Source organism: Tasmannia lanceolata, unplaced genomic scaffold (genome assembly GCF_043159265.1).
Source record: "Tasmannia lanceolata isolate RefF3 unplaced genomic scaffold, GAP_Taslan_0.1 ptg000037l, whole genome shotgun sequence".
NCBI classification, from domain to species: Eukaryota; Viridiplantae; Streptophyta; class Magnoliopsida; order Canellales; family Winteraceae; genus Tasmannia; species Tasmannia lanceolata.
The window spans coordinates 13,520,279-13,592,367 of NW_027518714.1; the positions used below are offsets into that span (position 1 = coordinate 13,520,279).

At 37.7% G+C, this 72,089-nt stretch overlaps 3 protein-coding genes across 11 annotated transcripts; 2 read left to right on the forward strand and 1 right to left on the reverse strand.

Moving 5' to 3' along the window:
- Positions 1–3,002: 3,002 nt before the first annotated feature.
- Positions 3,003–5,283, forward strand: LOC143861940 (uncharacterized). The gene is made up of 3 exons (XM_077372907.1): positions 3,003–3,264; positions 3,363–3,451; positions 3,908–5,283. Exons 1-3 carry the CDS (start codon positions 3,190–3,192, stop codon positions 4,980–4,982), a joined length of 1,239 nt encoding a protein of 412 aa, XP_077229022.1. The 5' UTR covers positions 3,003–3,189; the 3' UTR covers positions 4,983–5,283.
- Positions 5,284–20,081: 14,798 nt separating this feature from the next.
- Positions 20,082–59,909, forward strand: LOC143861185 (uncharacterized). Of its 8 annotated transcripts, XR_013239932.1 has the most exons (28): positions 20,098–20,162; positions 20,375–20,528; positions 21,320–21,548; positions 28,655–28,872; positions 30,940–31,045; positions 31,177–31,278; positions 31,445–31,504; positions 32,185–32,263; positions 34,951–35,095; positions 38,944–39,067; positions 39,271–39,451; positions 41,658–41,686; positions 41,933–42,081; positions 44,390–44,492; positions 44,633–44,725; positions 44,815–44,870; positions 45,169–45,292; positions 47,074–47,136; positions 47,264–47,323; positions 47,424–47,585; positions 51,982–52,055; positions 52,127–52,220; positions 52,941–53,077; positions 53,177–53,257; positions 56,944–57,049; positions 58,027–58,130; positions 59,369–59,473; positions 59,703–59,909. XR_013239932.1 is itself a non-coding variant. In XM_077372117.1 (26 exons), the coding sequence occupies exons 2-25, from the start codon at positions 21,375–21,377 to the stop codon at positions 58,096–58,098; spliced, it is 2,592 nt and encodes an 863-aa protein (XP_077228232.1). In that variant the 5' UTR covers positions 20,082–20,528; positions 21,320–21,374; the 3' UTR covers positions 58,099–58,130; positions 58,712–59,079. The 8 variants fall into 8 exon arrangements, 2 of the variants coding, with proteins under 2 accessions (XP_077228232.1, XP_077228233.1); XR_013239931.1 differs by having other exon boundaries at positions 20,083–20,528; XM_077372117.1 differs by lacking the exons at positions 59,369–59,473; positions 59,703–59,909 and adding an exon at positions 58,712–59,079 and having other exon boundaries at positions 20,082–20,528.
- Positions 59,910–61,713: 1,804 nt separating this feature from the next.
- Positions 61,714–67,765, reverse strand: LOC143860099 (heterogeneous nuclear ribonucleoprotein 1-like). 2 transcript variants are annotated; one of them, XR_013239589.1, is made up of 3 exons: positions 67,465–67,765; positions 62,979–64,253; positions 61,714–62,111 (listed from the first exon to the last, which is right to left on the reverse strand). XR_013239589.1 is itself a non-coding variant. In XM_077370621.1 (2 exons), the coding sequence occupies exons 1-2, from the start codon at positions 67,684–67,686 to the stop codon at positions 63,069–63,071; spliced, it is 1,407 nt and encodes a 468-aa protein (XP_077226736.1). In that variant the 5' UTR covers positions 67,687–67,765; the 3' UTR covers positions 62,684–63,068. The 2 variants fall into 2 exon arrangements, 1 of the variants encoding a protein (XP_077226736.1); XM_077370621.1 differs by lacking the exon at positions 61,714–62,111 and having other exon boundaries at positions 62,684–64,253.
- Between the last annotated feature and the right edge of the window lie 4,324 nt (positions 67,766–72,089).

Genomic DNA, 72,089 nt, shown 5'->3' on the forward strand with positions numbered 1-72,089 from the left:
GTAAAAAAGGGGCTCTTGTTCGCAACTTCAATCCCACACTTTGCTAGTTCCCTCATTCTTCAGTAAGGAAGAAATGGCTTGGTATTTTTACACCAACTTTCTAAAGAACAGTAATTAAAACAAATTAGGAAATGGTATATCTCTTAATTTTGGGGGCCGTTTGGTGAAGGAGAATGGTTATGGCCCACCCATACAGTATATTTGTTGGGTGATCGGGGTTGTTGATTTGATGGTTATCATCATGTGAATTGTATGCCCTATACCGTATTGAAATCCCATCCTTTGGATCAAGTTGGAAAAATTGTTTTGCTTATTAAGAGTGCGAATGCAAATGGGGTTTTACAAATGCAAATTGTTTTCATTATCAAAATACCGGTGTGGATATATATATATATATATATATATATATATATATATATATATATATATATATATATAGAGAGAGAGAGAGAGAGAGAGAAGAGAAGGTACTCCCTGGAGTAGATAACTTATCTACTCCTTACTTTAAAATAACAGTTGGGGCCACATTGTTTGGATGATCCAAAGCATTCATTTGATGCGCCCTCACATAGATAGGGTGTGCCCAAAAAATCAGCTCGATAAGATCATCTTAACCCTATGAACTGTGGGGGCAAAAAATGGACAGATTTGTGCAGGTTTATACACGTCCATTTTTGCCTCCATAGTTCATAGGGTTAGGATGATCCTATCGAGCTGATTTTTTGGGCACACCGTATCTATGTGAGGGCCCATCAAATGAATGCTTTGGATCACCCAAACAATGTGGCCCCAACTGTTATTTTAAGGTAGGGAGTAGATAAGTTATCTACTCCAGGGAGTACCTTCTCTTTTCTCATATATATATATATATATATATATATATATATATATATATATATATATATATATAGAGAGAGAGAGAGAGAGAGAGAGAGGGGAAAGTTTTTCTAGTCGTCCTTCTCTAGTCCGCCGACCAAAAAACACAGTGGGCACACACATGATTTGGATAATCCAAAACATTCATTTGATAGGCCCTGGCATAGATCGGGTGTGCCCAAAAAATCAGCTACATAGGATCATCCTAAACTTTGGATTTGTGGAGGTTAAAAATGGACAGATTTGTGAAGTTTATACACGTCCATTTTAACCTCCATAAATCAAAGGGTTAGGATGATCCTATGGAGATGATTTTTTAGGCACATCCTATCTATGTCAGAGCCCATCAAATGAATGCTTTGGATCATCAAAACAACATGGGGTCACTGTGTTTTTAACCTCCACTGTCCATATATATATATATATATATATATATATATATATATATATATATATATATATATATATATATATATATATATATATAGAGGAAACTGTTGGTGAGCTCAAGCTCACCAAACTTATGGTGAGCTAGCTTGCCCAATCGCATGGGGGCCCACTTTATTAGGATGATCAAAACCATTCATTTGAAAGTCCCTTACATAGATGGGGGGTGTACCAAAAATCAGCTCCATAGGATCATCCTAACCCCTCCATTTGTGGAGGACAAAAATGGACAGACACAAATTTGCCCAATTTTTGTCCTCCACAAATGGAGGGGTTAGGATGATCCTATGGAGCTGATTTTTGGTACACCCCCTATCTATGATAAGGCCTTGCAAATGAATGGTTTGGATCACTCCCCAAAATGAATGGTTTGTTTCCTCATATATATATATATATATGAGGAATAAGAGTGTGCGGTCAACCGCCTAAACACATGGGTTCCACACTTTTTGTAGTGATGAGAACCATTCATTTGCAAGGTATGATAGGGTGTGTACAAAAAATCAGCTCCATTGGATCATCCTTACCCCTCCAAAAGTGGAGGGCAAAAATGGGCAGATTTGTGGCAAATGGTGTCTGTCCATTTTGCCCTCCACTTTTGGAAGGGTTGGGATGATCCTATGGAGCTGATTTTTTGTACACACCCTGTCTATGATTGGGTCTTGCAAATTAATGCTTTGGGCCATCCTAACAGTGTGGGCCCACATGAGTTTTTGGCGCTCGACCGCACCTAAGCTTGGTGCGGTCGAGCGCACACTCTTATATATATATATATGTGTGTGTGTGTGATTTGCTAGGTTATTTCACATAATGCCAATTTGCTGCTCATTTTTGCAGGAGAGAACAGCCACATGCATATTTTTTTGCAGATTTTGTAGCCTATGTGGCTGCCCTCTCTTGCAACAGCCGGTCCGCGAAATGCCATCTGTGATGGTCCCTAGCAAATCCCTTTACAATGTTCCTTAGATTAATCTCTCTGTGGCCAGCGTACAAGTGTACAACATTTCCCCAGCAGAAAATAGGAGTGCAACTTGGGTCGGGCTCAACCCTATCCTGACGGGTTCAACCCGATTTTTGCATGGGTTGGTTGGCATTTCCTCGGCTCGGGTCGGGTTGGGTTAGGGTTGGGAAAAGCCAACCTAATTTGATTTCGGGTTGGGTTAGGAATGAGGGTTTGGCAACTCGACTTGACCCAAACCCGACCTCTGTCCTCTAATTTTATCATCATTATCTTAGGGTTATGTTTTTTTTCTTGTATTTTTCTATTTGACCCTAAGTGAACCCGATTCCAACCCAACAACCCGACCCGATTTGGAAAAGATGAGTTGGGTTTGGGTTGAGAAATTTAGAGGCGGGTTGGGTTAGTGTAGACCATCCTCAACCCAAGGCTCGGGTTGGGTTGGGTTAGGGTTGAGGGAATGCTATTTCGGGTTGGGTTAACCCTACCCAAGTTGGCACCCCTAGCTGAGAGCAACGGCAAAAAATTGTAGGTATTTAATGTTCGATGCTTGAACAAACTTAGTTGTTACTAATAATGTCCTAACTTCCTTAACAGCTGTACTTCCGAACTTTTTTTTATTACGCAATCCCCCTCACATCATTACTTTCAACGGTCATATTTTTCAAAATAGAAACCCCCAACAGCCCATCTTAAAAAACAATTGACCGTTTTATCCTCCTCTGCCCACTTTTCCCTTTTCATTCTCCCACCCAATGCCTTTTCTCCTCACCATCCTACCATCCCGTTAACTCATTCTCCCTGTATTTCAATTCCCATTTACACCACCATGATCTAGCCCTACCTTTCTCTCTGTAGTTAAAATCTTTTTCACAAAATCAAATAAACACCTCTAAACCAGTTCTTTAATGGGGTGTTTTCTTATCTGCTTCGGTTCCGTCAAACGAAGAAGACCCAAAAGCAGAACGCTCACTAGAGATCGGGTAAGCACATTTCTAAGCTCAATAATAATAACTTTTTTCATTTTCTTTGAATTTCATTCCTTCACCAATTCAAATAACTACATGAAATTCGATCGCAGAGCCGTAGAAACTATGAATCTCTTCAACCCGCTTCGCCTTTGAAGCAAATTCCAACAGAAGCAGAAGTGGGTTCACTACAAGAATCTAGGTCCATATTAATTTTCTTGGTTTCCTCTTTATTATTGTTCCTTTGATTTCTTATCGTTGTTTTAAGCTATCTTCAGACCCCTAAGGCCCTGTTTGGATTGCTGGAATTTTCTGGAAAAGTTCGAAAAAAATAATATTTGTAATAGTTCCTACTTTTTTACACATTAAAAACACGATTTGAACCAACTCTATTCAATTTTTACTTATGGGGGGTCTTCAATTTATGACAGTATTTCTATAATTTGACTATAATCATATCATTTTCCTCTAAATTGCAAAATGAAAAAAAAAATAAAAAAATCCGTCAGGAATGTTTTTCAACAGGGCCTAAAAGGGTTTATCACTGTTTTGATTTGTTATTATCTAAAATTCCATTTTATTATCTTATTAGCTTGGATCGTTGATGAGCTGAAAGTGTATTTTCTCTCTTCTTTTTTCTCTTTTTTGATTTTTCCAGAGATAAACCTGAGGGCCTGAGCTTTAACAAAAGAAAGAAAGTCACTTTTGATTTGAATGTGAAGACATATGATGAGGTGTTGGTTCAAGAAGTTCCAAACAATTCAATAGAGATTGATTATGAAGAACAAGAAAACGAAAAGGATGATAAGAAGGCAGCAAAACAAAACCCACCCCTTTCTCTGTCCAAAGAAAATTTGAATCTATCAACTACAGGATCCTACCCCTCGAACCATCGATACCAAAATTGCATAACTAGTGACGATGAAGAACCTAACAATGAAGAAGAAGCAGAATATGACAGTGATTTTGATGATAGTGACAATGATGATGATGATGATGGCGATGATGGGGGAGAAGAATCCTTCGAGTCATATTTTTCACTACCGATGGATAAGGAAAGAGAAATTTCTTCAACTCCAGTCGCCAAACAAGAGGTTAAAGATTCCAGACCCATGTGTGGTTCACCTGATGGTAAATCAAAGTTTTTGGCTAATGGCGCTCGAGACCGGAGCCAGTATGTTCATTCGGTGTTGAACCCAGTTGAAAATCTTTCTCAATGGAAAGCCGTCAAGGCAAAAACGGCACCTTTAATGCATCATAAGAAGGAAAATGTTGATTTAGAGCAACCATTGCATATACCCTTCAGTTCAGAACCAAGTTTCAAGGCCCCAAAGGCTCAAATATCTTCTGATTCATACCCAAGTTTAAATGTTTCCAAGCATCATCCAAAGCAAGAAATTTCGGTTGACACTAGCCTTTCAAACTGGTTGATTTCATCTGAAATCACATCTGGAAAGAGCACATCTCAGAGATCGAATTCATCGATAAATAGAGAAGATCGGCCAATCTTAGGTGCTTTAACGGTCGAAGAGCTTAAGCTGTCGTCTGTAACTTCGTCACCAAGAAGGTCACCGAGTCGAAGCCCAGATGATATTCCCATTATGGGTACTGTAGGAAGCTATTGGAATCACAAAAACCAGGCCATGGGTTCGGGTTCTCCTCATAGGTCTGGCTCAGAGACTAATGGAATTACAAATACAACCAGCAAATATAGAGAGGTATTGAGAGTGTGAATGCAGGAAAACAGGAGGGGTTGGTTTTTTCATTACTTGTTCAGGGATTGTGATTGTGTGGCTCAGAGACTAATGGAATTACAAATACAACCAGCAAATATAGAGAGGTATTGAGAGTGTGAATGCAGGAAAACAGGAGGGGTTGGTTTTTTCATTACTTGTTCAGGGATTGTGATTGTGTGTTTGCCATAAAATTTATCTCCCCATTCTGTTGAAGGTTTTTTGTGACTTAAGAGTCCTGTGTAGTTGTTTTGTATTGCTAGGGAAGTGGTTTGGTGATTGTATTTTTTTATTGTTTAAACAGAGGAAATAAATTAAACCCATTTGTAATGGTCCTGAGCAAACTGCATTTCTGCATTATCATCTAGAATCCCATCCAAGTTAAATTAGGACAACGATGCATGATTGCTGGTGGTTGGGCCTACACTTCCCATCAGAAGAGTGGGATTGGATGGTGATTAGATTTGCTTTTAGCACTTATTAGGAAGAAATTAACATTTAACACAAAAGCAACACTTGGATGTGGAATAGACCAAGATTGTTTTGATCAGCCCTCCACTTCACACAATTAACATATGTACTTTCCAGAGTCTACAATGTACTCCAATTATCACTCAATTTGTTATGATTATAAGGATGATAAATGTGCTATTTACAGACTGTTGTTTACATTTCATGGGATCTGTCTTGCCCTGATCTGAGAAATATATACTGTATTTGCAATATGTGAAGAAATGAATTCTAACATGCATAATGTACGCTTGATGTAAGCTTTAATAGATAATGCAACACTTTGATGTAGAATAGACTAAGCCCCTAATTGTCAAAGGCTGAAGAGTGAAGACTGAACACGAACCAAAGAGCTCAAAAAGGAAATATGTGAAAAAAAAAAACCTCCAAACTATAATCTCATTGATCTAATTAATTCTAAAGCCTTTCCAAAGTCATTATATTCTTGCTCTGTCTACTTCGAATAGTTTTTTTTTTTTTTTTTTTAGGTTTGCTCTGTCAGAAGTAGAGATTTGTAGATTGTGGGAAGATGGAAAACAGGGGGAAGTCCCAGTTAAAATGCAAACACTTGGATTCCTATCACACCCTGAACTGTAAAAATAACATCTGAAAGAAATACAAAAACCAAAACAAGGAGAAATAGCTATAGGGAATATGCTTTGGAAAGGAATGAAATTATGAAAGCTTGTAAAGAACTACAGTTTGGGTACACAAGGACAAAAATCCTACAAAAAGTCACTCAACCTTCTTTCCACTCTAAATCTCTAGGGAGTCTTCTATTACTGAACTCGTTTTGGTTTGCTGAAAGTTGCTTTTAAACTTCAAAACCCGTGCATGTTAACCAGTATAAACCCCACTTTCACTCACTTGGAATGCGAATTTGAGTTTGGAGATTTAGTGCCTATTTGGGGCCCCAAACAATTTTTAGAGGCATCCAAAGAAGCCCTTAAAATTGTGCTTAATAAATTACAAAAATATTCTAGCTCGGACACCCCAAACTCACTCTAAAAGAAATTAAATGACTAGTAAAGCTCTAATCTTTAACATGATAAGCAGAACTACTCTAAGCATATTGTGCTAAGTTTTCTACTCGATTATTTCTTCCACTGTAATGGAAATTCCACTATTAATTTCTTGTTTAGGAACTTAAATATGCTCTCTTCTATTCTACAAATCTGGTTTTGTCTAGTATGAACATGCAAGCAAGGTTTTCAATTGTGTGTTTATGTGTGAATCCAACTTGAGTGAATAAAGGAATCATCCAGATTAACAATCCAACTTTTGTGTGTTTATGACCCAGATTTCTCAGATCAAATTTTACCAAAATGTTTCTTATATTTTGCATTGGTTGAAGATCATAAAATGCAACAGCTTTTCAGAACATGTATGGCTCACTCAAGTAATGGTGCATAGCATATATATCTGATTACACACACCTGATCCTTCTTCTTAATTATATCCCAGATAGACAGGAATTTTCAAACCCAGCATGCCCATCGATCCCCAATTCCCCACCAATCGATCAATATAGCCACAAAATCGTACTATGATCATATTAGCTTATCTTTCAAATCAATGAACTATACTGTGGATTGTTGCCATTACTTTTGTTGACCATCCAAAAGCATGTTGTTTGATCTTAATCCTTAGTCTGTCCAATCAAATGTGCCATTAGACTATAGAGATTGTTCTACACCAAGCTTCAGTGTATGGTTTATAGTTTATACCGAGATTGTCGTGTTAGATGTCTTCGAATTTGTAGGTGTATGGTTGTTTAAAGATCACCTAAAATATTGTCTCTCTTTTAGCCAATGATAAATTACACAATAGAGACGAAAAGATGGTGTATGTTGGGTTAACATCGCCTATATCAAACGAAGGGCATCGTCATGCCTTCTCACTGCAGTTTACTACCTTCTTTATATCTTCAAAACCAGGGTGAAATGACTCAGAATAAACTCGTATTGGTTCAGAATAGTACTGTCAATACACTTCCCAACAGAATAGTGTTGCAGATAGTTCTAACTGTCACCTACTGAAAGTTGCTTGCGGCCTCGTGATAAAAATGTAAGTGCCTAAAAAAGTATTGAAGAGACACAACTTCCTCATTAATTGTATGCCATCCAGAATCTCAAATTTTTAGTCTTCCTATCAACTTTTGTATCTGGACCAGCCACTATTTCTTATTCCTCCCATGTATTTGGAAGTGTGTGTTCCATACATATTTTGAATCCTAATCGTATTAAACCGTACAAGAAAGCAGTTAGAGGTTTCTTTCTCGGATATTCTTCTACTGAAAAATGGTATTGTCTTGATCTTGTGTATGCATGCCACATTTTTTTAGTCTTCTCTTTATTTTCAGTCCTCATGTACCTCTCTTTAAAGGGAGGATATAAATGGGGAAGAGAGAGTTTCTTCTCAATCCATTTCTCTAGTTCCAATCGATGCTCTATTTCTGCCATGCCAGAGGAATTATAGGTGCACTCAAGGAGAACGGAGTCTTCCAAACCAGTCATAGTCACTCAATCATATTCATGCATACCAATTGTTCTTATGCTCTTATTGATTTTGTTGATAATCATAATGATGACCCTGCTACTGTCCCTGGTTCCTTTACAAATGATCTTAATATTCTTATTGCCCTACGCACAGAGAAGTGTTTTTCCCATTTTCTTTTCCAAAGTAAATTACGTATATTTCAATTTCTCATCGATCATATTGTTAAGTTTATTTCATATGATTATATCTCCATATTGTGTGTTTGTTTTTATTGTTTCCTCTGTGTCTATGTTGTGTACTATTGTGGAGGCCATATCTCAACAGTCAACACAAATGAAAGGAGATGATAATAGAAAAGATGAAGGCATTGTTGAAAACTAATACCAGAAGATAGTTGCCTTATCTATAAAGATAAAAAACAAAACCATGGGCTGGGGCAGGTGTTCACAGTCAAGCACGTGGTCAATAGGTTGTTTGAAAGATATAAGGTGAAGTTTTTGAGAGTTGTTGTTGCGATAAAAAGAATTGGATATAAACAAAGTTATGTTGACCACACATTGAGAGAGAGAGAGAGAGAGAGAGAGAGAGAGAGAGAGAGAGTTTCACCGCTCTCATGTTGTATCTTGATGGTATAGTGGTTATAGAGAATCATCCACAAAAAATCAGAAGACTGCAAGAATTTTTTGCCAAAGATTTTACAAGTAAAAAAAAATACTTTTTGAAAATTGAAGTTGTGTTGTAAAAATTAAATAACAATACTACAATTCTTAAGATTGTTACAAATAATCCAATGAAGGGACTGGTCTTTGGCTTTACTCAAACCCAAATTGGTGCAACTTGAACCCCAATCTGGTTAGTCGAAACTCAAACCCAAAGTTCATGTACTGTTGAAAAAGTAAAAAATGATAATAAACTATAAAAAGCTAGTTTGCGCTTATCAATTTGATGAAAAAACCCATTGAAAATCGGATTGTTTATGAAGGAGGAAGAATGGCTTGAGCCGTGCCCATGGTCACTCTCCTTAAGAATCGCATCTGCCTCCTACAGCGCAACTGTGATCTGTGAATCGATGCTCCAAGATAAAACAGCTCTAATAGGCTCCAATAGACGTGCACTCGCTTATTGTTCAACTTCGAATCACCTTAGAACTGTACCTAGACACGAAACGGAACAAAAGAGAAAGTAGCGAAGTGGAAGGAGAGAAATCTGTGTGCTGTTCTCTAAAAAACTGTAAGCTTTTGTTTGCAAATCTGTCTCGCAAAGTACTTCCTTCTCTCTCTTTTATGGAGAAGAAGATGACTGTTGGGAGGAAATGCCCATTAAAGAGAGAAAAATTGTCTCCCTCCAACAGCTGCTTCTTGAGGCTGTTGGAGAAGATGAGACGAAAAACGGTAACATAACTTAATGGGCGCAATTAAAAAAACCGTTTAGGAAACCAAAAAATGTTTAAGAATTAATTAAAAAATCAAAACTATTTTGGCAATAAAAAGATACTTTTTATCTACCCAAACTCGGACCTCAGGCCACGGCCCGGCCTGGCGCATGCATGTGTTTATTTGAACTTTGGTTCATGTAAAACTAGGTCACCCAACAATTTCCAATGCCCCTTGAAAGGTCTAGGCCTTTTCTCCACTCTACCTCTTATAAAGCGGTGAAAGTTTCTTGAACTTTCCAATGTAGGAATAAAAGTCTAGCATTGGAGTTCAAACTCACTCACACATCACTTTAGGTTTTGGGTTTAATTCACAAGACACCACAAAAGACGAGCTTTTGAAAGGCAAATGGGGGATTTCAATTTTGAATCTTCCCTCCAAAATTTTGGTTCAAAAGTAACTTTGGTTGCCTTTTCTAATAAGATAATTTTCATATCACAATGAAAGTATGTGATATAATCTTCTAAAGTACACAGAAAAGTTGGGAACTGAACAACCATATACTCCAACTGACCCAGCCTCAAACTTAGTGTGGGTGAGAGATTCTTAACAATCAAAGTATATATCAAAGACTGGTTGGTCAACTTCTTTATTTGTCCTTAACGTGGTCGAATGCAACTTATGCTGTGAGCATAGTCTATCAATTTATGCATGAATCTCGAGTTTTTTTTATTTTAAGACCTTGAAGAGAATTTTGACATGCCTAAACTCTAATCCGGTGAAGAGAATTTTATTATCAAAATATGATCACCTATATGCCTTTACTCACATGACAGGTTGGCGCCATTGACGATCACGGATCTACTTCAAGCTATTGTATCTTTGTAGGTGGTAAATTATTAACATAATCAGTTGAATTAGGTAATATGTGGTTGCAAGATCAAGTGCTTAAGTAGAATATATAGTAATGACTCCATTGAATAGCTGAACTTTTATGATTGAGGATTCTTTTACATGAGCTAGGAATGATACGAGACTGTAGTGTTAATAAAGTGTTGTAGTCTAAAAACCCAGAGGTTTCTCGTTACGTAGTAGCAGAGGCAAAGAGATAAAATAAAGAAGAAAAATGAGCCTTTCGATCATCGTTGCAAGAAATAGAATACTTCAATCACAATCGAAGGGAGTGATATTTACTTTGATCCAATTGAAGTCGAGTTTCTTAAAAATACTCTTACATGGGCTAATCCTAGCAACCCAAAAGTTTTCAAAGAATTCAAAGGCCTAAAAGCCAATTTTCATTCAATAATTAAAAAGAATTCTATTACAATGCTTTGATAACATCTATTTGTACAAAAAAAAAACTAAAAGCTTACCTAAAACAGAAGTAGCTAATCTCACCCGTCCATCTAAAGTAAAGTAAATAAAACTTAAAAACTTGACAAAAATAACCTTAAAATAGAAATCTCGTAATAGACATACTAAGTCCATAAATCTGTCATAACTTCCTCAAATCATGTTCAAATCGCGTGATCTTGGACTCGTTAGATAGGTAATCATAAACCTTTCTAGCGAAACCAAAAATCAAGCCAAACGAATAAAATTTGATGCCTGAAAATTAGGCTACAAATAATATAACGAAAATAGAAGTTGAAGAATAAGAGACTTGTTCCATGCCACCCATTCTTGGTGGTTTCCGCCTGCACTATAAAGCAACTATCAGCATTGCTAATAATTCTACACAACATGATATTAAATATGTTGAGAGACGTGAGTAGAAACTTTTAATGAAGGAGTTCTCTGGTGAAGTGCGTCCTTTTTTTTTCTCTGTTTCTGTTGCAATATTTTTTTTTCTCTTCCTTTCTGTAGGGAATTTAACCGGGTAGAACTCACCCCTAAAGGCAAGCTGTTAGAGGGAGGGTGCGCATTCCCTTTTATCCCATCCCCATCCACTTCACTTATCCGATGTGGGACTATTTGCTTTTGCGTGGAAACCCAAGACTTTCCTTTAATTTTCTTTTTAATCATGCATCAAGGAGGAGGAATGAAGTTGGACTGCGATAGTTAGTGTTCGATAGGTTTGGGTTCCATGGCATATCGAGATCAATTTAAACTTAAAATCATAAATGATTAATATAATCACGTCGCAATGTTAGTTGTAATTGGTAAGTGTTAAATATATAATACTTAAAATTAGCTAGAGGTAGGCCTACACAATAGAGCACTTGAAGTTTTAAAGAGGCCTAGACATGTTCTATACACGTGTGTAGGATGTTTCTCCTCTGTTGTCACGACGAAGTTAATCTCATTATAAAACATGTTTTTCGATCTCAACCATTCACAAAGGGTTTGGTGATGCGATGTTTGCACTACAATGTTTTGATAATTGCACTAGCTCACCTTGTTTTTTTTTTAAATTTGGCTTTTGAAAGCTATTTGGGAATAGTAATAACTGTTGACATCTAGTTAAATAATAAAAGACAAGATGAATTAGTGCAATTATTAAAATATGTTAGTGCAAAAATCAGTAGCCATATACATGCTAGCATTCTTGGCCCATGCAGGCTATGCACGAGCGTAAAATAGCGGGGCTCGACTCTATGCATGGGCTTGGGTAGAGATGGTAGTCCCACCTATTGGTCCAAAATGGTGGGCCCCACCATACTACTGGATTTGGATAGGGATGTCAGGCCCTACTATATCAAAACAAGAGGTAAAATCGTGGGCTCCACCCATATTATTCATGGATGTAAAATGGTGGGCCTCACCAAATCAAAATAATGTTGTAAGTTGATGGGCCCCACCCATACTATGCATGAGGTGTAAGAAGTCTACCATAGAAAAAATTCAGTAAATTTTTCCCATGGAATAAGTTTTCCATTAAGGCCATGTTTTGTGACCCTGAATTTTTTTTCATGGAATATGAGGTTACCGAGTGTTGAGACTTGAGAGAGGGTGGAGATGGCGAGAGTGGGAGGAAGTTAAGAGGGCATGAGTGAGGAGCTAATGGGAAGTGGCAGAAAAATAAAACTTTAATTTGTATAGAGTTTTTTCCCCTATTTTCGGCCACTTCTCAATTCTCACCCTCTCCTCACTCCTGTCCTCTCAATTCTCTTATGCTCTGTTAGGTTGCCAGGTTTTTTTTGTTCCTGGGAGTTTTGTGGGAGAGTAAGTTAAATTTTGGTCCCATCCCATGTTTGGTTGCCTTTTAGCACTAGGTTTATTTTAATCCCACTCTTGTAATGATTACTTGTGGGGTGAATTTTTTAATCCCACTTTTGTAATGATTGCCTCTTCGTCCCATCCCAAGATAACCCCAGGAACAAAAATAAACTCAGGAACCAAAAATAAGCTTGAGAAGAATTTTTTTCTACCCAACATTTCAAGCAACCAAACAAAGGTTTTTTTTTTTTCCCACCATATCTCACAGGGTATATTTTTCTCCCACATAACCAAACATGGGATTTTTATTTTACCAGGATACTTCCAGGACTTTTTTTTTCCCACCTATCTCCCAGGGTATTTTTTTCTCCCACATAACTCCCGGGAACAAAAAAATCCTGGCAACCATACAGAGCATTAGGGGCCGTTTGGATATGAGGATTTTAGAATCTTGGATGTCCTCAAAATTGAAGATGGGAGACAAGAGAAGAAAGAGATTGTCCGTCGTTTTCTGATATCTCGCCCTTCTTTCCTACAGCAAGAGAGCAGGAGGTCATCCCATGTTTCTAGGTTTTAGAAATCTCAGGGGAGAGATTTCTAAAACCTGAATTTCTTACTTAAAATCCAATAAACGATGTTAGGACAGCATAGAACAGCTTGATCATGAACCCTCTTTTACACAGTTTTCAAACTAAAACTTGGATTCTAAAATCTGTGTATCCAAACAGCCCCTTAAGTCTCCTTCCCTCCCCCGCTACTTGATAAACTAGTATTCCACGGGAAAGACTTTCATGGGTGCCAAAATATGGCCTAAAAAGTTTTCTATGAAAGAAAACAAGTAACAATGGAAAAGGAAACATATTTAGCATCTATTATAGAGAGAGAGAGATATGGAGAATTTAATAAAAACAAATACTGCTTTTCTTGACAAAAGCATGCCTTCTTGTCGTTTCCCTTAGTAATCTTCCTCGCGGAAGAGTTGTAAAAACTATATTTTGAACAAGTTCATATGTAGTGTACTATAAGCTAATGATATTTGCACTAACATGTTTTGATAACTGAGGCGGACTCACCTTGTCTTTTATTATTTAATTGGCTGCTAAGAGCTTTTTGTCACTAGTCTTACTATATAATATAAAGGTTTTATAATATAAAGCGTCAAGGGTGGACCTATGTTGTACCCCATTAGGTGCAGCTAAGTGCTGACTGAACAGCTATGCAAATACTATTTTTTGGGAAATGATATCAACACAACCATGTTTTAATAATTGCACAAATTCACCTTCTCTTTTCTCTTTTAACTGGTTTGTGAGAGCTTTTTGGAACATTAATAAGTAATATCTTTTGACAGCTCTTTAAATAATAAAAAAGAAGGGCCTGGGTAAATATCAAAATATGATTAGGCTGATATCATTTCCCTTTGTTTTTTTAGGGAGATGATATTTTCACCCCTCTCCGGTCCGTATTCGCCCCCTTTTAACGTGATTTGACGTCAAAAAGCTTAAAGTTGCCTACTGTTCACATTATAAGGGGGCGAATGCGTACCGCAGAGAGGTGAAAATAGAATGCACAGTGGCCACAGATTTTTGGGGCTTAGCTGCAATTTGGTCGTAGCCTCGTGGCATAAATGAGAACGGATAAATTCAATTTTTTGGGGGGGAATTATATGTTCTTCCCCTTTTCTTCCCCAGGACAACCAATATGTAGTCGTAAATAAACTAGAGTGGGTGGCGATGAGAAGAAAAGGTGGGCTAATATATCGCTTACCTAGCATAAACTCATCTCTTTTTTTTCACATTCCCACCCTTTCCTTCCTATTTAGCTACTATTCTTGCTATTTTTCCTTCCTATTTATTTCCCTTCCTGTTTAGCTATTGCTATTCTTGATTGCTATTTTTCCTTTTTAGTTGTTGCTATTCTTCCTTTCCAGACTTTAAACAGCTAGTTACTCCAAAAGCTTAAGCTTAAGTTGTTGGAGAAGACGTTTATTTAATCTTTTATACTTTAACGATAAAAAGGGAAATGATATTTTCACCCCTCTGGAGTACGTATTCGCCCCCTTTTAATGTGATTTGATGTCAAAAAGTGTTATAGTTGCCTACTGTTCATTTTATAAGGTATAAAAGAGTTAAAAGAGAAAGAGATGTGATTTGTCTTGGTAGAGGCTCTTCGTGTGTCGGCTGCACAAGATGCGAGAGAGAGAGAGAGAGAGAGAGAGAGAGAGAGAGAGAGAGAGAGAGAGAGAGAGAGAGAGAGAGAGAGAGAGAGAGAGAGAGAGAGAAGGAGGGTGTCTTCTTGGGTTTTCTCTTGGTGTTTTTTCTCAGGTATTCTCTTGTGGGTTTTCTCTTGGGTTACTCTCGGTGTACGGTCTTGGGTGAGAGAAGCAAGGAAAGTGTTGCGGGTTTGTGGATTTTGGGTTTAATCCATTGTAATCATTTTATATTGTTTTCTCATAGTTGAAGATTGTGTTCTCGCCCGTGGATGTAGGCTTGGCCGAAGCACGTAAAATCTTGGTGTTCATCTTGTGGTTTGTGTTTCTTTACTTTTCCGTTAATTTGTACACGATCGGGTTGGATTTGCCCGGCGGATTTTCTCAACAAGAAGTATCAAAGCTGTGGTTGGAGCTATTGTTGAGGCCGGGTAGAGTGATCGTGGATGTTGCAGTTGGATCGCGGTTAGAGCGATCTTTGGAAATTGAAAGATTATCCAAGAAAGATTCTCGTTCGAGGTCGAGTTCTAAAATCGAGTTCTGCTCAATTCAACATCGTCAAATTTGATAGAAATAATAGTTTCATCCTATGGCAGATGGGGGTGAAGGACATCGTAGTTCAACAGGAATTGGGCAAGGCGTTGAAGGGAAAAGATGGGAAAGTGGAGAAGATAACAGATACCGAGTGGAAAGACATGGAATCGAAGGAGATTAGCACAATTCGACTACGTTTGGCAGATAACTCTATGTTTAACATTATTGAAGAAGATTAAGCGCCTAAATTATGAGAGAAGTTGAAAAAGTTTTACATGTCAAAACACTTGGCCAACCAACTGTATCTGATGCAGCAATTATATGAGCTGAAGATGCAAAAAGGCAGGAATCCTCTGGAACACATTATAGTGTTCAACACGCTTGTAGATCAACTACACAAGGTTGATCAAAAGTTGAAGGAAGAAGACGAGCCTCTTTTGCTTTTTACTTCACTTCTTGATTCATATGACAACTTGTTCATGACTTTATTGTATGGTAAGGACAAAAAATTAGAGGAAGTCACAACGTCTCTCTTATCGAATGAGATGCGGAAGAAGCACACTCTTGATGGGAGTCAAGAGCTTGAATTGGTTGTTCATGGTGGTAATCGAAGAGAAAGGTCTCTAATAAGAGATTAGGAAAAGCCAGGTTAAGATCCAGGGTCAGCAGAAAGGGCGTGCATTCTATACAACCTAATATTAAATATATTGAGAATTGAGGAAAAGGTGGAGTGCATTTACCATATGTGAGATTAGAGGAACATCAAAGTGATGTTCTTATAAAGAGTACCGTAAAGTCCAAACTTAATGTTGTTCTTGGAAAGCTTAATTGGCATGCTCAACATGTATGCTAAACTTGAGGATAAGTATTGACATGCTTACGCAAATTTTACCAAGAAACTTTATATAGCCCCCCTGTTTTTTTTTCTTTGCTTCTCTTTCCATATATTTTTTCTCTTCCTTTCGTTTAATTTCCATTTTAATCAAGCATCAACTTCAACCTTACAGTTTAAAACAGCCTCGTGGAGGGATGAGGTTGGAATACAATAGTAATTGTTCGATAGGTTTAGGTTCCGTGGTAATATTTGCATGTCGTGATCAATTAAACATATCGATGTCAATTTAAATTTAAAATCACAAGTGATTCAACACAATCACATCGCATGTTAGTTGTAATTAATTGGTAAGTGTTAAACATATAAGGAAAAATTGCTAATGGGGGAGACCAAAATACAAGAATTGTGAACGGGGGACATAATTTTGAAAATTTGTTAAAGAGGGTTGATAACCCCCTTTTGAGAGTTTGATAACCCCATTTAGAGGGTTGATAACCCCCTTTTAGAGAGTTGATAACCCCCATTTCGTCCCTCTCTAATAATTTTTCAAAAGTGTGTCCCTCATTCACAATTCTTGTATTTTGGTGTCCTCCATTGGCAAATTTTCCAACATATGATACTGAAAATTAGAGGTAGGCCTCACACAATAGAGCACTTGAAGTTTTAAAGAGGCCTAGACAGGGGTGACTGTTTTATACACTCTGTAGGTTGCTTCTCCTCCGTCATGACCAAGTCAATCAGCCTCTCACTTTTCTACAAGGGTTGAGATTCTCAATATAAAACATGTTTTTTCAATCTCAACCATCAACAAAGGGCTCGATGATGCACTTAGTCGTGATGTTGGCACTACAATGTTTTGATAACTGCACTAGCTCACCTTTTCTTTTATTTTTTACTTGGCTTAATTTTGAAAGCTATTTGGGAATCGTAATAACTTTTGACATCTCATTAAATAATAAAAGACAAGATGAATTAGTGCAATTATTAAAATATTTTAGTGCAAATATCAGTAGCTATATACATGCTAGCATTCTTGGCCCATGCAGGCTATGCACGAGTTTAAAATGGCGGGTTCGACTCTATGCATGGGCTTGGGTGGAGATCGTAGTCCCACTCATTGGTGCAAAATGGTGGGTGGGCCCCACCATATTGGTGGTTTTGGATAGAGATGGCGGGCCCTACCATATCGAAACAAGAGGTGTAAAATCATGGCCTCCACCCATAATATGCATGGATGTAAAATGGTGGGCCTCACCAAATCAAAACATGTTTAAGTTGATGGGGCCCACCCATACTATGCATGAGGTGTAAAAAGTCTACCATAGAAAAAATTCAGTAAAATTTTTCCATGGAATAGGTTTTCCATTAAGGCCATGTTTGGTGACCATGAACTTTTTTCATGGAATATTATTAGGTTACCGAGTATTGAGACTTGAGAGAGGGTGGAGATAGTGGGAGCGGGAGGAAGTAAAGAGGGCATAAGTGAGGAGCTAATGGGAAGTGGCAGAAAAATAAAGAAAAATAAAACTTTAATTTGTATAGAGTTTTTTTCCCCTACTTTCGGCCGCTTCTCAGTTCTCACCCTCTCCACACTCCTGCTTCTCAATTCTCTTAGGGACCGTTTGGATACGTTGATTTTAGAATCTTGGATTTCCTCAAAATTGTAGATGGGAAACGAGAGAAGAAAGAGACCGTCCGTCGTTTTCTGATATCTCGCCCTTCTTTGCGACAGCAAGACAGCAGGAGATCATCCCATGTTTCAAGGTTTTAGCAATCTCAGGATGAGGGAGAGATTTCTAAAACCTGAATTTCTTACTTAAAATCCAAGAAACGTTGTTAGGACATCATACAACAGCTTAGTCATGAACCTTCTTTTACACTGTGTTAAGCGAAAACCTGGATTCTAAAATCCGCTTATCCAAACATCCCCTTAGTCTCCTACGTGCTTGTCCCTCGCCCGCTACTTGATAAACTAATATTCCACGGGAAAAGACGTTCATGGGTGCCAAAATATGGCCTCAAAAGTTTTCTAAGGAAAGAAAACAAATAACAATGAAAAAGGAAACACATTTAGCATCTGTTACAGATAGATAGAGATTTTAATAAAAACAAATACTACTTTTCTTGACAAAAGCATCTCTTCTCGTCGTTTCCTTTAGTAATCTCCGCGGAAGAGTTGTAAAACGTAAAAACTATATTTTGAACAAATTCATATACAAGTGTACTGAAAGCTACTGATATTTGCACTAACATGTTTTGATAAATGAGGTGGAGTCACCTTCCTTGTCTTTTATCGTAGTGCAAAATATCACTACTGCAAATACTGATATGGGCTGCTGAGAACTTTTTGGAAAAACATCATAGAGCAAATATCAGTAGCCTTACTATATAATATGAAGTTTTTATATGGTGTCTGATAATACTTGCACGTAATCAGAGTGCCATCCTTGATATTTGATCCACCTACAAGGGGCACCTATGCCCTACCCCATTAGGTGCAGCTAAGTGCTAACAGAACAGCTATGCACGTACTATTTTTTTGGGAAATGATATCAGCACAACCATGTTTTAATAATTGCACAAATTCACCTTGTCTTTTCTTTTTTAATTGGTCTGTGAGAACTTTTTGGGAACTCTAATAAGTAATAACCTTTGACAGCTCTTTTAATAATAAAAAAGAAGGGTGTGGGTAAATATCAAAATATGATTGGGCCGATATATATCATTTCCCTCTGTTTTTTTCTATTATTAAAGTATAAAAGATTTAAAAAAAATACCTTCTCCAACAGCTTAAGCTTTTGGAGTAACTGGTAGTTTCATATGGTATTAGAGCAAAACCTTCGGTTCAAACCTCCTTTATAGCAAAATCCTTATGCATGTGTAGGCCAACCCAAAGAAAGAGGGGCCACATGTGAGGGGGAGTGTTAAATAAAGTATACAAGATTAAATAAACGCCTTCTCCAACAGCTTAAGCTTTTGGAGTAACTAGTAGTTTCACATTTATAACCAAACAACTATAAAGTCTCAAAAGGAAGAATAGAAGCAACTAAAAAGGAAAAAATCAATCAAGAATAGCAATAGCAAAATAGGAAGGGAAAATAAGAATAGCAACAAAATAAAAAGGAAAAATATCCATCAAGAATAGCAATAGCTAAGTAGGAATGAAAAATAGCAAGAATAGCAATAGCTAAATAGGAAGGAAAGAATGGGAATGTGAAAAAAAATAAAAATGGGACGACTTATGCTAGGTCAGCGATGTATTAGGCTTCCTTTTCTTCCCATCGCCACCCGCTCTAGTAGGGCTACAAATGAGCCGAGCCGAGCTGAGCTTTGGAGTGTTCGGGCTCGGCTCGTTTAGTTTTTATGAAGGCTCGTGTTCAGCTCGGCTCGTTTAGTTTTTATGAAGGCTCGTGTTCAGCTCGGCTCGTTTGGTTTTCGAAAAAGCTCGGCTCGTCTCTTCTCAAGAATGATAAAAATATATATCGATGGGATTTGAACCCAAGCCCCCTCTAAATCCAGCACCTTAACCACTCGGCCAAGCTTTCATTTGTGATAAACAACCCACATTCTTTTATTTTATATATAAAAAGCAAATATAATCCAAGCTTTAAAGCTCGACTAAGCTCGGCTCGTTTATTTGGCGAGCCTATTTTCTGGGCTCGGGTTCGGCTCGTTTAGTAAACGAACGAGTCCGAGCCGAACCCAAACATGTTCGCGAGCCGGCTCGGTTCATTTGCAGCCCTACCATCTAGTGGATTTATGACTTACATATTATACGCTACAAGGGTTGTCCTGGGGAAGAAAGGGGAGAAAATATATCATTTCCCCCAAAAAAATTGAATTTATCCGTTTTAAATTCGGCCACGAGGCTACAGCCAAATTGCAGCTGAGCCCCAAAAATCTGTGGCCACTATCCATTCTCGCAGGGTCGTGACCTTTAGAAATTGACCAAAAAAAAAAAAACTAATTTCCAGTTCTAGATTCCATCCCTTCTTCTTCTTTTTGTTCCCAAAAGAGCCATTATATCTTTCTTTTATAATGGGGAACCTACGTCGTGAACTGTAAGCCAAATCTAACCGTCCGATTTAATTTCTCCCCCAAATCCAACCGTCCTTTCAGCCGCCTTCATTCCTGGATTTGACTTTTCTTTCCAACTTCTTTTCTAGAAAATTCTAATTCACTTTTTTTTATAGTTAATCAGATATTAGTTACTGATTACATTTCAATTATAAGAGCTTAATACTCTCTATCTTTTACTCTGGTCGGTTTCTAGGGTTTTGTCTTCTTGCGCCAGATCAATTTATATAGTCTCTGCATTTCGAGTGGTAGATATTATACAGTTCTCTGATTTAGAGGAATTCGAGTTTCGCTTTTGATCTTATTGAGGGAAGATCTGCTTCAAATCTGGTGAAATTGGAGGATTTCTGGTAAGCTCTATGCTGTATTTTTTTTTTCTTTTTTTCTTGTGAAATTTAAGTTTTCGCGAACAGATCTGTTCCAAAAAAATGTAGCTTATTTTTTTTCTTGTAATCCAAGATCCGAACTCTCAAAACCTTATTTTCCATCAAAGATTTTCTTCTAGAATTTGACGCATTTCTATTCTAAAGGATTGATTTACAGTCTTGATTTTAGAGAGTTTGGCGTAATTCACTCATTAAGAAGTTGATAAAGATTTTGTGAAGAGATTTCTTTATTCTTGCGCATGTTTGGCAACCATGGAAAAAAGTTTCCATGTTTAGTATATGATTTTTATTTCCCCTGTTTTCCAGCCACTTCCTACGCTTTCCTAACTCGCAATGTCTCTCTCTCTCTCTCTCTCTCTCTCTCTCACATTAGCTAAATTAGGGCTCTTAGCAACCATTCCATGTTTATGGTGTACCTGTCACATGTGGGCCCACAGGACTAAAGCGACACATGTGGGGTCCACTATAATTAACCCCAATATCATTGGGAGATGATGATAAATTCGCACCCGCTGTAGGATGATTCGCACCCTTTAAGGTGAATAGATGTCAAAAAGCATGAAAAAAATGTCGGACTTTAATGGTTTTTATGTCAATTCATGTTAAAGGGGTGTGAATTATCGCACAGGGGTGCGAATTTATCATCACCCATATCATTCATATATTTTACTAAAAAAGTGAAGAAGAAATTTAGGTAGAACTTGATTATCTATCTGTTAACACGGTTTAATTTTATTAATTAATCCAAATGACAGGTAGAAATACTGAAGAAATCTTGAAGAAATCATCTAAAGAAAATATCTTTAGAAAATGCGGGTTGCGGTGATCGGAGCAGGGATTAGTGGTTTGGTTTCGGCTTATGTGTTGGCAAAAGCTGGAGTGGAGGTGGTGTTATACGAGAAGGAGAATTACTTGGGCGGGCATGCCAGGACTGTGACCTTTGATGGCACCGATTTGGACCTCGGATTCATGGTCTTCAATGGTGTAAGTGATTTTTTTTTTCTAGGCTCCTTTTCTTTCTATTTAAAATGTTTCTCCACTTAAAATGGGCGTAAAATAATTTATTTTGCACCCATATTTTACGTGGAAAGATATTGCTCTGCGGGATTTCACCACACATAGAGTAAGTCCCATATCTCATTTCCTGCTCAAAAAATACAAGGGGTTTTTGTAAAGGGGAAAGATATTCCCCACGTTATTCGCTTAAGTTTTAAAGGCAAAGAAAAACTTAATGGGGGTGAATTTATCCTCAACCACAGAAACCGTTGAAGGGGGAGATTTTATCCGTTTAAAGGGTGGATAATATCATTTCCCAAGAAGTCCTCTGCTTTATTTGCAGAAAAGTTGACAGTGTGAAAATATAGTCGTCACATTTGAGTGAATTTTGCAAATATTTGCCATAATTCTGTGACTAACATACCCATGCTAGATTTTTTTATTTTTTTTTAACTCGTAAAAGGACCAAAATGTCCATGTATATGGAAAAAGACGAAAATTACCTTGTAAAAAGACCAAAATACCTGTTACACTTGCTGATATGTTGTTATAGATAGTGTCCAACGAACTGAACTCAAAACCATGGATAGCGTGTGGCCCACCATTTCATACGTCATGTTTTGATGGGATTCGCCCAACCCTTTAAATCTTTGATGGGGTGGGGCCTACCATTTTACACCTCATGTTTTGATGGGGTGGGCCGTGGGCCCCACCAATTCAACTCAAGCCCATGCATCAGGTGGTCCCCACATGTTACCTCATCTTTTGAATGGGGTAGGTCCCCATATGTCCACTCAGGCCTATGGATAGGATGGGGCCAGTATTGGGATTTGCTTAGGACCATTGCAGAAAGGCATTTAGCGGTCAGCTCTTGCTTTGGAGAGAAGCCACACAGGCTCACTTTTCAGCAGATTTTGTCGTATTCATTTAATTTATCTTAGGTGACTCTCTCACACGCAACATCTGGCAGGAAATTGGCTTTATGCTATGGTCCCTAGCTAATCCCTTTCAATATATGGGCATTTTGTGCTTTTATGAGTCAAAAAAAAAAATTGACCAAGGGCATTTTGGTCACAAATCTATGGCATGACCTGATTTGCATAATTACTTCAAATGTGATGACTATAGTTGCCAATTGTTAAATTAGAAGACAGCTTTTGCAAATAAAGCAAGGTTGAGGACTTCTTTTCCAATAACCCAAAAATGTAAAGAGCAAATGATTTGATGGGGTAGGCCACATTATATTCGCTTCTTTCTCTTCTTTGGGCCACCTGCTTGTAGTGTAAAAGGGTTGTCACAAATTAGAGCTGCAACTCGGGTCGGGCGGGTCGGGTTTTGGAGAACCCAACCCTACCCGAGAAATATCTCGGGTAGGGTAGGGTTTTTTTCCGGAAAACCCATGATTCCCAAACCTGGCCCTACCCATGATAAATCTCGGGTCGGGTCGGGTTTTTTGACATTGACGCAATTTTTTAAGGAAAATTCTTGTTTGGCAAGACAACTCAACTCATAGAAGCGGAAATTACACTTACATTACACTTGAATCAAACAATGATGTAATTACACTCACATTATACTTTAATCAAACAATGTTGTAATCAAACAATGTTGTAATTACAATCAAACAATGATGAATCAAACACTTGAATCAACTCAACTCCTAGAAGCAGAAATTACACTCACATACAATAACAGTTGGTGCGTGGGTTTTCACTTTTAACTTTTAACTAACAATAGAAAAAAATGTACATACTATAACTTATGTAACTCGGGTTGGGTCGGGTCGGGCCCCTTCAAACCCGGCTCGGCTCGAGATTCATGCGGGCTTTTGAATGCTCAACCCGGCACGACCCGAAACCCATGAAACCTAAATCCAACCCAAGCTATTTTCGGGTCGGGTCGGGCCCCTTCAAACCCGGCTCGACCTGAAACCCCTGAAACCTGAACCCAACCCAAGCTATTTTCGGGTCGGGTCGATGCGGGTCGGGTAAAACCCGGCTCGAGTTGCAGCCCTATCACAAATACACAATAGGGGCCGGCCAATGAAAAAACCGGCTCGAATCTAGCTAAAGAGTAAAGAGACACATTGGGCTTGATTCATTTACCTACTATATCTATATGGGAATTGACACCCACTGCCCCTTGTTTTGATAATCGTACTCCATTTAACCAATGTCCCTATTGGTTGTTAAGGGTCTATTTCAATCCCGGTAAAAGCGTCGTGAAACAATTTCGTGAGTATAATTAAGGATAATTACAGTTACACCCCCTCTAGTTTCTGACACATCCACTTCCACCCCTATAGTTTAAAACGTGACAAATACACCCCTGTAGCTTCAATTTGTTTAAGGTAAGCCCCCTCAGCTGAAGGTTCATCCATAGATTGAAGGGTTAGGATGATCCGATGGAGCTGATTTTTTGCGCACACACTATCTATGTCAGGACCCATCAAATGAACGCTTTGGATCATCCAAACAATGTGGGCCCACATTATTTGGATGATTTTTTTGTAGTGTTTGGATTTGGGTATGGGCCCACATTATTTGGATGATCCAAAGCGTTTATTTGATGGGTCCTGACATAGATAGGGTGTGCCCAAAAAATCAGCTTCATCGGATCATCCTAACCCTTCAATCTATGGACGAACCTTCAGCTGAGGGGAGGGTGGTGGAAGTGGATGTGTCAGAAACTAGAGGGGGTGTAAATGTAATTATCCCAAAACTTTATATGGTAAGCTTTTCACCCTGTTTTTTTTTTTCGTTTTTTTGATCCATTGCGTACGGTAAAACGTGACGTAAATAAAATTCAGAGATCCAATTGGAAGAGAAACATGTAATAGCCTTAGAAAAGTAGAGAGGTATGCAGTGCCATGTGCGGGTATCAATTCCCCAGTAAAGAAAAAATAAAAATGATTCACGTGTTTGCTTTCTACAGTATCTGTATCTGCTCTGTCATGAAATGGGGCTTTTGTCGCCTTGTCGGGTTGGATTGTCCTTGCGTGCTTCTTGCACTGTCATGACAGCTTGTTTCAAACTTAGATATGGGGAAATGATATATTTGCCCCTTTTTCTTCTCCGGTCCACACCCTTTGGTGTCTTTGGTGTAAAAAGAGTAGTCATAAACATGGTTTTAAATTTCGACCGAAACCTGAAATTTCGGGTTTTGGTCCACCCGGAATACTGATATTAGGGATATCCGAAATGTTGCATTATTTCGACTGAAATTTCGAAACGCTAAATTTCTCTTTTTTTTAATTTTCCTCCGAAATTTCAGAAAATCCACCAAAACACTTGATTCTTGTTAATTATTAAATATTTAAATAATTTCGTCTGAAATTTCAGGAAATTTAATATTTAACTGGCCGAAATTTGAAGAGCACCTCCTGTTAAGAATATATCACCTCCTGTTAAGCCCTTTCCTTTATGGCACTTATTGTCTCCACTTTGTGCCTGTGCATGTGATCAAATCCATTGTTCTAAACTATAACCATAAGTAGGAAAAATGCCATCGAAAGCACCTTGATCAGATACAGATACTGTAACAACCAAGGTTTGAAATTATATATAGTGCTAATGTTCTCACTACCATATTTTATAATGGCACTACTCACCGTATTTTGATGATCGTACTCCTCACTCTATTAAAATGTACGATATGGTCCGTGCCCTGTGTCGGTACTTTTCGTATGTAGATTACGATTTTATCCTGAAATAATTGCTCATAGAGATAGATGTTAGATATCAGCAAAGGGGTTAATAGTAAAAGAGTAATGTTGATGTGTAAATCTCAGACAAAAAGAAAATAAATTTCTTTTGGATGGGCCACTTCCTACATAGGCTGTGCCCCAAAAATAATTTTCATAGGTTGATCCGAACCCTCCGATATATAGAGGGTTATAGGTTGATCTAAACCGTCCATGTGATGAAACACAACATCAATCGGTTGTGTCCGTAAAACCATTTCTATAGGTTGATCCTAGCCCTCCAATCGATATAGGCTGATCCTAACCCTCCAATCGATATGGGTTTCCATAATTGTTGTTCCTCTTCAGGTGCCCGGAATCCATCAATATTTTGCAAGTGTCTTCCATGAGTAATATAAAGTAGTTCTTTCATCATTGTCATATGTCTTTACTTCTTCTTGGTAGTTTTTGGCCGTAATTGTCATAGACAGCATAGATAGGTACTCTGTGTCGGTATTTTTCGTATGTAGATTAAGATTTTACCCTCAAATAATTTTTCATAGAGTGGAAGAACTTAACCCATCATTTTGCCTTTATATATAGTAGTTAGATTAGATTAGATTATCAAAACATTTGAAAGAGTATAAAAAAATGTTCAAAATGATTGTAAAATTTCTTTCGCAATGCACCTTAGGGCACTCGTTAACAAAACCCATTTACAAAATATAGCGGTCTGAAGTTGGAAAATTGGACAAAATATGCATTTAATATGTTTAAATTGCATTTTAAACGTTTTTCTAAAAAAATAGATTTTTTTTTTGTAGAAATTTTAAACAAACTATTAAACTTACAAAATTTGTCTCAAAAAAAAAAAAAAAAAATAAAAAAAAATAAAAAATAAAGGCGTTTTCAACCGTAGAAATGGATGCTCCAAACCACAGGAGATCCAAAGCAAGGGCTATCAAATGATTGTTTCAGATCAATCAAGTGGCACCCACCTATGCTATAATGGGGCCTCTACACTATATTACAATGAGGTTGTGCCGCAATGAAGCATTCCTCATGGAAATAAATATCAGCTGAGTAAATTTATATTAAATAATTAAAACAACAATAAAATCTAAAAATGTGGAAAACTAAATCCTTTCAATATAAAGAAATGAAGTATTTAAAAAAACAAAAATAAAATAAATCATAATAGAAATAGAACATCATAACAAATTGATATTGACTTATTGAAAAATTTATAAAATAAAATAAATATTGTAAAAGTATGAAAATATGGTAAAAAAATCATCAACTATATGTTGGTCTCACTTGGGATATGATAAATTACTATTTAATGTACACGTGGTCTCCATTGATTTTCTTGGCATGTGAGCCTAGGTAATAGCAAGGTTTTAAATTTAGGTTTGGGGGTAGTTTCGGTCCTCACTGAAATCAAAATTTTAGCCGAAATCCGAAACTTTCGGCGCTCGAAATGTCGTTTTCTTGGGCCGAAATAAGTTTCAGCTAAATTTTTTGTAATTTTAGCTGAAATTTAATAAAGGAATAGAAATTAATATTTTATCAAGAATTTCGCCGAAATCGAAAATTTCGGTTTGTTTCGGTTTTAGTGCTCACCGAAATCTGAAATTTCGGGCCAAAATTTTGGATTTCGGCCCAAAATTTAAGACCTTAGTTAATAGATTCCTCATTAGGAGATTTTATATGCTGTGTGTGCCTGTGAAGTCTAGCATTTTAAAAAAAGGTACTGTGGGCCCACTTCACATGATGATCCAAACTATTCACTTGTTAGGATCATCCTATGGAATTTGGTTTCCTAAAATCGATCAGGAACGAAACCTGGTCTTCGAAGGGAATGGGATTTTCCTCCTTCAGGGGTTTTTGGTCTAGGGTTAGGGTTTTCAAGAATGGCATCTGGGATTTGGGGGAAATCTCTTCGGTCTTGAAGCGGGTTCGGAACGAAGATTCAGAAGAAAGATAAAAATAATTGACATGAAAAGAAGAAGAAGAAGAAAGAACGAAAGAAAGAAAAAACATGAGACGAAAAAGAAATTTGCATTTTTGTATTAATGAAAAGGAGAAAGGAAAGGTTTGGAAATCAAACCTTTAGACCCAATAGGAAAGAAGGGTCAAGTCTAGAGAAAGGGAGGAGAGAGGAGGGAGGCAAAGAGAAGGCTAGTAGTGAGAGCATAGAATGGTTAGAAACCGATTTCAAAAGGTTATCAATGGTTTGTGTGAAGTCACTTGTCTTGTCAACCAATGGGAGTAGCGCTTCTGCCAACTGGCTTAGTAAATCTCTATACCAAAAGTTGATGATTTATTTGTACATTTATGAGAAATTTGTGTTTATTTGCTAAATGTGTGAATTTTTTTTTAATTATTTCTGAATTTTAAAGATTAAAATGTGACACAGAAACTCGTTGTTGCGGTCGTCCTGAGTGGGGCCCGCCTTGGTATGGGACGGGGTGGGACCCAGCCTGGTATGGGACAGGTTTAAAGGGTCTTGCCTACGTGTTCCATCAGCTCTGGAGCTTTTGGCGTATCGGTAACATTTGGTATCAGAGCAGCCATCACGTCCCACGTTCGAGTTACGGAAGGGGCGACCTGTGGAAAGGACTACATGGAAAGGGCTACCTAGTGAAAAAAAAGCTAGAGTGAAAGCCGCCAGAGTGAAGTTGCCACAGAGTGGGCCGCCGCGGAAGGGGTGGGACCCAGTCTGGTATGGGACATGTTTAAAGGGCCTTGCCTAACGCGTTCCATCAGCTCTGGAGCTTTTTGGCGTATTGGTAAGGTACCTAACACTCATGATTGTTTAACAAAGTATTAATAATCTGTCCAGTTTTTTGTAGTCATAGTTTACTTAGAAAGGAGGTGATGTTTGATATTGGCAGATCCCTTAATTTTTATTTACACATTTGGTTGTTTACATCTTCTTGGAAATTATGACAATCAAAATAAGAGAAGTTCAATTTAGAGATAGGGTGTCCCATCAATCTAAACAAGGGAGTGGAGTGAGTATCATTACAAATGAAGGAATCCCCTATCTGATCAAATGCTTGCCAATGGTTGTATACTTCAATACAAATGTGCATTATGTAATTTAGTATCCACTTTAAAAAGTGGAATAATTTCAACTTTGAAATTTGAAAAGTACCAAATATATCATCGATAACTAATTTAATACCATCTTTTTTAAATGATTGCAATAGATTAGCAGATCAATATCGTAACATCGATATTGATTGTTATAAAGTCACAACAAGTCCATCTTATTATCAATATCTGTTCATAAGGTCAATTCCTAGAAGAAAACAATAAGGAAAACAGAAATATAAACTTAAATTTTTTAATATACTTGCTTAGATCGTGATTTGTGTGACTGAAGAGAGAATGGTTACTTGGACAGGTAACCTATCCGAATATGATGGAGTTCTTTGAGAGCCTAGGAGTCGATATCGAGGCGTCTGATATGTCCTTTTCTGTGAGCTTGGACAAGGGCAAGGGCTGTGAGTGGGGTAGCCGAAACGGCCTCTCTAGCTTGTTTGCGCAAAGAAGCAATGCATTGAATCCCTTCTTCTGGCAAATGATCAGAGAAATCATAAAGTTCAAGAGTGATGTTATCGAGTAAGCAATCCATCTCGCCTCCCTCTTTATTCATACTTAGCTTATATAAATCCTCTTGCAACGAATGCTAAGGAAGACATGCCATGTTGGTAATGTTCCTAATAGTTCTCCCTATTCTGCCACATGTCCAATCATAGCATTCTTCTATCTTTGTACATGTGACAGATTACTAGGGCTGTTTGGAACGACCTGGACACAAGTGTGTCTTCATACTGTTTCCCATTATGAGGAATGTTTGTTAAAATTATGCAATATGTGTGTGTGTGTGTGTGTGTGTGTGTGTGTGTGTGTGTGTGTGTGTGTCTGTGTGTGTGTGTGGGTGGGGAAGCAATACAACAGCCAATTGTATAGAAATATTAAAAGATGGGTATGAAGTAAAAGTTGTTTTTGGTAAATTTTCATTAAGGAAGCAGGGATCCTGTTACATGAAATGTTAGGGAATTTCACACATTCATGACCATTTTCTATTCAAACTGCATCAAGTATAAATAGCTGAAATTATCTTCCATTGGGTTTTCTATTCAGACTGAATCATGTATAAATAGCTGAAATTATCTTCTATTGGCTGTATTTGGTTTATTGTGGAAGATTTTGAACTCTTTTGTGAGTGAGTGAGTGTGTGTGTAAGAGATCAAACTGTGTGTGTGTGTGTGTGTGTGTGTGTGTGTGTGTGTGCGCGCGCGCGCGTGTGTGCGTGCGTGCGTGTGTGTGTATTACTAATATTTGGTTTATAGGGTAGCTACTAGTCCATTTAATCTTCTTTCAATGTTCAATTCGGAAGATAGAAGTAACATATTAGTAATACATTAAATTATAAAACTATAATAAAATCATCAGAAAGAACAAAATTTTATGCTTTACCGTTTTTTAATTCATTGAGAATGTTCACAACTTTTGTCAATTCGGATTTAAGTTGGGCCATTTTTTGCTTTTTTGGAAGTTTACTTAGATTGCTGGATTTGAGTTCTAAACATAGGATTTACAATTTTTGGGGTTTGAAAGTGATGTGATATGCAGTGTCTCAAGCAATTTCTTCGGTTTTTGGAATTTTGTTAGTGCAGGCATTCACACCAGTCTTTATTGGATCTTTGGACACACTTTTTCACATAATCAGGACAACTTGTTCCAAGCACTTGTAATGAAATCACTTGGTTTCTAAACTTCCCTTAAACAAAGACTTACTCATACAATTTGGACAAGTCAGAGTTAACTAGGCCAAAACAAAGCTTTAATCCTCACGTCCAGTCTTTCATCCGTCAGCACCTGGTGTTAATTTCCTCCCATAAAATATAATGTGTAGATAAGTAAGAACCTAACTCTGAAAATTCAGCTACTCGCACTTTCTTCTTCATCTATAACCGTATATTACCATGGTTTCCCGAAACCAAATATGGACAACTGAGATATATACTATAGCAGTTGATAATTGTACAAGGAAAGAATTTCCAGATACCTGGGTACCCATGATATTAGTAAGCAATTTTCTCATTCCTCAAAACAATGGATCACAAAACCCCATGCCGATGCACTCGATCGCACTGTCATACCTTTTCAGAAATCATTTATTCAATTCATCAAGTTGCTTACCATTCAAAAAAAAATAAAAATCATTAAGCTGCTTACAAATAATATAAGCCTTGTAAGGATGTTTCTTGAAGACTTGCAGCTAATGCTACAAGTCAGCTATGTTTGTTTCCCTTAGCTACCTCTGAAATCCTCAACATAAACTGGAGCGGATCATGGTATCGGAAGATGAAAAAGCAAGCACTGTGGCAGATGTACTATAATAAAATCAGTACTTTCAGTCACCAACACTTTGATTAAGAGATAATAAAGGTGAAATTAGGCACCTTCTTTCACAAGAATATTACAATCTTTTATAACTGTCATCTCGTTGTATTTGGAAAGGATGCTTGACCATGATTTACTGGCACAGAGCTCAAGATTTATCAACCCACTGTGTTTAACTTTATTTTTTTCCCTATATGCTATTCACGAATAACTTGCATATCTTTGCTACACTCTAGAAAACTTCATCTAACAGTAAATTTCATCTTGTTCTGGCAGGTACCTCGAAGTGCTCGAGAATAACCCTGACCTTGATCGCAATGAAACCTTGGGGAGTTTCATAAAATCACATGGTTATTCCCTCTTGTTTCAGGAGGCTTATCTTGTGAGATTACTGGAGAATGCAACTCTCTCATTCTTAGGCTTTCCTTTATATGTTTGTAGTCTTACAAGTTCAATTGTATTTTGTTTTTCATGTTGCCACCATGTTGATATCCATGTAATGAAATCATGAAGGTGCCTGTCTGTGCTTCAATCTGGTCTTGTCCTTCAGAAGGAGTAATGACCTTTTCAGCTTTTTCTGTGCTTTCATTTTGCCGCAATCATCACCTTCTTCAGGTATATTTCCTTAAATCAAACCTTGGATGTTGCTATCTGTAAATGTGCATTCCAATAGAATTTTATCTATTATGTTCTTATATTGTTCCAGTCCTTTACCATGGGGAATTGGAGATTTGGAAATAATTTTGGTGGAATATTACTTTACTTTGGGTTTACACTGTAGCTCTTTGGCCGGCCACAATGGCTTACTGTTAGATGGCGTTCACATACTTATGTCAATAAGGTGACTTGTTTATTTCTTTTCTTTCGTAGTACATTAAGGGGCCGTTTGGATACGCGGATTTTAGAATCCAGGTTTTTAGTTTGAAAACAGTGTAAAAGAGGGTTCATCATCAAGCTGTTGTATGCTGTCCTGACCAAGGAAGCAGGATTCTTCCCTAGGAGCCTTCGATTCCCGCTCCGATTCCCGTTTCGACTCCCGCTTTCGATTCCCGCTTTCGATTCCCGCTCTGGCAACCTTTAGTAGGATTCTTCCCTGGGAGCCTTCAATTCTCGCTTTCAATTCCCGTTTTGATTCTCGCTTTCGATTCCCGCTCTGGCAACCTTGGTCCTGACAGCATTTCTTGGATTTGAAGTGAGAAATTCAGGTTTTAAAAATCTCTCCTGCATCCTGAGATTTCTAAAACCTGGAAATATGGGAGGATCTGCTACTCGCTTGCTGACGGAAAGAAGGGTGAGAAGTCAAAAACGAGTCAAAAACGACGGCTGGTCCGCTTCTTCTCTTGTCTCTTAGCTACAATTTTGAAGAAATCCTGGATTCTAAAATCCGCGTATCCAAACGGTCCCTAAGTAGTTCCACTTTAGGTCATGTAATTGCCATGTTACTTAATCTAAGTAATCAATTTAAAACATGCTGTATGTTTCAGCTATAGCATTGTTAGTAATCAATCTGAATCATAACAGGTGAGAGAAGAGCTGGAGAGTAGATGTTGTCAGATAAGGAAAGGCTGTGCGGTTCAATCAGTTTCAACAGCCAATGGGGGTGAGCAGTTTTTTCTCGGAGACTGTTGGTTCACTTGGGTGGTAACTAAAGAAGCATACTTTCATGTAATTATTATCGATATTGGGTTAGGAACAGGCGATCCATAGATTGGTGCTGCAAATCCAAATTGCCTTATAGGGATGGATGTGTGAATAGTTATTTTTTCTATTTTGATTGATTGGTGCATGCTTCTCTTATATGTATTGCTAGGAATCGAACAAATTCATATTTTTATTAGATTTTACGTCTTTCCAGATGAGTATTCTTGGAGTATTGTCTACTTTTTGGAATTTGGAGGTGCTAGGCTTACTTTGTCATCTTTGGTAAAGATAATCTGCCAAAGAAAGACATGCTTCTATAAAATTTCCAACAAATGATGTAAGAGCTGATAAAGATTGAGAACATCACGAAGTATCCATTGCCATAACTTTTTTGAAGCTCCGTGCTTTTGCATTATTAATGGTATAAGTTCCACATGTTATTGATCCAAAATAATGTTACTGCATTTTTGGCACTTCCATATGGGCTAGTCAATCCTATGAGATGGGGGGAAGCCAATTACAGTGCATGCAACACTTGAGACTTGAAAGGAATTCGGCTGATGGAAATGTTACGGAGTCTAGAGATGTTGGCGGAGGACTCAAGAAGAGTTGTCTTTTTTCGTGTAACAACTTTCCCACCCTAAAGTCGGCTTAGCCGGATTAAATAGTTGATTGTTCCATTACAAATCTCATGCACCTGTTGGATGCACAAAACAATGTGTTCACTACCTTTGTGGTGCAATTAAGCAATGCTATGAACTGAAAGGTGTTAAATGCCTCGACTAATAGCAAAAATCTAGATCTATTCAGTACTCGAGGATGGGTTTCTGTAGAGGACTTTAAAAAGATTCATAAAAGCATGATAACAAGATCTGTGTTTGCTGCAGATGGGACCTTGCCACAGACTGTACCTAACATCATTGATTAAAACCTCTCAAAATCATTTGACTTGCCACTGTGATTCCAATTTTGGCTCTATTAAGTCAATCTGAAATTTGAAAAACTCAGCCAAGTCAATGAAAAATGACTTCTCTGAGTCAGCTCACCAGTCCACAAATGAGTCCATGTCCAGGTTGAGTTATTAAACACTGCACAAAATTTAGGGCACAGAGTGTTTACTTGTGCCAAACTAATCATACGGATTTTGAACTCATTGTCAAATTCTCTCTTAGGTAGCTATCAAGAGTTCAACATTGTATGCTCTCACCTGGTGCATATCCTCCCTTAGTTACCGGAACTTACTAGTTGGATGGGAAGCTCGCTTATCTGGAAACTCGTTTCGGAAGCTAAGTTCTTCTCGATTCCCAAATTTCGGGGAAGCACTTCCCTAATGCTTCCTGCGTGTTTTGTCTTAATCAAGAGCATGCTTCCTATTTAGGGTGATTATTTCTTCCTAAAAGTATATTTTTTTCTTTTTTAGATAATATTGAAGGAGCGTATTTAAAAAAGAGTGATTGAAAACATAAAAACTCGTTTTAAGTTTCAAATGAAAATCATGTGGATCTTTTTCCAAAAAGCAAACATTTAATATACATTAATGAACATGAGGGACCATAAATTCCTAAAATTTGCAATTCTAATTAGTTGTGAAGTCTTCTTTTCTACTTGTAATCTTTGCCTTTATTAACCCTTCGTCCCTAACCTCCTACAAACCTATTTTTTCTATGTACATCTTGTTCGCTTCCAATGAGGCTTCTTACATGCTTCATGTTGACTTTCAGTGACAATTCCCACACATTCTCTTTACTTTATTTAGAGGTTTTCACTTCTCTTTTTTCTAAAGCCCTCACTTCCCGCATCACTTCTCACACTCGCTTCCCACTCTAGTAACTTAGTTGGGAACTGCAGTCCTTGAATGCTTGGCTGTTAACATAAATTGTATGGAAAACTTTGTGTAATTGATATTGGTTGGTAGTAAATGTTGATTTGTTTTAAGGTCATGCAATATTTGAATATGATTTTTTTTTGTTAGGTAGTAAACTTTGTGTAATTGATATTGGTAGGTAGTAAATATTGATTTGTAATTGATATTTGAATATGATGATCTTTAAAAATGGGATCATTATTTTGTTCTCGAATGGCGGAAAGTTTCATTAAAAGAAGAGGGAGACCGAGATGGTCAAATACAAATAAGAGCATAGAGAGAGAGATCTACAAAAGGAGCAAGAAGAGAAGACAATAAAGGGATGAAAAAGAACAAGAACAAAGAACAATAACGTCAAGGAGGGAGAAAATCAAACTGCTCCAAAACTCCATCCGATCCCCCTCCCTGGTCAAGCTTTTCAGCACCCTCATTAGCAGATCTTTTAACATGTCAGAAAATAATACTCGAAGAGCCTACCAAATCCTTTTTCTCGTCAAGAAGATGATCAAATCTCCAAGGACAAGATTGAGAGCCGCTCAACCAACGGATGGCATTGAGCGAATCACCTTCTACTACCTTTTTATCCAAGTCATCACTCTCCAAATGGGATCATTGTGGCCATACAAATCTTTGATTTGGATAAATTTAATATGAAGTATGACCAGCCAAGCATTTTAAATAAAGCCGATTGTCCAGTCAAATTGTATTTATATTTACTTAAATCTATTTCTTTACCAAGACTATGGTAGGTACTGTTGCTAAAGCTATCTATGTTATGGCAGGTTGCTTTGTGTTAGATGTACATGGTTCACAGGAAATGTATGATGGTTGTATAATGGCCATTCATGCACCAGATGCATTGAGGACATTAGAAGGAGCAACATACGAGGAAACAAGGGTACTTGGTGCTTTTCAATATGTCTACAGGTAGCCTCGATTATGCATTTTTGTTACTTCTCTGTTCAGCATGCCTTTTGATGTTGACGCCATTTATGAGATGGCAAATTTTAGGAACATAAACAATGGGTTGTTAAATTGCCGAAAGGACTAATAATGTGTACCTTCAACTTAAATGTAATTACACTGCAAGTCTCAATGCTAAACTGTAAGCATTAAGATATCATGATAAACATTTGGAAAACTTACAAAATTTTTTGGAGCAGGTGCTGGATGAACCTGATATTGTAGCTTTGTTTTTCGGATCCAACAGAAAGAGCATAGTTCAATTATATTGCAATGTGTGCATTCATCTATCTAGAGGAGGTGACCAATTTGAAGGTTTTAGGATTTGGTTTCAGTATGTGTTACGGTTGTGACAGAAATGGAAGCATATTAGTTTCGGATTGAAATTTCTGTGGAAGTCGTGCAAAATCACAAAAATGTATGGAAACCTATGTAATTGATGGACATTTAATATGATGCTACAAAATCACAAAAATGTATGGAAGCCTATGTAGTTGATGGACATTTAATATGAAACTTCAAGAAGTGCCAGAATATGAAACTTCAAAGTGCTAGAATAGGCACACGCTAAAGAACCATCACATAAGTAAAAACCCACCCATAATGGTTTAACAACATCAAACACCCAGTGACATGCGATGTCGCACATGTCTAATAATTCTATACATACTGCATTTCACATGTAATTCATATAAATATTTATACATAATACATACACCTCATTTCACATACAATTCATATAGATATATTTATGTAATACATACTTGTATAGTATACCACTAATACACTTATGATCTTTATTTTGATATGCCTTTCAGTTTCGGTATGCATTTTGGTGGGGATGGAAACAGAAACATTTCTCTCGTTTCGTGTTTGTATCGATGGAAATTCAAAACCATGACCAATTCATGCAATGTTCATCCTATCATTATGCACTGTGTGGTTGTATTGGTATTTTGACCCATTCACTAACTAGGACTATCTAGGGTTTTATGTTTGAATGTAACCTTAGTAACTAAATCCACAAATTCCACCAATATATCTTATCAAAATCGTCTCAATGATTACACGATAACAATATCAATCTTCAGATTTTTAAGTGGCTAAGTTTGCCTTCCACCTTCCACATTGGCCGAATCAGAGCATTCACCAACCAATGTGACTCAAAAGTATTTATAGTTCAATCACTCGTTGCTTCATATGAAAACATGGCGTGAAAGCTGATTCTACAAATGCAATATTGTGGGTGCATTTGACCAAGGATCAGCTCTAAGCCCTTATCTTTTTACGCTAGTTATGGATGAACTTACGGAGGGTATCTAGGATGAGGTGCCGTGGTTTATGTTATTTGCAGATGACATAGTATTAATTGACGAAACCGAAGCAGGAGTTAATGATAAGTTAGAGTTATGGAGAACTACTTTGGAATCCAAAGGTTTTAGACCGAGTAGGATTAAGATAGAGTATATGGAGTGCAACTTTAGTAATGTAAGGACGCGGGGCGAGGATGTAGTAAATATGATTGGACAGGAGGTACCAAAGAGGGATATCTTTCGCTATCTTTGTTCAATTCTACATAAGGAGATATTGAAGAGGATGTTAACCATAGAATAAGAGCAGATTGGTTGAAGTGGAAGCATGCTTTAGGAGTTCTGTGCGACAGTAAATACCTACCAAGTTGAAGGGAAAGTTTTATAAGACAGTTGTGAGGCCTACCATATACGGCTCAGAATATTCGGCCACCAAGAAGCAGCATGTGCATAAGATTAGTGTAGCGGAGATACGAATGCTTAGATGGATGTGCGGCCACATAAGGTTAGATAGAATTAAAAATGAAGACATCCGTAAAAGGGTGGGCGTGGCACCAATTGAAGAGAAGATGAGAGAGCACTGCTTAAGATGGTTTGGGAATATCCAACGTAGGCCTTTGGATGCTCCAGTGAGAAGAAGTGACTCGTGCCAAGTTGGAGTAAAAAAGAGGAAGGGGTAGACCGAAAACAACTTGGGTAGAAACAGTGAGGAAAGACTTGATGGCTAGGAACATAATAGAGAACATGACCTTGGATAGGAGAGAATGGAAGAAAATGATCCATGTAGATGAACCCAACTAGTGTCAGGATTAGACTAAGTCATTTTGAGCCGGGTAGATTCTTTCACCTTCTTCATGAAAATTTTCTAAAGGATTCATTAGCTGACCCCAACTAGTTTGGGACAAAGGCTTAGTTGAGTTGAGTTAAGTTATTTCACCAGCTCAGGGCCTTGGAGATTAGCGCATTGGATGGATACGATGTTAGATCTATCCAGAGGTTGGATGTTCCATTTTCCATACTTAGTGATCAGCGATGTTGCAGATCATTTAGCGAAGGGGAGGGTGTATATAGGACTGTGTCAGCATTAATCAAGGGGGATTTTCTGCGTTTTCGGGAGTCTAAATTGTCAATGGTGACAAAGTCATACATTAAACATGTTAAAGTATGAAGTATAAAGTATAAAATATAAAAGATTAAATAATGCATTCTCCAACAGCTTAAGCTTTTGGAGTAACTGGTCATTTCACATGATATCACAGCCAAAGGTCCTGAGTTCAAACCTCCTTGATAGCAAAAATCCACATGCAATGGCCAAACCCAAAAGAGGGCCACATGTGCCACTTGTAGACCAACCCTAAAAAGAGGGGCCACACGTGAGGGGGGGGTGTTAAAGTATAAAGTATAAAAGATTAAATAACGCCTTCTCCAACAGCTTAAGCTTTTGGAGTAACTGGTCGTTTCACAAAACAAATTTGGGTAGGTGACAAAGTCATACATTAAACAAATTTGCGTAGGTGATTTTCTGCTTGCATGAAGAATTGTAATCGAGGACATTGGCAGGCACATTATTGACAAGATTGTTGATCTATGTAGTGGATACGAGATTTCCTATTTGCATGTTGTAGAAGTGGTAATGAGTTAGTGAATTCTCCACCAGGATTGGCATCCATAGGTAATTATTATTTGTGGTTGTTCTCTGCCCCCATTGTACTTGTCAATAATTGTTTTGTTATATTCTTGAAAAAATGTTTTTTCGAGCATTGGGGCAATCTCTATCATTCCTCATTTTATGGTTGTCTTTCTCTTCTTCAAATAAACTGTCATCATCTTTTAAAATGTAAATAGACAGCCTCCAAGGCAAATAGCGGCCACTGAAGGTGACCATCAATGATCAAGCTCCTTTCAATTTGCAATTGTAGATAACTTGCTAGATGCCAATTGTCACCTGAGCTGAGGGTGGTTTGTTTTCATCTTTGAGGAGATCTTCAAATTGTCGTTGGTGAAAGTTCCTTTTGGGTTTCTCATGCCCAAGAGAGGCCACCAATGTCGTTAACCTCTAAATTACTTTTGGTGTTCTCTATCCTGTCTCTGATATTTTCCAACCTTGTGTTTGATTCGTGCATTTTCAAATCAAAGGGTTTAGAAAATGAAAGCGTGTAAATTAAACAATTACATATTTGGCCAATACTATTATGTAATTTAGTGCCTCACAGCCATTGATCGTTATCTTTCAGATCTGTGGCCTTTTTTCTGGGGTATTGCTAGAGTAAAGCTTCTAAAGATGTATTCGTCTCTATAATTGGTTCACCAGTTAAAAAAAATATCTATTATATGGTTTGCTTTGCTTGTGGGAATTGATGCATAGATATGTTCTGATATCGTACTGCTCATGAGGTTATTTTCTTTTTATCTTTATGATGGTGACCTGTCAAAATGGACATAATGTGTTTTTAATTTTAGCACTCGTATAAATGCAGTCATTCTATAATGCTCTATTGGCAGTGATGTATTCCTTCACCGTGACAAAAACTTAATGCCCCAAAACCCCACAGCATGGAGTGCATGGAATTTTCTTGGAACCACTGGAAACAAAGTATGTTTGACATATTGGCTCAATGTGCTCCAGGTTTGTAATATATTCTCTTCGCACATGTTTGGAAGCTATTCAGTGTGATTAATCATTAATGCAACATTAGCAATTTATATTCTCTTGAAGTCTTCGCATGGGTGCCTTGGTGAAGATAGAAAAGAATGTTGTGTGTTTCTGTGTTTATTCATGATGCCTCTAATCGAAAATCCTAACTATTTCATGAATTAATGAACTTGCAGAATATTGATGACACTGGTCTTCCTTTCCTTGTGACTCTCAATCCACCTCATACGCCACATCATAATCTGCTTAAATGGTCAACAAGCCATCCGGTTCCATCAGTTGCTGCTGCAAAAGCTTTACTCGAGCTTGATGGTATCCAAGGGAAGAGAGGAATATGGTTTTGTGGGGCATACCAAGGTGAGGCTTAGGTTTCATTTTGTGTTTAGTTAACAACAGGCAAATGATTCAGGCTATATAGAAAACTCACTGAATAAATGCTGCAGAACTGGAAAAATACTTTTTTTAGATGGTAAGGGATTTTATAATTGGAAAAGTACTAGGATAAAAGGCTCTGCTTTGTTTTCCTTCCATTAGAAGGCATAGTGTAAAATTGGCATTTCATCATGTAACCACAAAAATGAAGTTGTGTATCACTATTTTGCCAAGTTCCATCTACTGCATCTGACCTTATCTTTGTTCATTCTTTCGGATAAATTAGTATATGGGAGAGTTTTATCTAAGTATAATCGGTATACTCAATTATATTGAAAGTTCCTTTTTTCTTTCAGGTTGGTTTTGGCTTTCTGCTTGTTTTGGTGGTTTTCTTTTAGAAAGGACAACGCAAATTTAAACTAGTTGAATACTTGAGAAAAATATAGCTACATAAGAAAACCCCCGAGAACCCAAAAGAAACATATAAACACCCATTTTAATAGATTTAACATTCATCAATATTATGCCAACATCCATCTAGTGTCAACATAAATTAATTACAATCCACCATCTATGTAAAGGGATGTTTTACTTTTGTTACCAGAAAGGTATTTTTTGAAAATTCCGTAAAAAATGGAATGGAATTGACCACTATGCTAACTTGTAACATTTGCATCTATGCTCTACAGAACTTTGCATTTTAAGGGCGGTTGATGGATGGTAACTTAGAGTTGTGCATGGAATTGCAAGAGAATTTGTTAAAGGAGGCATGCTATAATTACAGAAGTAAATAGATCTTTATAGAAGACTTTTCTATCCAGCCCAAAGGAAAATTTCCAGTTAATAGGATGTATCTATGAAAGGAGGGTTCCACTACAGCATTAACAAGAAGAATTCAATTTGGATTACTTTCATGTAACTTTCTCTTGAGTGCTCTTAAGATTCACCCAAGTGTATTTGGGCTCACAACTAGGCTTATAACTATCCTTAACTGTTTAACATTCCTTCTGTAGCTGTCATGCAAAATGAGCAAGCAGTGATGAACCTTACACAATGGGTACACTGGGAGCTCCATTTGCACGTATTTGCACCTGATATTATCTTGTCATCCATGAAATACTATTGTAGCACCGTAAGAACCTTTGTGGGCTTATCTCAACACATGCAAGGTTTTAAATTTCGGTTCCGGTTTCAGTCGGCACGGAAATGGAAACGGAAACATTTCGATTTTGGTGGAAATCTTGTAAAATCACGGAAACGTGAGGAAGCATGCAAATGATAAGATTTTGCGATGAAACTTTGGAGAATGCTAGAATAAACACAAATACATACTTAGAAACCATCACTTAAGCAAGAAATCCATATGTAATGGCTTAATCACGTCAAACACCTAGTGAAATGCATTGTCACACATGTCTGTAATGTCAATAAAGAAGTACAATTTACTGGAGTATAAGAAAATACAATTACCAGTCTCCCCTCTAAGGACCCCAACTCTATGTCAATACGGTTACCTTGTTGGTCCCATGCCGATCTGACATCCCATGCATTAGATACGGTTACTTTGTTGCTCAGTTCAATGATGTTTCCTACCAAATATCATTCTCTACGTTAATGAAATGAAATGCCAATCATAATATCTTTCCATTTTTTTGTCATTCTAACCATTTTGGTCGAATTTCAGGAATTTCGGTCAAAATTTCTGAGAGATAATGACACGGAAGGAATTCATGTAAATTTCGTTTCGGTGGGGGTGGGGATGGGGATGGAAATGGAAACCTTTCGGTCATTCGGGGAAATTAAACCATGAACACATGAACCGCCAATACTGATCAGTGCCATGCACTCACAAGAGAAGTACACGATTAAGGAAAACCTAAAACCTCCTTAGTTTTTGACTAACGAAAGCAGGGTAACAAGCTAACTATGTTGTAAGGATCGGGTAAAAAATTGCAAACATCCTACTCAATGTCTGCATTTATATTGACCCTATGGAGTCTGTCATCAGTCTCAACGCAAGGAACAAAGCTTGGCTCTTAAGGTTTTTTGAACTTTATGGAAAGTTGTCTAACAAAAATGCATTAGGTCATTTATCTTTTATTTTCTCATCACAAATATAATTGTGTTGTTTATCTTCCTGGTCCTTTTAAGAATCACCCAATGTATAATAAAAAGGATGCTTTACCTGCAGGTTATGGCTTTCATGAGGATGGATTAAAGGTACGGATTAACACTCATTACCTTATTCTAGTGTTTGGTGTATGCAATTCATCAGTCAAATAAATACTTGGAAAACAAGGTGATATTTTCACATGGTTCATCTATATCAGTATTATGCCCATGCCCAAAAGTAGCTTTTCTAAGACATACTGGATACCTCAGACTTCTTTTGTTCGACTCATCTAGAACTCCCGTGTCATTGACACTCGTCAAATAGGCTGCAGATCATTTTTTTTTCCCTTACAGGCTGGCATGGTTGCAGCAAATAGTTTGCTTGGAAGGAACTGCATTCTTCTGAGGAACAGAGAACATATGGTACCTTCTCTGGTGGAAACTGGGGCAAGGCTTGTTGTTACTAGGTTCCTCAAGCATTATATTTCCACAGGTTGTTTAACGTAAGTCTCATCTTAATAGCCCGGAATATCACACTTTTCTTGTATTTCTGCAAATGATGAGGATTACTAGCCTATTATTGATGTTTTCAACTTAAATGTTATTAGTACTGAGTCTACTGATATTTGTTCGAGACTACCATACACTTCATGGAATCGCACAACACAATTTTGGAATATTTTGTTTCAGTGAATTTTTTCCTTTTTTTAGTTAAGTTTCTTTGCATTCACTCAACATCTGTGTGTGTGTGTGTGTGTCCACACATTCCAAACAAGTTTCTAATTGAAATCATAGGATCTTCTTTAATTTGAATTTATTCTTTTGTCACATCGTGAGATTTAGAAACATTGAATTCAATTTGAGAGCAATTGGATGAAATTTTTTGAAGAGGTTGGGAAAATATATTTCCACCTCTTTTATCAGCAATTTCACCTCTCCTTTTGCTTTCATCTATCACTTTTGTAAATGACAAGTACCCCTTACCACCTTCATTTCATTGCACTCACCAATGCATATGAGAGTGAGAGGGATACGAAGAACTCAAAGGGGAGACTAGAAAAGGTGACATGGAAAAAGATGAGATAGAGAATTGTGTGAACTCTATACCTACGCCAAACCCCAATACCCACACCACCCTTAACCTATATATTGTTGCACACCTTGCCCTCCTGCGACTCCATCCTTAAAAGTGAAATTGAGATCTGCATGGAAAACACTATCTCAACCGAGGCAACCAGCGCATGCATAAAAAATATCACATGCTTCACTTTGGAGATTGCTTTGTTGCTTGACACATACACAATACATCCTATTTCCTATGGAGATCTGTGTTGTGCCGATTGCTGCTAAATTGACCTCATCGCTTGGTGGGTGGTTGTGTCCATAGTTTTAAATTTCGGTCGAAATCTGAAATTTCGGCCGAAATAACTCGGTTTCGGTTTGGACCAAAACCGAAATTACATTGAATCGGATTTTGACATGATTTCCCCGAAATTTCCAAATTTCGCCGAAATCCAAAATATCGGCTAATTTCGGCCGAAATTTTAGCCGAAATTTTAATTGAAATTTTGTTTTTCACCATTATATACAAAATTTCTATCGAAATGTAAAAGATATCCACCGAAATTACCGAAAATTCCACTGAAATGGCTGAAATTTCCACAGAAATTTTGTACTTTTTGGTGGAAATTTTAAGAAAACCGAATTTATTGTCAAAATTTTACATGATTTCGGCCGAAATTTCCATCGAAATTTTTGTTAATATTTCGGTTTCGGTGGTGGCTGAAACCGACATTTAAAACCTTGGTTGTGTCCCATTTCACTGCGGCCGCACCAATGTTTTAAATTTCGGTTTTGGTCGGCATGGAAACAGAAACATTTCGGTTTCGGTTGGAAATTTCGGTGGAAATCTTGTAAAATTACGAAAACTTATGGAAACATATGCAAATGATGAACTTTTAAGATGATACTTTGAGAAATGCTAGAATAAGCACAAATACATACTTAGAAACCATTACATAAGCAAGAAAGCCATCCATAATGGCTTAATCACATCTAACACCTAGTGACATGTGTTGTCACACATGTTTGGAACAATAAAGTCAATAAAGAAGTACAATGTAATGATGTATAAGACAATACAATGCCCAATCATCCCTCCAAGGACCCCAACTTTATATCAAGAGATTTACGAGGTAGTATTGGTATCATGCCGATTTGACATCCAATGCATAAGATACGATTACTTTGTTGTGCATTCCAATGATGTTGCCTATCAAATATCGTTCATTGACATTAATGAAATGAAACATAAAGTAAAATGGATTACAAAAAAATATTTCCCTTTTTTTGCGTGGTCCGACTCATCATCACTGTTGGATATTTATCTCAATTTTTTATGATATTTTCGTGTTAAAAATAAAACATGAAGATATATTACTATTTTTGAAATCTTGGCATAATTTTTGGATTTTGTTGTTTCATAAAAAAAGGCAAAATATGGCGATATTTTTGAGAACATTGGAGATATTTGTAACTGTGCCTTTTTGTCATGCATAACAAGACCGCTGTTCTTGAGGGAACTGAAACAAATATCTTGTGTGATTTGATAAGGAAATTGTCTCGTAAAGTCACCAACAAACTCTCATCTACATTTTATTTTATGATAAAGCTATAATCTCTGTGTATACAACATTACTTGGTTCCAGCCTGCTATTTATTTCCTATCTTATTTTACCTGATCTTTCATATTAAATTGACCCACAATTTACTGAAAATATTTTGGTATTGGGGTTTTTTTTGAATCTACAGTTTGCTAGAAGATGGAGGTACAGTTTTTACTTTTGAAGGAATCAACCAAAAGAGTCACCTGAAGTCAGTCCTGAAAATTCATCATCCTTTATTCTATTGGAAGGTATGATTTCTCCATTTTTATTGAAGAATAGTTCATACTGATGCCACTTGATATCGATTGGGTTTACCAAAAGGTAGATGCAATGATTTAAATGCATTTTCACATTTCATAAAATGCATAACCTAGATTTGGTTTCCCAGGTTGCTATACAGGCTGATTTAGGCCTTGCAGATGCATACATCAATGGGGATTTTTCTTTTGCTGATAAAGAAGGTCTTCTAAATTTGTTCATGGTAAATAATATCTGGCATCTCAACATCAGAGATCAAAGAAGTTGATATTGCTACTTCTCTTAATCTGCCTTAGTACTTCTTTTCTGTAGATTTTCATTGCCAACAGGGATATGCGTAGCTCTGGGATAAAGAATAAAAATAAAAGGTATTCTCTTAATTGAAAATGCTTTCTATAGTAATTATCTTTTAACTATGGAATAAGTATTGTTACGTGTGATTTGCTAGGGGTCATCGCATACGGCATTTTGTGGACCGGCTGTTGCATGAGAGAGCAGCCACATAGGCTTACTTTTTGTCATTCATTTAATTCATCCTATGTGGCTGCTCTCTCATGCAACTGCCAGTCCGCAAAATGCCTTCTGCGATGGTCCCTAGCAAATCCCTTGTTGCCTTTATTTCCCAACTTTTAGTATCTCATATGGACCAATTTTCTTTTGCTCCAGGGGCTGGTGGACACCACCATTTCTCACAGCTGGAGTAGCATATGCAAAGTTTTTCTTTTCACACATTTCAAGGCAAAATACTCTCACACAAGCTCGCCGGAACGTATCTCGTCACTATGATCTGGTCTGCATCATAAATATCAATACATCAATCATGCATTTGCTCCTTTTGTTCTTTTGGTTTTCTGATTAGTATCTGGTCTCTGTAATACATCTGTCTCTTCAACCATTGGGCAACATTAAAATTGTTCACACGAGTTTACCTATCTATTATGAGCTAGGTTGTTGGTTTTGTATGTGATGGTTTGGTGCAGTACATTGGTGAAGGTTTCTGGTGTTTCAATACACCTCAGATGTATGCCCATCTGCAACCAGGTTACGGTGAAGAGAAAGGGGGGAGGATGAGAAAACGTTAAAGAGAGGAGACGGGTGGGGTGGGTGTAAGAGTGGGTGGCTGCCTTGGGGACATCTCACCCCCAAAACTGTGTTAGGGCTTCCACTCCCTTGCCCTCTTATATGGGTGTGACCAGAGTTTAAGTGGTGGGTCCTATTTTCCACCAATCAGGTTATATGGTTTCTTTTAAGTGATTTAAGTGACTTTAAAGTGGTCATGTGGGCCATGGTAAAGTAAAGGGATAAAGGGGCAATAAAGGATATAGGATTTGTGTGCCCTAGGCGATGTGGACAGCCCCCACATCTAGGCTAATAGAATGCCTGTAAAATTGGAATAAATGCTAACAAAAAATAGAAATAAACCCTAAACTAGAATCCTTTTCATAACATAGAAAGAATGCCTCAAGTGGGCTGTGTCACATCATTTATACAGGCACTTCATGAGCGTTCCAATTCCTTAATTCTAATTCTATAAAATCTCCTCCATGCACTCAAATTTTATCCCTCCCTTGCTTCATCTAATCAAACTAATTCAGTCGTGACTTAAGTTCTTGTGACATGTTGGGACATGAATGTTTGTGCGTTCACTGTCCCTGGTGTTTACAATAAAAAACAGTAAAGAGGGAGTTCTTTATACTACAACATGATCCTCTGTGGCCACAGCAATTTTTAAGGTTAACTTATGCATGGCTTTTTTTTATTATTATTTGTGCATGTCTGTTAGAAGGCTCATGGAAAATCAACAGAGCCATGTGAACTTTAATAAAATAGAAGGGATTATGAGTACTCAATATTATGCAAGCAGCTTTATTTAATTCAACAGTATCAGTTGTTATGTCTAGTCTTTAGTATGATACTTGTGCTAGGTGATGTTGCAATTTCCTCGGGTCAGGATAAGTGATTGTGCCAAGTGGTTGTTTTTGTTTTTATTCAGAAGTCACATCATTTAACATGTTTAGGTCTGAGCCACTAAAAAGCTTAGCTCAGTACCACTAATCAGAAAGCCTGGCCAGTGAATTAAAAATCAATGGCCTCTACTTCTGTTAGAAATAACAAAGGGTAATCTAGACAGATCTTTCAATAGCAGATAAAGGATTCTCTTCGATTGTATTGAAGTGTCATTTATGCTCCTGAATACAGGTTTTCTCATCCTTGAATTTGACATATTATGGGGTTTCCCATACACAGGATATATGTTGACATGTTTGTTTATGATGAAAATTGTTTCCTGAAATAAATTTCCCTGTTAATCAAATTTTCCTACATCTGATAGCCCATTTTTTCAGATAAATAAATTTTGTTGAAAAATTTTGAAAAAAAAAAATGGAACATGTTATAATTGTGTATTTTATTCTGGAACGATTTTCAATTAATAAATTTTAAGCAAAAAAACAATAGAATTCATTTCATGTTGTTAACCATGCCCTTTATGTTGATCGTGATATCATTGCACTGTGTATGTATTATAAAACATATAATCTGAAAGCTGGTCCTTGACTTTTATGTTTCTAGAGTAATGACCTCTTTGCTCTATTCTTGGACGAAACGATGACATATTCCTGCGCGATATTTAAGGTTCGCATCAATTCCTTGTAACACTAGCTTTACCAACAGCACATGGTTACAGTTCCTTAATATTTTCATATTATATGATAATTCTAGTTATATGATTCTGACTTCCGTATGTGAAATCATTTCGAAGATGGAGGATGAAGACTTAAAAGTTGCACAACTACGGAAAATTTCTCTCCTAATTGAAAAGGTAAGGCCCTTTATGGAACAATTTCTCCTTAATTGGTTTTTAGATATATTGCACTGACCACTTGCTTTTCTTAATTTTTTATACTTCCCCAAAAATATAGGCAAGAATTGATCGCGAGCATGAAATTCTTGAGATTGGTTGTGGTTGGGGAAGCCTTGCCATAGAAGTCGTCAAACGAACTGGATGCAAATACACAGGCATCACACTATCTGAAGAGCAAATGAAATTCGCAGAAAAGAAAGTGAAAGAAGCCGGCCTTGAGGTGTGAAGTTTCTATGAATTCCTTCTTATTCTGAAATTGCATCACATAATTAATATGGATCAATTTTTTCGACCACATGCTAAAAAGTGGTCCTTATATGTATAGTGCCTATGAAATTTTTAGGTTATATATGCACTTCATAGCTGTACAAAAATATTTGTGACTGATAGACTGAATAAATAAATAAATCTCACTAGAATATTTAATATGGAAGTCTCATTTTTTCCTTCGATGTTTTTAAATAATATTTCAACGTTTACTTTAGAAATTTGTGGAGAAGATGAGAGAGCACCGCTTAAGATGGTTTGGGCATATCCAGCGTAGGTCTTTGGATGCTCCAGTGAGAGAAGTGACTCGTGCCAAGTTGATGGAGTAAAAAGAGGTAGGGGCAGACCGAAAACAACTTGGGTAGAAACTGTGAGGAAAGACTTGATGGCTAGGAACTTAACAGAGAACATGACCTTGGATAGGAGAGAATGGAAGAAAATCACGTAGACGAACCCAACTAGTGTCAGGATTAGACTTAGTCAATTTGAGTCGGGTAGATTCTTTCACCTTCTTCATAAAAATTTTCTAAAGGATTCATTAGCCGACCCCAACTAGTTTGGGACAAAGGCTTAGTTGAGTTGACTTGAGTACTCTAGAAATTTGTGGATATTGTCCAATGGATAAGACAATTGTGAGTGGTGGAATCAAGGCCTGACCTAAACGATGTTCAAATGTTGTGGTCGCTAAACGCATATCATGTCTTCCTAGCAAAAAAATGGAAGTCCCGTATCATGTATGTTCGATGGAACCTAATCTCCATAGAAGAAGAAGAAGACGAAGAGAACAGAATTGAGAGAGATAGTCAGGGTATTGAAGTTGCAAGTTTCAACGAGGGTACACCTTCATATCACAAAGGAAGTACATTCTGGACTCAAGTATACAAAGAAGCTGGGGACCAAGCCTACAGATACTCCAATTGATTCAAATCAGAGGTTAAGTGGAAGTGAGGACAGCTTCTACCAAATAGGGATCATTTCACCTATTGGTTGGACGTCTCCTTTTCTTATCTCTTATTAGCCTTTATATTACATACATTGTCAATGTGATCAATCAGTTTATGAAAGCTACTTGGGGAGCCCATTTATAGGTAGTAGAGAGAGTATTGAGGTATTTGAAGTTCTCTCTTGGAAAATAGTTGTTCTCTAATCATGGTCATCTGCATGTGGAGGCATTTACTGATGTTGATTGGCCAGATTTTGTGTATGATAAACATTCTACTACTAGTTATTGCACCTTTGTAGGAGGTAATTTAGTTTCTTGGAGGAGCAAAAAACAACCACTTGTGACCAAATCTATTGTTGAGGTCGAGCATAGGGCTATGCCATGGAGTTTCTGAGTTACTTCAGCTAAGGATCCTTCTATACGATCTGGAAGTGGTGGAGGAAGATTTGCTGGAAACTCTAGGGCGACGGAAACCTTAGGGCTCCCTACCTAGTGCGACGGAAACTCTAGGGAGGGAGACGGACTCTCTCTCTCTCTCTCTCTCTCTCTCTCTCTCTCTCTCTCTCTCCAAAGACCTCTATCTCTCAGAATGGAGTTGAGAGGAGGCCGTCTGGAGGAGGCTCAGGGAGGCCATTGGCTGGCCGGATCTAGCCGGGTAAATCGACTCTCTGTCCCCTTCTCTCTCTCTCTCTCTCTCTCTCTCTCTCTCTCTCTCTCTCTCTCTCTCTCTCTCTCTCTCTCTCTCTCTCTCTCTCTCTCGATCAAAGACTGCCAGCCATGATGTGCTGGTGCCGTGGATAGCCGCGGCTCCTCCATGGATGCCGGATTTGGAGTCGTTGAGGCTGGATCTGGAGTGTTGTTCTTTCGTGGAGGCCGGATCTAGGGCTGTGGAGGCTGGATCTGGAGTCGTGGAAGGTTGTGGAGGCCGTAGGTTGTCAGATCTGGAACCGTGGAGGTTGTGGGAGGTTGTGGGGAGGCCGTGGAGGCCAGGGGTTGCCGGATCTGTAGGCTGTGGAGGTAGTGGGAGGCTGTGGGTTGCCAGATTTGGCAATGGGGTCATCGGATCAAGTTGTCGGAGGCCGTGGGTTTCAGATTCAAGGTTGTGGCAGGTGGCCTGAGGCTGAGCTTGGTGGCCAGTGGTAATGGAGGTCGTTGGGGTTAGTGGAAGTAGGAAATGGCGAGGATGGTGGAAGAAGCAAAAATGTGGCCAGATTTAATGGGGTCCACCGGAGCTTGGTGGTGGTGTGAGGTGGAGGCCGCCAGAGATCGGGGTTTTCGAGTGGGATTTTTTAAATTCGAATTCTCCAGCTGGAATGTGGTGGAGGAATTTGTGTGGCATGACAGACACGTATCCTAACTTGGTAGGGCCCACAAATATGGCACTTTTTGTTGGATTCAATACAAGTTAGGCTATTGGGTAATGTAATGGGGAATGGGGATGGGTAATATATAACGGATATGTAAGCTAACTCTACTATATGTAGGGGGTACTGTTGTAGCCATTTAGGGACAGCTTGTCCCTTATTTGGCACTTTCTTGGAATAATAAATGTCAATTTTCAAAAGAAAAAGTGGTGGAGGAAAGGCCTATGGAGCTTTATTTCAACAATAAAGTTGCTATTAAAATAGCTCATAATCTAGTTCAGCGTGATCATACTAAATACATAGAGGTTTACAAACATTTTGCTCAAGAAAGGGTTGCTTGTAAGGAGAATGATTTTCTATTTGTGAAGAACGGGAGATCAATTTCCAAATGCTTTAACCAAATAAGTTAGGGTCTGTCTGGTGCAAAGTTCTGCATGATCAATAATATCTATGTTCAATATTAGGGGGAGTGTTGATATGTTGCACATTATAGGGGAAAAAGGCAAAATCCAATGGAATGAGGTCCTCCTGGTTACCATTTGGGTTTTATGAAAAGAAAGGAATGACGGGGTGTTTAAGGGCCTAGTTAAAATTCTTATTTCATGTCTACCAAGGTGATAGCTCTCACTATTGCTTGGGTTAAAATCCTTCCAGAGTTTAAATTCGTCTCAGCTCATGACCTCTTGTATGGTTGGAGAGATATCTGTATCAGCAGTGGCAGATGGGTTCTGCTAGAGGTAGGCAAGCTGAAATTGAACTTTGGTATAGCTGGAAAGATATCTGTATCAGCATTGAGCAAACTCAGGTTATCAATAGCAGATGGGTGGGTTCCACCAGAGATAGGCAAGCTGAAATTGAACTTTGATGGATCAAGTTTGAGGAGTCATGGTCCAGTTGGAGGTCACTAGAGGCAGTCAGGGGGTGACATCAATGGCCTACTCAGGTCTGTTGGGGACGGCAGATTCAAACGAGGCGGAGATTAGAGCAGTTCTTCAAGGAATTCGACTCATTGATAGTCTAACAGTAGAGGGTGACATGAGTGTGTTGTATCTCATGAGTTTACATTGTCATTTATGTACTGGCCATCTCGTTCGCCAGGCTTTCTCCCCTTTATATAATATTACTCTCATCATTTCAGAAAAAAATAATATTTCACTGATGGGGACCATCACTTATGGGTAGCATTCTTTTAATTATTGAATGTTTGATGCACGCGCTTGTGTACACACATACACACGACACATGAGTTGTGGGATTTCACTTGGAAAATTCATGAACCCTCATTCTTCTCCTCTCCTCTCCTTCATTCTTGTCCTATCCTCTCTTGGTTCATTTTACAAAATTGAATCACAACCAACAGAAAAATAAAAATTAATTTGCAAGTTAGTTCAGGATTTGTGCTGTTTGTTGTTATGTTGGTAAAAGAACTCAAACATGGTTGCAACAATTTCTGCTTTCGCTGAAACAGCATCAACCATTTTCCCGGGTACTTGTTTCTATCATCAATATTGGTGTGCACATGCCCTGAAGGTATTGATATAAAGTAAATATACATAGCCCTCAATGATGAGTGAGAGATGCATCTACCATGAGCAAAACAATTAAGCAATCCAAAAGCAACGGCTATGTCATTATTTCTCTAGGCTGTGCATCTGCCTAGTTGCTTTCTGGCCGACTGTTAATAGCCTAATATTGCAGATGTTGGCTAGTAGTCAAAATCTGTTCTATTCAATATCAACTGTGCTGTTTTTGGGTCTTTTGACCATCCAAAACCACTAGGGGAAGATTTGATTATTTACTTGTCAATTTATGAGAAAAATCCATCAAATTGGCAACTGTTGCTAGTTAAATAATTTTACTGTGCTATACCTCTGAGGCTTTCTTTATCTGTATATTGCTTTTGTTACCCACACTTATGGAGGCTTTCTTATTGTCCACTTGTTCTATATATAATTTCTACATTTATTTTGACATTATTATACTTCCGAAACTTATATGTCAACTTCAGTTCATACTCTGACTCAAATTGTTTATACTTTCAGGACCACATAAAGTTCTTGTTATGCGACTACCGCCAACTGCCCAGTTCAAAAAAATATGACAGGGTTATATCTTGGTGAATTCCTGATCACTTTTGACATACAGAAATAAATGTTACTCCGCAATTAACTATTTTTTTTTTTACAGTGAGATGATAGAAGGAGTTGGTCATGAATACATGGAGGAGTTCTTTGCCTGCTGTGAATCAGTTTTGGATGTAAACGGTCTCCTTGTTCTACAGGTTATAATATTAACTAATGGAATTTCTTATATGGTTCAGTTTTAGTGATATAATAATACCTTGATGTGTGCCATTCAAAAAAAAAAAAAATACTTGACATGAACGGGTTATTACGGTCAAATCAATTGGTGAAACTGCTGCTGGATCTTCTACACTGAAACTGAAATTGATGCTACTTTGCTTCATTTCATATGCTGGTTATGTGTCGACCTCCCATTGGGATAAGCAGAAATTGATTAGTGAACGATCCCGTTTCTAGGCCTTTAATGATTGATTTGTCTGAAAACCCCAACCTCGGTAGAAAACAAACGGCTAACCCCTCTCATATCCGTAATAACAACATGGCTCTTTTTTTTTTGAATGGTTACCACAACATGGCTCTTTATTTCTAATAGATGGATAATGTAGCCGTTTTCCTTTTTATGATTCAGTTCTTTGATCTATACAAGCCCCGCAATGGCGGAAGCCTCCTGCACTAGGCTGCCCTCTTTTTTTTCTTTGATCTAACACCTTGAAAAGCATAAATTTATTTACGGAATGTTTCACTTATACCTGAATTGAAAAGATACTCATGCTGGCTAACTGTTTACATTTTCTCGATAGTTACTTCTATGAGTTATTTACTGTCAATTTTAAATCATTTAGCGAATTTTAGGCCTAGAATTTATTATTCTTCATTTTTTTTGTTAACGGTTGACTGAGGTGCATTTTTCTGCTTAGTTTATATCAATACCAGATGAACGATATGATGAATACAGAAGAAGCTCTGATTTTATAAAGGAATATATATTCCCTGGCGGATGTCTTCCTTCTTTGAGTAGAGTAACTTCAGCCATGGCAGTTGCATCCCGACTCTGGTCAACATTAATCTTATCATTTGCATTTGACATTTCCTTTACATTCCTCTTGTTCTTCTTCTTTTGGAAATTCACTAACATTACATATTGAAAATGCAGCGTGGAGCACCTGGAAAACATAGGCATTCATTACTACCAAACATTGAGATACTGGAGGAGAAATTTCATGGCTAAGCAGAGGTATGAATCATAGTTTAGTTAAGTCACCCATTTCTCTTCTCCAAACAAAAACTTAAATTTGAGTAGGAACTTTCAGCTATTCACACATTTAGGCTAAAACGCAAGAACTATAAATAACTTAAAATGGAAAGCTCTCCAAAAGTTAAGAGAGAGTTGACGCAGTTTCTGTTTACTCTAACAAAGATCTACAATATGCTTTATAGATAAAGAATAATAGTATAATGCCTAAGCTACCCTTATGCAAGTCATATCACTGATAGACGTGTACATGTTAACGCTTAATCCCACCTCAACTCACAATGGATCAAAAGAAAGAATTGAGAGTTTGCAAAGAAAGCACGTCTAACCATTGTATGAGACTGATTGAAGAAATCAGAAATCTGAAGATCCGAAGATAGATGGAGTGAAAATGTCCTAGCCTATTAACGAAGCATACAAAATGATCGTCAATTTTAATATGTTTTCTCTGCTCATGAAACACATGATTACCAGCAATCTGAATGGCGTCATGTTTATCACAGTAAAGTGTTGTAGGAATATCAGTGTGAACCCCAATGTCAGAAGAAGCCAGCAGAAAGGGGCAGCCCAGTGCACGAGGCTCCCGCCATTGCGGGGTCTGGGGAGGGCTAGATGTACGCAGCCTTACCCCTGCTTTGCAGAGAGGCTGTTTCCGTGACTCGAACCCGTGACCACCAGGTCACAGTGGAGCAACCTTACCGTTGCGCCAAGGCTTGCCCTCTAGAAGAAGCCAGCAGAGCTATCGATAATTTCCACAAGCACAAATTCCATTTTTTATAGGTCCAGAAGTTCTTTCACAAAACAATCCATCTTTTTCCGGTTAGTTGGCTTTGTAATGAAAAGTAGAGGGTTGTCACCTCTCCAACTCTCTCTCCATTAGGTGGTATTTTGTTAGCCCAAGCACTTATTTGTTGAGGTTTCATGTAGTATGCCATAGCTTGGCATTCTATCTCAACAGAAGAAAGAGCAATATCATCCTGCTTCTTTCTTTGCATGGAGATCAGTTTCCAAGACGCAGAAGCCAATGGTGAAGTGTTTATTAGTGACATATCTGGCTCAATCAGCATCGAAGTATGCTTTCATTTAGAGCGCATAAGTTAAAAGGAAAAATTAGTGTTTCTGCAGTAGTAGCCCACATGTCTAATATATCGAAGTATGTTGCACAATGAATCTACTATTGGGTCATACACAGAAGAACCATATTGGAAATGTAGTTGTCAATACCGTTCCGTTGAACATTTCATTATGGTCTATGGAACAAGACGTTTTGGTATTTCGGTCATTTCAATGTTTCATTTTGGAAAGGACGCTACGAACCGAGAAATGTTTCTAAATAGTTAAAAATTCAAAAAGTCAAAAAAAATTATTAGAAAAATATAAGAAACTATTATATCAAGCAAATTTAACAAAAAGACATTTTATTATTTGAAACATCAAAGCAAACCACTCTATTTCGATGACCCGGTACCATTGTATGCATCAGAGTCCAATATCCAGTAGTTACATATAACTGAGGCAGCAGACAATGCAGAACCAGGTATAGTGGAAGACCAGATGTAGTGTGAAGCATTTGGTCTGATTGGGCGGTAATGCTTGAACACTCAAACTGATTGGAAAGCATACTCTGAAGTGTCTTACCAGTAGAAGCAATAAAAAAATGTAACAGAGGAGCAAATGAAGATCCAATCAGAGTAGCAGCTGCAACCGTAGGTCATTGAGAAGTTGCCATAGGCAGTTGAGGAATTGGAGTAACCGTGCACTTTCTTAGCAGAATTGATCTTGTGTGTCCTAGCCCGTGACAGTACTTGCACCTAATAAATTCCATGTCCTGGCAATTATCTTATCATGATGCTAATGCATAGGGAACAAGTGAAGGATGGCATGTGGCAATGAGGACAGAATCAAATTACATGGTTGTGACTTGTGAGGCAGTAGCCATAGATTGAAATATTTTCTCCTCGCAACCGTGTTATCCTGTGTCATAAGCAAGGTTTAAAATTTCGGTTTTGGTTTTGGACATAGCCGAACCGAGATTTCAGCCGAAATATTGAAATTTTGGCCAAAATTTTGGCACAATAATGAAATATGTTTTTTTACCAATTTTTGGCCAAATTTTCATTAATTTTGACTGAAATTTTGGGAGGGAAAATTACATTTTGAAATTTCCGAAATTTCGGATTTAGGTGGTTTTGGTGTCGGTCTGAACTGAAATCCGAGATTTCGGTATTTCGGCTGAAATTTAAAACCATGGTCTTAAGTGCAGTGTAATGCTGAACATTGCCGTGAATCTTTTTGAATCGAGTAACTCATCTATCAGAAACTGAAACAACAGAGGCTGGTTATGATATCTCTCAAATATGGTAGCTCCACAGAAAACTGAGGTTCTATAAGAGCCAACTGATCCCAATACCTGTCAAACTAATGGAAGTGCTACATGTTACAATCATCCTGATGAGAAGCCGGATCTATATGTCCAGCTAGTCTTTAAAATTCGCACAAAGACCACGCCTGTATTAATTACTTTGCAGTCCTAATTTTTCTAGGGTCATCCTAATCTACCGTTCGATTGTGTTAGCAATCCAAGTATAAATATTTGATTGTAACTTTGCATTCTTCAACGATCTAGGTATAGATTTCATGAATTATTTTTTGGATCTTCTATGGAAGTATAGGACCTTCAAGATATTCCCTAAACCAACCAACAAGAAAATTCTTAATCAAGACTTCCCAAAACATGTAATTCTTTCCAAATACCATCTAACTGAATATGAGTAGCTTCTATAGGTTCAGAATCCGTTTAAACAGGCTCCAGGATATTTAAAAAGAAAGAAAGAAAATGAATCTGTGTTGAAAAGGCATGAAACGATGTTCAATTGAGAACCAAATTATTCCAAAAGCAAAGATAGTTCCAACTTTTCAACTCAGAACAAAATAAATCTGAGTTGAAAAGCACGAAAAAATGTTCAAATAAGAACCATAAGGAATCCATTTAAACAGGCTCCAAGGTATTTAAAAAAGAAAGGAAGAAAATGAATCTGTGTTGAAAGGGCATGAAAAGATGTTCAATTGAGAACCAAATTATTCCAAAAGAAAAGATTGTTCCAACTTTTCAACACAGAACAAAATAAATCTGAGCTGAAAAGCACAAAAAAATGTTCAAATAAGAACCATAAACCAACCAACAAGAAAATTCTTAATCAAGAATTCCCAAAACATGTAATTCTTTCTTCTTTTTTTCTTCTTTTTTTGAATGGTACCCATAACATGTGAATATGAGTAGCTTCTACATGTTCTGAATACATTTCAAAGGCTCCAAGATATAAGAAAAGAAAATAAATCTAAGTTGAAAAGAATGAAAGGATGTTCAAATGAGAACCAAATTATTTCGAAAGCAAAGATGGTTCCATCAATGCAGCTAATTAAAAGAACAAAAAGAATTTATGAGAAGAATTTATTTTCCTGATAGAAATAGAATCTTAGGTATCCATTTTGGGCTTGTTGGCTCGATTTGATACCTCATTTTCATATAGGAAGATATGCTTAGCATTCAATACTCCACAGTAGGGTTTTCATGCTTCTATTTGCAGTTATGTATTCCAATGAAATGTTAATATTTTGGCTTTTCAACAAGTTGTTGATTTTGATATGTAGTACTTCTTACCTTTCAGTGAAATTCTTGCATTGGGATTCGATGAGAAGTTCATACGTACGTGGGAGTATTACTTTATTTATTGTGCAGCTGGGTTCAAGTCACTTACAATTGGAAATTATCAGGTATTATCTGGTTAGCACATCAGGTTTCTGACTTATCTGACACTGCGCCATACCATCCTTTAGTTACTTCCAAGCACAACTATATTCACCCAGTTATCATTCAAAAAAAAAAAAAAAAAAACTAAATCCAACCAGTTAGTGGCCATTTTAGGTTGATAATGGGCCCTCAGTTTCGTAACATTCATCAATCTACTCATAGTCGAAAATGGGTCACTTATTTTATTGCAGCACAAATTCCATGTCCTTTTCCAGTCATTTCTCGAGCAACCTTACCATATGGAAAAAAAAAAAAAAAAAAAAACTTACCATATGGAATCTTTTTTTGAAGTGTATAGTTGAGGATTCATTTGGACTTGTGCTGCTTCAGACCATCCAATCTTTACCGTGCTGCTTTCAATCCTGTTTTCTTGAACAGTGGAACTGCACTCGAGCAAGATGGCTCGACAATTCATACCTGTTATTCTGATATTTTGTGTTAAGCTATATTTTTTATCTTTTTATTCAGTCCTAATGCTATACTGTTATGTAATTAAAGCACAAAACAAAGTTCTGCTCGATGATTATTCCTGAATTTCTTAACCATGAGCTCCAATAGATTGGTGGAAAACATATAGCAGTGATTGGAAACATGTCAGGATAGTTTTGGTTAATAGCTCCTCATAAACATTTACTAAAAAAATCACATACAGCATACATATGAAGGAAAAGAGAAAGCATGCCAAATTTTTCTTACTTTCTCGTATCAATATTTACTTATACTGTTCAAGTGCATCAGTTTTATTTGCTGTTCAAGTGTATCTGTTTTATTTCTATACTCTTTTATAGGTTCTACACAAACTTAAATAAACAAATAAGTTCAAAATCACAAGCCTCCAATATTATCAATTAACTCAGTGAATGCATTACTGTATTATGTTTACTTCGCATTCATATTTACAGTGGGCAATAGATCTCATGTTTGGGTTTATGATGTGTAGATTGTATTCTCTCGCCCTGGAAACCTTGGAGCATTCAGTGATCCATACAAAGGATTGCCATCAGCCTGTTGATTCTTCCTTTCCTGCCAAAGTCCTCTCATCAAGTAAGCTCCCAAGACTTCTCTGTGGTCTTTTTTATGACATTATTTTCCTTCAGCTCGGTTCTTTCTACATAAAATGGGCATAAACCAAATTTTAAATATGGGCGTAAAATTTGTTTTACACCCATTTTACTTCGAAAGAAACGGAGAATTTGGAACTTTCAAGAGGTTGTTGGCATTTTTCTTGTTCATGGCTATGATTCCTTCAAAATCAAACAAAAAGGTGGCATTGTTATATTTCAACAAAATCGGAATTGTCCTTTATTTTCGGATGGCTAGTGCTGAAGGTATTATAGATATTTATGTTAAGTTTGATATTAACAGTTTGATGACTTGGTAGAATTAAACTGCTAGTGGTGGTAGCTTTCCAATGAACTCAGTTTGTACCAAATCAAATTTAGTGTGAAAAATTAATCTATTATAATTTTGGGTTTGCTAATATCACTCTTCCTGTTTTTCCTGTTTGCTTGCTTCTCTTTTTTGTACATACAGAGCTCAGTTTTTTTTTTTTTTTTGCCGCACATTCCATGTCATCTGCCAGTCATTTCTCAAGCAACGGTACCAAATTGAATCTTGTTTTGAAGTGTATAGGTGTCGAAGTTGATTCATTTGGACTTGAATACATGACTCCAGCAAGATGGCTCAACAATTCTTACTTTTTACTATCAGATATTTTATTTTAAACTATTAATTTATCTTTTTATTCACAGTCCAAATGCTCTACTGCTATGTAATTTAAGCACAAAAATCATTTTGCTGGATGATTCTTCCTGAATTTCTCAACCATTAGCTCCAATAGATCGGTGGAAATCATGTAGCAGTGATTGAAAACATGTAGGGATAGTTTTTGTCCTCTTAATGATATAGCTCCCTTGTAAATATTTACCAATAAAAAAAATCACATGCAGCATGCATAGGAAGGAAAAGAGAAAGCATACCAGTTTTTTTCTTACTTTCTCGTATGATTATTTACTACTAATACTGTTCAAGTGTATCTGTTTTATTTTGATACTCTTTTATATGTTCTACACCTAAATGAACAAATAATAATTTCAGAATAACAAACCTCGGATATTATCATATATAACTAAGTGGATTCATTACTGTGTTAGGTTTACTTTGTATTCATGTCGGACAACAACATACATTTGTGTCAGTTGCATCACTGTAGATTAATTGGATAGTTTTTTTTTTTTTTAACCGTGGGAAATAGATCTCATACTTGGAGTTATGATGTGTAGATTATATTCTCTCGTCCTGGAAACTGTGGAGCATTCACTGATCCATACAAAGGCTTTCCATCAGCCTATTGATTCTTCCTTTCCTGCCAAAGTCTTCTCATCAAGGTCCCAAGACTTCCCTCTTGCCTTTTTTTATCACATTATTTCCCTTTGGCTCAGTTTCTTTCAACGTAAAATCGGCATTAAACAATTTTTTTTAAAAAAAATGGGCGTAAAATTTTACGCCCATTTTACTTCAAAAGAAACAGATAATTTGGAAAAAAAAAAAATTAATTATAAATAAATTAGGTTTGCTAATATCACTCTCATTTTCTTTTCTGGTTGTTTGCCTCAGTCCAACTCAAACAGGTGAGATTTCAGCCTCAATTAAAAGAGGGACTTCTGAGGTGAAAATACCATTGTTGAAACTTGCAAGCCTTGATCAAGATCAATTCCGCTTTAATGTCATTCTTAATATGGTTGGATGGATTCTTGGAAAACCTTTCCATTGATTGTTTGTACTCTTTGTAAGACCATTTCTGAAAAAGGATTTTCTTAAAAATCTCATTCTACTGTTTGGTTTACAACTATTCTTTTCTGGAATCTTGAATCTATTGTTTGGTCGACAAATCCATGAAAAAAAAATATTTAATAACAAGGGGGACTGATATGTGGGACAATCTTTTGATAATAAGACGAACTCAGCTTGTTTTACATGTTTTAAGCAGCTCTTAAAGGCTATTACAATTCTCAGAAGGCTCTCAGCAGCTAATCCGAGAACTGTAAAAGAAAGTCATCCCATTATCAAAAGTGGCGACTATTAGTAGACAAATTTTACATCCATTTATACTGAATTTCGTTACAAATTAAAAGTCTATAAATAAAACTTGAGGTGGTTCAACAGTTCAACTCACATGTAACCAAACAAGCATGAAATTTTGAAAAAAACAAAAAATTCTTTTTCAATCTTCTCTAGAAAATTCCTGCAATCCAAACAGGGCCTTCTGAAAATAATGATATGGGGACAGAGAATACCACCGAACAAATAGCCTCTTCACACGTTACTAATGCTCGGTCCTGATTTTTTGGCTTTTGGCCCTTTAGTGGTCAAAACTATTCCACCCATGCCATGTGGTGTGTAGGGATTTGTTCGGTTCCACTCTCGGTCTCCTCAGCAGCCCTCGAATAACTAGTTTGATGGGTTAATTCCAGCTTCCTAGACTATCTTATTTCTAGCTCGGATGTTTTTTTTTAATTTCAAATTTTGAATTCACAAAAATAAAGAGCTTAAACACACCTTCAAGGATGTCTATTTCATTATGCATGATGAATGCAGGTTGGATAAAGGGTTGAATTGACCAACAATAGCAATGTATCAAATCAACCTACACATTAGTAATGGGTCTGTACCTCACATGAACGATCATCTTAAAAGTTGTTCTCCTCCTTAAATTAGAGGATTTGGTAAGTAATGGTTTTCAACTTCACTCCTTTAAATGGGCGTGTTTGGCAAACATGAAATTTTTTTCCATAGAATATTTGTCGGCGTGTGAAAAACTTGAGAGGAAGGAATGAAGAAATGAAAAATCCCTAAAACCGGTGAAAAACTACACCAAAATTGGTTTCTTTTTAAGGACATTTTTCACACCCTAGCTCTCTCAAGTCTCTCTCCCTCTCCTGCCCCACAGGTCATCACTCACTACTGACCCCAAAGATATTCCATGAAATATACTTTTTTCATGGTCATGCACCAAAATGATTTGGGCACTTGAACGGCTCTCAAACCATCGCAAATCCCGGGACTTTTGTTGTTCCAGCAAATAGAAATGATCCTATTTTACCAAAACATCGCAAATACATGAGTGGACAAATTCTTTTAAAAGAAACTCATAGAACACGTCAATTCAAATAAGGTCATAAACCAAATGCTCAATGAGAACCTGACTGGTTATTCGTCAAATGAAACAAAGCCTGAAGAAGAAAAGGCTGAGACAGAAACACTCCCAAATCCCCCCATGCAAAACTACAGCAAAATTGTGAAGTTCAAACGTAGGCAGAGTTCATGGTAGTCCTAAGATCTATCCACGCATTTTCAACCAAATGCTATCCAAGCTAGTTCATGCAATGGCTCTAAGATTATAATCTATACTAATAATTACGACCCAGGTAAGAATGGGAAGCCAAGAAAATCTTACATAAGAATCTGTCGCATATATGAGAATGTAGCTTTATGGACCTAACAATGCCAATATTTTCTATGCTACCTTTATTAGATACAACCACATGAAAAGGCAAGGAAAATTTCTAGTCTACCCATTTATGCTGCCAAAGAGATCTAGAGTTATCAACCTATTTGGTTACGCATAAGTTCAAAAGGTTCTTCTTATTAGACTTTTAAAATTGGTTTTGTGTCTCAGGTTTCACACAAAGCAACATAAAAACCCAATGAAACAAATGACAAACCAATTCTTGCCACACAATTATCGACGTACCGCAAGGGTGATAGCATGAAGTCGATGATTGTCAAAAAGAACATACGCGAGGGTGGTTGCATGCAGTCAGTGATTGTCAAAAGAAAATGAACTGCTCTCGAAGTGTATCGTCAGGTTCGGCTGCATTCCCTCCCACTCATGGCTTCAGGGTAAACACCAAATATTCGCGCAAATCAGAGTCATTGATGCTTTTTCACGCCTCAACCCATTAAAAAACTTTGAGATCGGCAAAGCAGTTAGACATCTGATTCCAATTTAGAATGCAGCACCTCCTGTACAAAAAGGGCAAATGCAGGAGGAAAACGATTATGCTTTTGACAAGTATCTCAACTACTAATATGATTATCCCTATCTTGTGATTATTCATTCAACCCAACTGTCCATATTAACTCCATCCTTAACAGAAGCCACTTACTCTCTACATCTCTACTCTATATCATAGCAGGAAAGCTACAGAGTATCACAAGCACAAGTTGTAATCATGAAGCCTACTAATAGCATTTCCATATTCTCTACTCAGCTGCGAAATATTAATGCTAATGTGATATCGTTAAGGCATTAACAAAAGCAATCAACTAATGTATCCAACTACTAATATGATTATCCATATCTTGTTGATTACTATATATCATTCAACCCAACTGTCTATATAACTCCATCCTTAACAGAAGCCACTCTACTACTCTCTACATCTCTACTCTATATCATGGCAGGAAAGCTACTGAGTATCTCAAGCACAAGTTGTAGTCATGAAGCCTACTAATAGCATTGCCGGATTCCCTAATCAGCTGCAAAGTATTAAGGCTAATGTCATATGGTTAATCAACTAATGTATCCAACCACAAGATAAAAAGAGTCTAATATTAGCTCACTCTAGCTTTAACACTAGAGAAGATAAAAAGAGTCTAATATTAGCTAACTCTAGCTTTAACACTAGAGAAGGCTGCAAAAAGCTCCAGATAAAGCTACCAGACACACTTAAACAAGCCAAATATAACAGCTAATGTTAAAAGCAAATAAAGATAGATTGGTATCTACTAGTCTTCAGAACTACTGCTCATTATATACTAGCAAAATAGTAAATACTGGTAACTACTAGGAATTCAAGCAATCCAACCAGTCCCAAAATCCACTTCCACCTGCAGATCCATCCCTCCGCTCTGCAAGCAAGGCAACGAAGTGAACCGAGCATCAAGAGAAAGCAAAGAAAGAATTTCCTCAGAATAAGATTACTGCTGTTGTGCCTGCCTGGATTGAGCACCACCATACCCACCACCATAACCACCCTGCCCACCGGAGGGTCCATTTCCTTGGGCAGCCCCATAACCTCCACCTTGTGAAGGATCTGACCTCCAACCTGCATTTGGATACCCAGAGTTCCCATTAGTATCAGTATACCCACTGCCCATATAACCAGTACCTGCTCCTTGTTGGTCTCCCCCACCACCACCACCAGCATTATTATTTGGGGCACTAGTAGCACGACCGCCAACAGCACCATAGCCACTTGGATTAGGATAGGACCCCTCGCTTCCCCCATAGCCACCATACCCATAACCCTGAGTCCCATACCCAGCGCCTCCACTTGGAGATTGACCTGTTGGTGCCGAACCACCACTACCAGCAGCACCGCCCACACCAGGAGCACCCCAAGAAGCCGCAGCTCCATAACCTGTATTAGCGCCATAGCCTGCAGAACCATATCCAGAAGGAGCTTGAGTGTTCCAGGGGCTCCTTGGGGCTCCAGGCGGGCCACTTACATAGCCAGCATTTGGGGCATTTGGGTTGCCATATGCCCCCGCAGGACCACTGTACCCAGCACTAGCAGCACCATAGCCACCAACACCATAACCGCCATACCCAACAGTATTATTTGCTGCTCCATATCCATAACCTGGCGCACCATAGCCAGAGGAACCATATGCTGGAAAACCACCTCCGGCGACCTGAGGCTGCATGTACCTATTAGCATCCATTCTGCCATCATAGGTACTTGTGTTGTTACCAGAACCACCATAGCCCTGATAGCCCCCACCTCCCTCTGAGCGACCACCACTGCCAGGGTTTGCATCTTTCGGAAGAGCACGCTTGACTTCCACGAGTTTACCATTCAATTCATGGAAAGACTTGTGTAGAACTCTATCAACTGCATCCTCGGTATCAAAGGAGATAAATCCAAATCCCCGAGGACGTTGGGTGCTCTGATCGTACATTACTACTACATCTGTTACATGGCCATAACTCTCGAAATACTGACGGAATCCGTCTTCTGTTAAGGTAGGAGGCAGCCCTCCAACAAATATCTTCTTGGTCTTAAGATTGGAACCTCCAGAAAAGCCTCTCCCTGCATTGGGGTTTCCAGATCTAGATGAGGTGTGTTGTTCTTCCCTTGATAAAGCCTTTTTAGCCTCCACCTGAATAACCAAAGCAAGGATTACACTGAAACCGGTAAAAATGGAAAAAGAATATAACTAATAAAGATCGAAACACACACACAGAGGCTACTGATATTAGCACGATCATGTTTCGATAATGGGGCAAAATCACCATGTTTAACCAGCTGTCAAAGGCTATTACAATTCCCAAAAACTTCCTAGAAGCCAATTAAAAAGTGCCATATATATAGGGATATGCTAGGGACCATCGCAGAAAGTATTTGGCGGACCGGCTGTTGCATGAGAGCGGCCACCTCAGATGAATTAAATGAATAACAAAAAATCTGTTGAACAGTGAGCCTATGTGGCTGCTCTCTCATGCAACAGCCGGTCTGCGAAATGCCTTATGCGATGGTCCCTAGCAGATCCCTATTATATATACTTAGAGAGAGAGAGAGAGAGAGAGAGAGTTTTATACGCTGCCCGACCGTTATGTACCGTGTGAGAGGTACCGCCCTTGATATTTGATCCAACAGCAGCCCACTTTTTAAGAGGCTTTTGTTGGATCAAATATCAAGGATGATACTTCCATCGTACCACCTACAAGGGACTTGACAGTCGGGCACAATAAAATCTCCCACAATATCAAGGATGGTACTTCCATCATACCACCTACAAGGGACTTGACGGTCGGGCACAATATAATCTCTCTCTCTCTCTCTCTCTCTCTCTCTCTCTCTCTCTCTCTCTCTCTCTCTCTCTCTCTCTCTCTCTCTATATATATATATATATATATATATATATATATATATAGACACACACACACACACATACACATATATATATATATACATATAAATATACATATATATACATACATATATTCTAAAGGAGAAAAACAAATTGGATACTTGAATATGGGAATGGATTTCTCAAAAGCAAAATGTTTCCTATAGGCTCCGTTTCTTTCGACGTAAAAATGGATGTAAATTTTGTTTTATGTTTACTTTTACAACATAAAACAAATTTTACGTCCATTTTTACGTCGAAAGAAACGGAGCCGGAGTGAAGAATGAGTGCAACCCCCATTAAGCACAAAACCCACCCATAAAGGTACCAGGAATCTAGTACATGTAAGAACTAAGAATGAAGTGAAAAAAAGTGATTCAGCGCCCATGACAAGGTCATCCATTATAGACATTTAAAACATCATACTGATCAAATGATCAAGAATTGCCAAGGATTCATAGAGTAATAAAATGCTAAGCAGGACCACTCTGTATAACAACACAAGCAATGTCTGATCGAACAAAAGAGGAAAGAAAATACATAATTTCACATGAATGATTAGTAATGAAATAGAGCACATGTATATTAACATTAATCATGGATAACAAAGAGTAATATAAAGCATAAAAGAACCAAATGGTGATTACCGGGGTAAGCACTCCCAAGTCAAGGACAACATCCTAGACCGAGTAATGACTCATGTAGACCCCAGGCGAGTTATGCCAACCCAATCCCACAAATTTTGGAGCAAGCAATAGTTACATCAATACAATTTGCAAGTCATAAACTCAAAAGCACAAACAATTCACATTGACAGATCGCCAATAAAAACCACTATGCCATCAAGATCTCAACTGAAGGACCACATTAGATTTCAAACTCAGCCGACACTCAGCCGACCTCAGAAGGAAAATTTAGAACAAGGAAGTCCATTATAATAAAAAAAAATGACCAGATATTTGATTTAAGTCATAACGGAAGTAATTTCAAAGCACATAATGCATAACTCACTAATTTCCCTGTCAGCATCACCAAATAAAACCGCACAATATCTTTTAAAATGAGATGGAAAATCAGTCAGAGTTTGTTCTAATGGCAGGATCATGGTGAAAGATAACCCCAAAAAAAAAAACAGATGATAACAAGATCCACCACACAAAACACACAATTAGATAGTTTAGAAACAAAATAAATCCAGCAAATTAACAATTTTAAGCTCTACATACAACAAAAGATGGTTGGTATCTCATTACTTAAAAATGTAACACGCCGCGCATTATTTCCTTCTAGAGACCAAGTAAGCATAAATAAACAAACAAAACAAAAAAAGAAGCATGACTCAAAACAAACAATTCCAAGAATTTCATCACTAAATCATCATTGAAAATATAAAAAAAAAAAAACCACAAGATACAACACAAACACAACAAAAAAATATAACAACCTACATGCTCACTATATTAACAAAAGCCCATCAATCTTTACCAGCCCAAAACCCCAACATGTAAAAACCACACGTTACCTCAGCATTTCCATCCTAAAATGTCAATCAAAATACTAAAAATATATATAATCTTAAGAACAACAGGAACCATACAGTAAAATCAGAGATTAACTCAAAGCAGGAATGAAAACAAAAGAAATCTCAATAGCCTCTTCAACATTTCACAACAGAATCCCCACCAAAAAGGGGAAAAAAAGAACAAATACCAAATCCCAAGAATAAAAACCACATTGTAACCCCTCTCTCTCTCTTCAAAGTAAAAACACACATCTCAGTTCATAATAATAATTGGGCGATGATATTTTCACCTCCCCCCTGCAGTACACATTCGCCCACCTTTTAACATGATTTGACGTCAAAAGGCGTTAAAGCTACCCACCGTTCATGTTATAAGGGGGGCGAATGCGTATTGCAGAGGGGGTGAAAATATCATCTCCCTAATAATTATCTGAGATAAAAATAACCAAATTCGAACAAAACCCATTTGTCGAAACGTGTTGTGCAAATGTCTTGTATTCTGGCATTATACAGGACCCTGACGGACTAATGTGGGGGGTACACAAGACCTCTTGGTCAGCTCAATATTTCTCTCGATGCAGTAGCATTAATATATACAAGCCACGAATTAGGGTTAAGGGTTTAAGATTTTATTTGCGTTTTCTTGGCCAAAAAAGGGAGAGCTTTGTAACCCTAAACTAAAAATAGCGAAACCCTTCTTCCGAACCAAGTAAATCTTATCTCCTTACATCGTGTGATTATGTTTCTCACATTTTTTTTTGAGAAAGTAATTCTCAGTTTTCTACCAAACAAACCCAATGAAATAAAACACAAGGCGAAATATAAAACCCAGAAAAAATAACCATAATCCGAATACCAATACCAGCAAAAAAAAAGGAGCAAACCCTAGAAAAAATTAATTTTGTGATGAAGAATCCTATCTAGGATCTGAAAACTCACCGTTCTTCCATCGATGGTATGTTTGTCTTGAAGAACGATATCTAAAATCGAAGGATCTGAAAATACAACAAACCCAAATCCCCTTGGCCTTCCTGTGAGTTTATCCCTCATAATAACAGTCTGTAAAACCTCCCCGTACTTTCCAAAATACTCCTTGAGCTTATCCTCTGATGTGTCCCATGAAATCCCTCCTATGAACAGCTTTCCTTGATCTGAATCCATGGCTCTGAAAGTAGAGAGAAGAGGGACTAGGGTTTGTTTGTCCCACAACGAGAGAAATATCTATTCGCTATTTCGCTCTGCCGTTAGAGAGAAAAAGAAGAAATAGGGGTTGAAAATTATTTTCGGACGGATGAGATTAAATGATTTGGACGGTGAAGATTTGGTTTAGGGTTTGATTGAATGAGTAGGTCTTTGTTGGGTTCTTAGGACGGTGATGAAATTACCCAATTAACCCTATTTTGATATTTTGCCTTTCAGTCGCAGACAGACCTCTTGTCTTGAATTGGGTTTGGGGTTTCTGCCTGATTATGCTGAAATTACCAAATTAACCCCATTTAAATATTTTGTTTGGATCCAATACAATTGGGATTTGCAAGGCAATTTCGTGGAAAGCCAATTGTGAGCGCCCCCCCCCCCACATTATTGGACTCAAAACTAAGGGTGTCAATTTTGACTCGGGCTCGGAAGCTCGGCTCGAATCCTTAACGAGCCAAGCCGAGCCGGCTGGCCAAGCTCCTTAAGCTTAACGAGCCGAGCCCGAGTTAGGCCAGGCTCGGCTCGGCTCGGCTCGTTAAGAATTTAATATATTTAAATATATATATTATATATTAATATATACACTAAAAGAGTTGTCTAGGGAGTGAAAGGGGGAGGCAAAATATGTCACTTCTTTTTTGGAACCCCATTTGTTACTTGGACCACCCCCCGTAGTGTAAAAAGAGTAGTAAAAAAACACTAGATAGGGCTGTCCAGGGAAGATGAGGGGTGTGAAATTAATATAATTCGAGTTCGATAAGGTTCGCGAGCCTGACCGAGCTGAGCCTGGTTCGAGCCCGAGCCGAGCCTGGCCAAGCTCGGCTCGGCTCGTTTACACCCCTACTCAAAACTAATGTAATTTTAACTCCAGTCATCAGTTGGGGGCTCACAATCCGTGGTCATAATCTCAAACAAATGGGGCCTATAGTAGATATCCTTTTTTGTTAGGTTAGTTGGAATTGAACCTCAAACCTTTGTTTGGTAGGTTGGTTGGGATTGAACCTCAAACCTCCAAGTTGAACAACAAGGCCTTTATCATTGTGCTATAGGCTAAATCTCATTAAAAAAGATATCCTAACAATCGGTATCTAGCTATTCCCTTATGACCAACCATGGCCCACTTATACCAAGTGCACATGATCTGGTCCATTGATTTGGAGAGCAACCATGAGTGCTGCTAATTTCTATAGCCCGACCATGAACAAATGAACCGAGACCATAAAGGGCCCACTTGATCAATGGTTGATCTTATATTGGTTGAAATTGTAACGGTGATCATTTGAACTCTTGATGAAAAGGGCATAGGAGATTATGGTCTACAGTATAAAGAAAACTAACCATAATAATGGGGTTGAACATGTAGCTCAGTGATTGAGGCTTTGTAAGTCAACCTTGAGGTCGTAGGTTGGACCCCAGCTTACCTACCAAATAAAAAAAGATATTATGGTCTATGAGGGAAATCCATTGTTTATGCAATAAAAGTTACATAAATATGTGCCATGATTAGCTCACTAGAGAAGGCTTCAATGATCAGCTTGGAGTATAAATCGGACAGGGGTGCGTTTGGTTTGCTGGAATCTGGCATTAGAATCGGCATCCTATTCTGATTCAATTCCGACAAAAGAACAGAATTAAGGGGTTAAAGTGACACGATGGAATTAAAATAGGAGGGCCGAGAGCTGTTATTTTGATTCCATCTTGATCATACTGAAATTTTTAATGGCAATGATTTTAGCACTCCACTCTTTTGATAGGCCGCGAAAGCTTCTTGTCTTTTAGTGTTTAATGGGCCATCAAAAGGTTATTTAAAGTTCCCAAAAAGCTCTGACAACGCCAATTAAAAGCCCAAAAAACATTCTACTCTCGCGACATATCAAAAGAGTGGAGTGATAAAATCACTTCCCATTTGTTATTGAAGTTTTCTTTTAAAAAAATTTCATTCAGTTTATAGGAGAACTAGAATAAGATGCCGATTCCGATTACTAATTAATTATTTCAACAATCCAAACACAGCCAAATTCACATAAACTTATTGTTTTTTTAGGGCTGCAACACTAGCCGGGTTTTACCCGACCCGCATCGATCCGACCCGAAAATAACCTGGGTTGGGTTCAGGTTTCATGGGTTTCGGGTCGAGCCGGGTTGAGCATTCAAAAGCCCGCATGAATCTCGGGTCGAGCCGGGTTTGAAGGGGCCCGACCCGACCCGAGTTACATAAGTTATAGTATGTACGTTTTTTTCTATTGTTAGTTAAAAGTTAAAAGTGAAAACCCACGCACCCACTGTTATTGTATGTGAGTGTAATTTCTACTTCTATGAGTTGAGTTGATTCAAGTGTTTGATTCAGCATTGTTTGATTGTAATTACAACATTGTTTGATTACAACATGGTTTGATTCAAGTGCAATGTGAGTGTAATTACATCATTGTTTGATTCAAGTGTAATGTGAGTGTAATTTCTGCTTCTATGAGTTGAGTTGCCTTGCCAAACAAGAATTTTTCTTAAAAAATTGCGTCAACGTGAAAAAACCCGACCCGACCCAACCCGAGATATTTCTCAGGTAGGGTTGGGTTCTCCAAAACCCGACCCGCCCGACCCGAGTTGCAGCCCTAGTTTTTTTCTTTGGTGCAGAATTAATACCTATATTTGTCAAGATGATGGAAGGACAAGAGTCATAAGTCTTTGTTCATTGATTATCTTCACCTTCTACCATAAGGGGTGGTGCCAATTCAACATGGTGTCTATCGAAGACGGAGGGATTTGACATATAGTTTTGTCTGCTTTGGGAGAAGTCAGCAAATCCGTGGCTGAGAAAGGGAAAAAAATCAAGGATTTTTCTATAGAGTGCTGCTTCAAATCTCCTTGAGAGTTCTTGAAATGGACCTCTCCAAGAGAATTGAAAGGGAAGTGATATATCCGCCCCTTTTGATCACTAGGAACACCCCTTGTCAGTGTTTGTGGCAATAAAGGGCATTGAATTCTTCTAACATAAGTACAACAGCCCCTCTTTAGTCATTGATACTGATAGGGGGTGTTCCTGGTGATCAAAAGGGGCGGATATATCATTTCCTAATTGAAATCATTGGATATGTTGTTGCTGGGATTGACCATCTTTGGATAATTTTATCTTGCAATAAACCCCTTATTATGGATTGTTCCCTTCAATGAGTGTCTAGTATATACCCTAGCCACTATGAATGGAACGCCTATCCAAGGGAAAAAAAACCCTAACTTGCCATCCCCTGGACCCATCTGATGGGACCTATGAGAATACAAAAAAATAGATTGAAGGCTTGGCCCCATATGTTGTGGGGTCCATCCCCATGACGTGGACCCACACACACAAGTAAGGGTTAAGAGAGGGTTGCTAGGAAAACGGGATTGTGTTGTAGAAAAAGACGATATTTTCTACCGTGACACATACCCAAAAAACAAAGAAGAGAGCTCAAATCTCAAGAAATGTCTAAGATCACGGTGAAAATGCCTAAATGCCTAAATTATTGGTCACCTTGAGCGTTGTCTTTCTTTTTTAAATGGGATCCCATTTTATAAGTGTTTTCCAAGATAAAAAGAAAGGAATCGTGGGTGGGCTTCTATTTTTTATGAGGCTCCGTTTCTTTCAACGTTAAACCGGATGTTAAAATTTGTTTTTTGTTCATTTTTACAAGGGATTAGTGTTCCTACACGATCGTGTAGATAAGTTATCTCCACCATCGGCTTAAAACACAGTGGTCCCAAATTGTTTGGGTGATCCAAACCATTCATTTGATAGGTCCTCACATAGATAGGGTGTGCTTAAAAAATCAGCTCCATAGGATCATCCTAACCCTTCGAACTGTGGAGGTAAAAAATGGACAGATTGGTGAAGGTTTATACCCGTCGATTTTAACCTCCAAAAATTGAAGGGTTGGAATGATCCTACGGAGCCGATTTTTTGTTCATGCCCTATCTATGTGATGACCTATCAAATGAATGGTTTGCATCACCCAAACAATGTGGGCCCCCACTATATTTTGAGCCGATGGTTCTCTTTTTACAACATGAAACAAATTTTACGTCCATTTTTACGTCAAAAGAAACGGAGCTTAAGTGAAAAAAAAAATGAGAAAACGTGAAGAGGGGTTAGAGAGAAAGAAAGAAAGAGGGGAGAGGAGAAGAAAAAGAAAACTAGGGTTTTTCTTGTTACTTTTTTTGGGGTGTTTTGCAGGGATCAAAACCTAGGGTTTGGAACGTGAAGAAGGGTTAGAGATAAAGAAAGTGGGGAGAGGAGAAGAAAAAGAAAATTAGGATATTTCTTGAGTGCTCTATAGGGATATTGTACAGGATCAAAACCTAGGATTTGGAGCGTTCTTCTTGAAAATTTCACA

Coding starts and splice junctions, on each gene's coding strand:
- LOC143861185 (XM_077372117.1), top strand. CDS start 21,375: ATGCGGGTTGCGGTGATCGGAGCAGGGATTAGTGGTTTGGTTTCGGCT. Junction 32,264..34,950: donor AGTTTCAACAGCCAATGGGG/GTGAGCAGTTTT, acceptor ATGTTATGGCAG/GTTGCTTTGTGTTAGATGTA. Junction 35,096..38,943: donor GCTTTTCAATATGTCTACAG/GTAGCCTCGATT, acceptor CTCTATTGGCAG/TGATGTATTCCTTCACCGTG.
- LOC143860099 (XM_077370621.1), bottom strand. CDS start 67,686: ATGGATTCAGATCAAGGAAAGCTGTTCATAGGAGGGATTTCATGGGAC. Junction 64,254..67,464: donor ATACCATCGATGGAAGAACG/GTGAGTTTTCAG, acceptor TTGGTTATTCAG/GTGGAGGCTAAAAAGGCTTT.
- LOC143861940 (XM_077372907.1), top strand. CDS start 3,190: ATGGGGTGTTTTCTTATCTGCTTCGGTTCCGTCAAACGAAGAAGACCC. Junction 3,265..3,362: donor GAACGCTCACTAGAGATCGG/GTAAGCACATTT, acceptor ATTCGATCGCAG/AGCCGTAGAAACTATGAATC. Junction 3,452..3,907: donor GGTTCACTACAAGAATCTAG/GTCCATATTAAT, acceptor TGATTTTTCCAG/AGATAAACCTGAGGGCCTGA.